The 72,089-nt window shown below is 41.6% G+C and overlaps 3 protein-coding genes across 5 annotated transcripts in view; all 3 read right to left on the bottom strand.

Annotated features, from left to right (window-relative positions):
- The window catches only part of LOC132900026 (progranulin-like), a 10,291-nt gene extending 5,988 nt beyond the window's left edge, over nucleotides 1-4,303 (bottom strand). The window contains exons 1-4 of one of the 2 annotated variants that reach the window (XM_060942062.1): nucleotides 4,166-4,303; nucleotides 3,755-3,904; nucleotides 3,267-3,545; nucleotides 3,049-3,186 (exon numbers count right to left, since the gene is read on the bottom strand). In XM_060942062.1, coding sequence (XP_060798045.1) covers nucleotides 3,049-3,186; nucleotides 3,267-3,545; nucleotides 3,755-3,904 — 567 coding nt within the window. In that variant the 5' untranslated portion in view covers nucleotides 4,166-4,303. Of the gene's footprint in view, nucleotides 1-3,048; nucleotides 3,187-3,266; nucleotides 3,546-3,754; nucleotides 3,905-4,019; nucleotides 4,118-4,165 lie in introns of those variants that run through there. The other variant, XM_060942061.1, reaches the window with a different exon arrangement.
- A 12,154-nt stretch (nucleotides 4,304-16,457) lies between these two features.
- Nucleotides 16,458-17,383, bottom strand: LOC132900025 (C-C motif chemokine 14-like). The gene is made up of 3 exons (XM_060942060.1): nucleotides 17,204-17,383; nucleotides 16,837-16,951; nucleotides 16,458-16,680 (listed from the first exon to the last, which is right to left on the bottom strand). The coding sequence occupies exons 1-3, from the start codon at nucleotides 17,271-17,273 to the stop codon at nucleotides 16,614-16,616; spliced, it is 252 nt and encodes an 83-aa protein (XP_060798043.1). The 5' UTR covers nucleotides 17,274-17,383; the 3' UTR covers nucleotides 16,458-16,613.
- An 8,140-nt stretch (nucleotides 17,384-25,523) lies between these two features.
- On the bottom strand, nucleotides 25,524-54,027 carry LOC132900583 (progranulin-like). 2 transcript variants are annotated; one of them, XM_060942760.1, is made up of 11 exons: nucleotides 53,809-54,026; nucleotides 38,793-38,986; nucleotides 37,831-37,965; nucleotides 37,380-37,670; nucleotides 37,164-37,301; nucleotides 32,479-32,640; nucleotides 32,263-32,400; nucleotides 28,290-28,451; nucleotides 28,074-28,211; nucleotides 25,957-26,184; nucleotides 25,524-25,842 (listed from the first exon to the last, which is right to left on the bottom strand). In XM_060942760.1, exons 3-11 carry the CDS (start codon nucleotides 37,963-37,965, stop codon nucleotides 25,714-25,716), a joined length of 1,521 nt encoding a protein of 506 aa, XP_060798743.1. In that variant the 5' UTR covers nucleotides 38,793-38,986; nucleotides 53,809-54,026; the 3' UTR covers nucleotides 25,524-25,713. The 2 variants fall into 2 exon arrangements, with proteins under 2 accessions (XP_060798743.1, XP_060798744.1); XM_060942761.1 differs by lacking the exon at nucleotides 38,793-38,986 and having other exon boundaries at nucleotides 53,809-54,027.
- Between the last annotated feature and the right edge of the window lie 18,062 nt (nucleotides 54,028-72,089).

The following is a 72,089-nucleotide window of genomic DNA, read 5'->3' as shown; positions in this document are numbered from 1 at the left end:
TGAATAATTATTAACGAACAGAAAAATCCACATCAAACTGATAGGGTGCACCTCAATGATGTGTAAATATGCAATAGTGAATAATCTGAATTGAAAATACATAATTGTCACAGGTGTTTATTCAGCGCATGCTCTGAATGACCAAGACACGGGGTTTCCTCTCCCAAATGCAAGGGCTGGGCAATGTGATTCTCTCTCCAGTTGAAGATCATGTTGTCGTGGCTCAGGTGGATAAGGCGCCATACCATAAATCTGGGGGCCTGGGTTCGATTCTGACCTGAGGTCATTTCCCGATCCCTCCCCGTCTCTCTCTCCTGCTCATTTCCTGTCTCTACACTGTCCTATCCAAAAAAAGACCCCCCAAAAATTGTGAGAACCTCAATTGCCTTTTTGTACTACTGTGAATGCCACTGTTCAGCAAAAAGAGACATTTATGTTGGCAGAATGAGGAATTGAAAATTGACTTAATTAAGAATTCTTAATAAAGATAACAGTGTTATCATAGTTTGGATTATCATGGGCACATCGTTGGCAAAACATAAAATTCTTAATGCAGACTGTTGCCTTGAAATTTCAAGTATTCTCGACTATTCTTTTTTTACAGTGTACTTATCTTATGACAGAAGAATTCACCAATATCATCAGCCAGAGAGCGCATATCATTATAATCAGGAAAACAAAGACTGTCCTTTGGTGAAAGGAGCTTTTTCATCCCTCTGAACAGCTTACCCTGAGTGCAACTATTATTATCAATAAAGTCAGCGTAAAAGGACTTTCGTGCTTTGTTGTTAATAAATGTAACGTAATTTTTCTTTTTCTTAAAGAGCAGAAAATCAGATGTTAGTCTAGACTTCCGCCATGTCTTCTCCGCTTTACGACGATGTCTTTTTGCCTCTGCAATCTCCTCATTGTACCAGGGATCCTGAGGCCTACTCCTTACACTCTTTGTCTTGATAGGTGCGTAGTAGTTGATCAGATCAGACAATGTAGTTTCAGTTTTCAACAAGCTTATCAAGATCTGCCGGGCCACGCCCTTCACTGTAGACTTTGTTGCACAGGTCAGAAGAAGCCAAGCTGTTACGGAAGCGGTCCATGTTGACAGATTTGACCTTCCTGTAGCTAACTTTTTTAACTTTAGCAACAGGTTTCTTGATCTTCAGGTCACAAATAACAGAGGCGAGAAATAATGGCCAATTCTTGGTGAACTTTCAATGATAGCACTTGACTTGCGAGTAATGACTAGGTCCAACATGTGACCATGGATGTGCGTTGGCTTGTTAACGTGTTGTTGGAATCCAAATGAATCAACTAGATCCAAAAGCATCATGGCGTCAGGATCATTGGGTTCATCGACGTGGATATTAAAGTCTCCGAGGACCAACAGGTGTTCTTTTGTAAGAATGACTGACTCCATGTACAGTAAGTAGAGAATTCATTGAAAAACATACTCATGGGTACCCTGTGGTTTTCCGAGTACGGCGGTCGGTAGAGAATAATGAGTCTGAGATAGTTAGCAGTAGATGATGCAACTATCCATTCTGAATACTCAAATGATTCCATCTGACTGCAATTGGCCATAGTCACCCTGAGAGAATCTCTATAAAAAAGAGCAGTACCTCCCCCTCGACAGCTCTCACGAGGTTTATCCAGAAACTTGTAGCCAATAGGGCACAACTGAACTCTAATAGAATCATCGATCGTCTTCAGCCAGGTCTCAGTAACTGCAACTAGATCAAATTTGTTTTCACAGACGTAATCTACGAAGTCCACTGTTTTGTTTCTGATGGATTGAGTGTTCATCAAACATAAGGACATATGATAATTATCTTCTCTAATGCAGGGTTCGCAGCATATATTTACAAGGTTCGCAGGATTGCGTGTTGAAGCTGACACCACCTTTTGTTGTCTGCGCCACGCTGTAACAATGGAACCAATCTCTTTGTTAATAGGCCCAGGATTTAGTTTGAACACCAAATCTCCCTCTAAGAGTGCGTGAAATGTCGCTGTGGAATTCGCATAGTAGGCACACGGACACTTGTAGCGCCTCCGTTTCATACCATGAACAGCTATATTAGGAACTCCATTAGTAACAGTTCTTAAATCTTGTGTCAATAGATGTAGAACAATGGCTTCATCAGGCCCGCGGTAGCGAACTAGCCAAGATTCAAGTGGCCAAAACTTTAAATGTGAAATATCTTGAGTTGCCACAAATTCATAGGTTAAAAAAACAACAAGATTGATGCTTGGAGTTCTTATACAGGCAGTACCAGACTTGAATCGACCAAAATAACATTTTGGAAAGACTAATGAGGCAAAAAGGACAGAGAACAGAAAACCGTGACCGCCACAAATTAGCATACTCACTCACTCTCACTCATTCAACTAAAGTGAAAATGTCCTCGATTATGTCCTCGACTTGCTAGTTTTCCATCAGTGAACCCGAATAAGTGTCCTTCTGAAAAACAGGAGTGTTGTCATTCATGTCTATCACATTGACACGGAGATGTCCTGTGGTCTCTTCCCCACCTCCATCACAAGCCAAGACTGTCAGAGTGTAGCGACGCGTTAACTCGTAATCCAAACGACCCCTCAGTGTCACCCAGCCCGTCTAGACATCTGAATTCCTGTGAATTACTCCGAGTCTCATGCACGCTCGTTAACCTCGACGGAGGTGTGGCAGGACCGTGACACTGATCTGGACATCACATGGAACAGTTCCTACTGCCGGTCTTTTCCATCCTAGGGAGTACATTAGTGTAGATTGTATCTAGGGGGACAGAAATGGACTCCTACTGTACCCCTGTAATGAGTCCTAGGGAGTACATTAGTGTAGATTGTATCTAGGGGGACAGAAATGGACTCCTACTGTACCCCTGTTTCTGACAGTGCAGGCCACAGATTTGATTCATGAGTCATCTTCCCTTCTTTCCATGTCTTTTCAGAACATGTAGTTTGCTACTGGTTGTCAGTTATTATATTATGATATGACATTTTATTTATGTACTACTTTACTGAAGAAAGAGAGAAGGTTATTGTTCTGTCTTGTACCTGATTGGTGTTGATCTGCACAGCAGCGATCTGTGGAGATGCAGGAAGACTCAGGACTCCAATCAAACAGTGGGTGGATGTGCTGTCACAGTGATAACCAAAGGGACAGCAGTGAACGCCATCAAGGCAGCACTGACCCTAAAGAATCACACAAAATGTTAAGACTGTACGCATAAACCTAACACATTCATGATTTGCTAAAAAAAAAAAAAACCAACCAGATTGTATATGCAGCAGAACCACTGCCCAAAAGGAGACCTGCAGCATGTTGTACCATCAGGGCAGACAAAGGTATTGTCACAGTGAAGCACAGAGACAGAAGGATTGTCAGATTTCACCAGAGGAGCAGGAGCACTTTTCTCCTCCTCCTCTGCAGGTATCTGAGGGGAAAGAGGGATTCTATACAACTGAAGCTCCTTTTTCTTACACAGCTGAGTCCCTACATCACACTGGTACCCTGGTGGACAGCAGTGGGCCTTGTCTGGACAGCATACAGCCTTAAAGAATAAAAATAAGGCTTAATTTAGAGGATACCAATGAGGTTTTTATTTAGAATGGACTTCAGATGCAGGCTTAATGCAACATTAATTTATCTTGATTATACAACCAGATTTATTTTTCACCACACTGTTGTAATTAATCCTAATTAATTAATTAATTAATTAATTGAATTCAAACGAAACAATTAGCTCTGGTGTCTGCTTACAGAAGGATATTGGCAGCATGCATATCCTGTCTCAGTTTGGCAGCAGGTATTTTTGTCTTCACATTCTGTCCCGTCTGGACAAACAATTTTGCCAGAAACCAGGCCCACCATCAGCAACATAACACCACAGGCATCTAACACCACAGGCATCTAGATGAGGAGGAGAATACAAAGCTTACTTGTTTACCCATTGTCATAAGCATATACAATAAAGTCATGAAAAAACAGCAGACAAATCTAAATAATGCATAATTTTTGAATTTACCTTCAACAATGAACACATAAAAGACAGCAGAACTTCTGCAACCAAACTACATTCAAAACTAGATTGTTGAGTTAACTAGAGTGTCTAATCATGTCAATGTAAAAGCAATTTATCGATGAAAAAGTATACAAATTTCACTTTCTTGCCTTGTTTGTACAGTGGACTGTTTGTTAACAATATCCGTCCGCACGTTCAGTCCCAGCTTCTCAAAAAGCTGTATTGACCCGCAGGCAGATCAAGCGGATGTGAACCTTCAACATGCAAAACAAAGAGGAACTGACTGTTTCATATCCCTCTTGTCAGTGTTATATAGAGACATGTTTTAATGTAGTGTGGTTATGAAAAAAATGAGAGGAAATGGGTACTGTGTAGGGGCGGCACGGTGGTGTAGTGGTTAGCACTGTTGCCTCACAACAAGAAAGTCCTGGGTTCGAGCCCAGTGGCCGATGAGGGCCTTTCTCTGTGGAGTTTGCATGTTCTGCATGGGTTTCCTCCGGGTGCTCCGGTTTCCCCCACAGTCCAAAGACATGCAGGTTAGGTTAATTGGTGGCTCTAAATTGACCGTAGGTGTGAATGTGAGTGTGAATGGCTGTTTGTCTCTACGTATGTGTCAACCCTGCGATGACCTGGCGACTTGTCCAGGGTGTACCCTGCTTCTCGCCCAGTCAGCTGGGATAGGCTCCAGCTTGCCTGCGACCCTGTACAGGATAAGTGGCTACAGATAATGGATGGCTGGATGGATGGGTACTGTGTAGTCCAAAACAATGTACTTAATTCAACTTATACTAAATTATTTTGAAAGCATTTCTAATGCTTATCAGATGTGGAAAATTCTTAATTGTATTTTGGAGTATTAATACTTTACTTGAGTATTACTGAAACGGAATACTTGTACTCTTACTGAACTACATTAAAAAAAAACATACTTTTTATTTGTTACACTTTTTTAGGCCTTCATAGTTCTCATTACAAATATTGAAGGTCTTTTCTCTCATCTAGTCATTTACTGCATGCTGTATGATCAATCAAATTGGCTCCCACACATCAAGAATTATGCCAGTTTGTAATCTGTGGTCGTCTTCTCATTCTAAACAATGTAGTAGTTAATGTTACAGCTATCCATGTGCATTTAAAGATGAATAAACCACCGCACTGCATTGTTGAACATGAGGATAAGCTAGGGTGACCAGATTTCCCGAGTCTGAAACCGGGACACTTTTGCGCGCGACCATGCTCGTGCACGCACACCTTTTTTTTTTTTACGTAAACGTGACACTCAGAGAGGTGCTCTTATCATTTTGTTGAAGCTCACATTTATCAACATCTCACATGAAATAAAACAAACAGGCATTTTGTTATCTAGTAGCATAGTGGTATACAGATCAGTTAAATTATGGTCAGACAACAGATTTTGTAATGGCTGAGAATAGGCCAGGCTATGTCCATAGGCCAAATTTAAACTGATTTATTTCACCTGTTTGTGAGAACACCAAGAAGAATGCATATGCACATGTAGGCTATATCTCTAAAATTGTATGCACTATAGCATGAACTTAAAAAGTAGATACGTGACCTCAACATAGCCTAGGTCAGAATCAACCTTACTAACCATTCCCCACAACTGAATGAATAAAGCAAGAAGATGTGTACAAAAGTGAACACTTTAATGGAAGGTGCAACAAGCTGTTCAACACAGCAATAATATGGCCAAACTGTCAGAATGGTATGTTAAACAGAATCCTTTTTTTTATTCACGTTGTTATCCCGAGATAACGACATAATTAATTCAGGATCTCGAGAAAACAACACAACTAATTCGAGATCTCGAGTAAACAGCTGAGAAATGGTTCATTCAGGTGCGCCAAGAGACTTGTGATATGCTGACTTTGGGGCTATTGCTCATTCTGTATAGATGCAACTTTGGTCATTAGAATGTCTGGAATAATTGATCACCTAATAAGGCAATATTTTGATCAGGGGTTGACACAGGGAGAGATTGCATCAAGTCTTTTAATAAGGGATAATTTCAAAATTAGTCCGCGGCACCTCCGCAGAAGACTGGCCCGGCTTCGTCTCTACCGACGGAGATACAGTGATCCAGCTGAGATCATGAAATAACGTTTTTGTTTTCTCGAGATCTCGAATTAGTTGTGTTGTTTTCTCGAGATCCTGAATTAATTATGTCGTTATCTCGGGATAACAAGGTGAATAAAAAAAGATTATATGAAGGGCCTCTCTCGGCTTCCGTAAATATACACTCAAACAAAACAGCAGTAAAGGAGGAGAGGGGCGACAGCCCGAGGAAAGCCCCCACAGGAGCGCACAGCATTTGCAACATAGGCTACCCAACTCAGTACAAGAACAAAACACGTACAGTGTGTGCAGTCGGCTTCGTGCGCATTGTTCTGCACCTCTCGGAGGAAGGGGTAGGTGCCCTGTAAATCTTTGGAAAAGGTACATTTTCTTTTTGGCATAATTGCTGCGGCATTACTGCTGCTAGCTGCTAGACAAAGAACATTCGCGCCAGTTAATGTTTATTTTATTGTTGCATGGCAACACGTTCTGTTGTCTGGAATAATGTGGCTAAATAAACACCCATGCCACAGGGCCAGGGGGCAGTAACCAGGAAAGTTTGCGATTCCTGTCCATTCATCAAAATAGTAAATGCAGACATTTATCCGCTAATGATTCCCACGCTGCTCAGTCGCAAACGTCGCGAGTGGTGAAAACCGGGACATATCCGTGTCCCGACAGACTTTTGTCGGGACTCGGGACACACAACCCCAAATCGGGACTGTCCCGGTAAAACCGGGATGTCTGGTCACCCTAGGATAAGCATCTCTGGCCTTGCATTAGTAAAATGTTTCAGTGTACTAGAGTAAGCAAAGATTCATGTGAAATGATATCTTATTTGCCTCCCTAGAATGCCTGAATTCAATCTAATGTTAAAATTGCATGTTGAGGTAAGTTTTATTTTACTGGCAATATTTAAATAAGTTCCAAAGTTAGCCTGTTCTTACTGCTAATGCCAGGTTAGACTAGCATCAATTCCTAAAGTATGGTCTGGCAGCGGGGGCGTGGTCAAGCGTCGGTCTGTGAACGGAGGGCGGAGTCAGGGAAGGTAAGTGGCAGAATCACTGCACCTGATGTGAGTTAACCTGTGTTTGTGTGTCTTCCCCAGTGACCGCGCCCTATGAAAGGAGAGAGCAGAGGAAGGGAGCTCTCTCCCCAACCAGACGACTTGTGTGTGTGCGTGCGTGCGTGTGTGGCTGGGAGAGTGTGAAACGCTGAAAAGCTACAAATAAAAAGAATTTTGGAACTCAGTTCTGGCCTGCCGTACTTCTGTGCTTCACCCACCCACTCTGGTTTCTACATATTTGTATAGTTAGGCAGCAAGTCAAATTCTAGATAATGATAATTATTCTATCCACATTCACTAGATATGAGCAATTGTGTGCTCTGATTGGCTACTCTATTACTAGGATATCAGCTCATATACCGTGAGTAAAGAAAAACAAAATGGCGGAGCATGTTGCTGAACCAACCAAGGACGAAATAAAAACTCTATTCAAAAACAATACAAGCTATGGACCGCAAACGCCTGCAGAGGGTGATGAAGACTGCTGAGAGGATCACCAAAACTCCACTGCTCTCTCTGCAGAGCATCCACCACCGCAGAGTCCACAGGAGAGCTGCCTCCATCCTCAAAGACCCCCACCCACCCCCAGGACGGACTGTTCACACTTCTACCCTCAGGCCAGAGGTACAGAAGTGTGAGATGTAAGACTGTCAGACTAAAGAACTCTTTCTTTCCCACCGCCATCAGACTTCTGAACAGCTGACAGGAGTCTATAACTATGTAAACTGTCCTTGACTGTTTACATTTGGTTACATTCTTTGCACATTGTTTGCACATTACTGACATTTTGCTGCTGTTTCCTTGACTGTTTACATTGTTTGCACATTCACACATTACTGCCCTTCTGCTGCTACGGTACGTCTGATCATTGCCTTATTTTTGTATTACACCACCTATTTGCACTACATTTACCTTTATTTTGTACTATACTGGGTGTTTTTTTGTTGTTGTTGCTTTTGCTTTTCTTTTTGCACTATATTGCCTTTACTTGTATTACTTCTGCCTATTTATTTATTTGTAATTGGCATTCATGATGGATAGCAAACTAAGAATTTAATTGTGCAAGAGGACATGTCCTTACTGTGCATATGACAATAAACACTTTGAACTTGAACTATAGCATTTTTCATAAATTGCTACTGTCATTTCACTGGTTTGTTTACAGTCTAAGCGGAAATGATTTTATCGGATGTTTTGTATAAAGTTTTTATTCATCGAATTTGCAAAAAAAAGTATATATAAATGCTCTGTTTCTCAAAATCCAGTGAATGTGGATAGAATAAAACAGTTATTCCACTCAATCTCGTCATACATGGCTTGTAGCCAACTTGGCGCTCCGCGCCTCATCAGCTATCAGTGCATGTACGACTCGATTTTGTGGAATAACTGTTAAATACAATAGACAACAATTTTGCTTCCCAAAAATTTCAAACTGAACATGAATATAATTCCAGATTGTTTGTATCACATATGAATTTGGAGAAACACAAATTTGACTTTTATTGAATTGAATGTCTTTAATCACTTGATAGTGCTAACACATTGCATTAGTGCCACTAACCTAAAAAATGTTTTCTTGCTGATATTTGCTTGTACTCAGGATCTAATGATTCTCATTAAAGTGTCCAACAATAATCTGTCAACACAGATGGATTCCAGTTGCCCTGGTACCTGTTTTCCCCATCATTGCAATTGGTGAAACCTTTCACAATGTTTGTCACTGACTGCAGTTCCATTTGCACAGAAGAAATTTACAACCCTGATTCCAAAAAAGTTGGGACAAAGTACAAATTGTAAATAAAAATGGAATGCAATGATGTGGAAGTTTCAAAATTCCATATTTTATTCAGAATAGAACATAGATAACATATCAAATGTTTAAACTGAGAAAATGTATCATTTAAAGAGAAAAATTAGGTGATTTTAAATTTCATGACAACAACACATCTCAAAAAAGTTGGGACAAGGCCATGTTTCCCACTGTGAGACATCCCCTTTTCTCTTTACAACAGTCTGTAAACGTCTGGGGACTGAGGAGACAAGTTGCTCAAGTTTAGGGATAGGAATGTTAACCCATTCTTGTCTAATGTAGGATTCTAGTTGCTCAACTGTCTTAGGTCTTTTTTGTCGTATCTTCCATTTTATGATGCGCCAAATGTTTTCTATGGGTGAAAGATCTGGACTGCAGGCTGGCCAGTTCAGTACCCGGACCCTTCTTCTACGCAGCCATGATGCTGTAATTGATGCAGTATGTGGTTTGGCATTGTCATGTTGGAAAATGCAAGGTCTTCCCTGAAAGAGACGTTGTCTGGATGGGAGCATATGTTGCTCTAGAACCTGGATATACCTTTCAGCATTGATGATGTCTTTCCAGATGTGTAAGCTGCCCATGCCACACGCACTAATGCAACCCCATACCATCAGAGATGCAGGCTTCTGAACTGAGCGCTGATAACAACTTGGGTCGTCCTTCTCCTCTTTAGTCCGAATGACACGGCATCCCTGATTTCCATAAAGAACTTCAAATTTTGATTCGTCTGACCATAGAACAGTTTTCCACTTTGCCACAGTCCATTTTAAATGAGCCTTGGCCCAGAGAAGACGTCTGCGCTTCTGGATCGTGTTTAGATACGGCTTCTTCTTTGAAATATAGAGTTTTAGCTGGCAACGGCGGATGGCACGGTGAATTGTATTCACAGATAATGTTCTCTGGAAATATTCTTGAGCCCATTTTGTGATTTCCAATACAGAAGCATGCCTGTATGTGATGCAGTGCCGTCTAAGGGCCCGAAGATCACGGGCACCCGGTATGGTTTTCCGGCCTTGACCCTTACGCACAGAGATTCTTCCAGATTCTCTGAATCTTTTGATGATATTATGCACTGTAGATGATGATATGTTCAAACTCTTTGCAATTTTACACTGTCGAACTCCTTTCTGATATTGCTCCACTATTTGTCGGCGCAGAATTAGGGGGATTGGTGATCCTCTTCCCATCTTTACTTCTGAGAGCCGCTGCCACTCTAAGATGCTCTTTTTATACCCAGTCATGTTAATGACCTATTGCCAATTGACCTAATGAGTTGTAATTTGGTCCTCCAGCTGTTCCTTTTTTGTACCTTTAACTTTTCCAGCCTCTTATTGCCCCTGTCCCAACTTTTTTGAGATATGTTGCTGTCATGAAATTTCAAATGAGCCAATATTTGGCATGAAATTTGAAAATGTCTCACTTTCAACATTTGATATATTGTCTATGTTCTATTGTGAATACAATATCAGTTTTTGAGATTTATAAATTATTGCATTCCATTTTTATTTACAATTTGTACTTTGTCACAACTTTTTTGGAACCGGGGTTGTAAATATCAATGTAGAAAATGAATCTTTGGTGACAGCACCCTATGGTTTTATACGCCTGAAGCATTTTGTCAACCAGCTGGACATACAGTAGTTTGGTGCTCTGTAGTGCCCACCAATATGGATGGATGTGTTACTTGTTCATGTCAGGAGCTTGCATGCACTGAGATATCACATGAAGTGCAACTTCAAATGATGCACCAGCTAACTTGAAGTGGCAAGTACAGCTTTATTAATTATTATGTAAAATGCTAAATTGTGGGCGGCACGGTGGTGTAGTGGTTAGCGCTGTCGCCTCACAGCAAGAAGGTCCGGGTTCGAGCCCCGTGGCCGGCGAGGGCCTTTCTGTGTGGAGTTTGCATGTTCTCCCCTTGTCCGCGTGGGATTCCTCCGGGTGCTCCGGTTTCCCCCACAGTCCAAAGACATGCAGGTTAGGTTAACTGGTGACTCTAAATTGAGCGTAGGTGTGAATGTGAGTGTGAATGGTTGTCTGTGTCTATGTGTCAGCCCTGTGATGACCTGGCGACTTGTCCAGGGTGTACCCCGCCTTTCGCCCGTAGTCAGCTGGGATAGGCTCCAGCTTGCCTGCGACCCTGTAGAAGGATAAAGCGGCTAGAGATGATATGAGATTCTAAATTGTACTCATAACATTTTTGTAAGTATTGATTTGACCTTTGCCAGGAAAAGATTTTAGAGCTTTGAGTCAAGACTGTCTAAGCTACCATTTGCTCACTACTTGACATTGTCCATCATTTTAATCAAATACATGTAGATGTCTCATCTCATCTCATTATCTCTAGCCACTTTATCCTGTTCCACAGGGTCGCAGGCAAGCTGGAGCCTATCCCAGCTGACTACGGGCGAAAGGCGGGGTACACCCTGGACAAGTCGCCAGGTCATCACAGGGCTGACACGTAGACAACCATTCACACTCTCATTCACACCTACAGTCAATTTAGAGTCACCAGTTAACCTAACCTGCATGTCTTTGGACTGTGGGGGAAACCAGAGCACCCGGAGGAAACCCACGCGGACACGGGGAGAACATGCAAACTCAGCACAGAAAGGCCCCCACCAGCAACGGGGCTCGAACCCGGACCTTCTTGCTGTGAGGTGACAGCGCTAACCACTACACCACCGTGCCGCCTTGTTTAGCTTACATAATTATATAAATAAACATCTTAAAGTTGATTAGGGTACAAGTTTTGCATTTTTGTCAAAATTCAAATAAATTGCTGTCAGTAACAGCGTGGAGAGTGCAAGCTCAAAACAGCCTCCAAACATGGACACATCAAACTACACGTCCCACGAATCACAGCGCCCTCTGTCCCCTGTCTTTTAATTATACCTGTCATTTGTTTCCTTGTCAGTCAGCTCAGCTATTCAAACCCCTCACTCACCCTCACTAGACGTGAGGTATCGTTCAGTGTTTTCTCTCCTGTTGTACCGAGCTATTTACTGTCTGCCTGATCTCTCGTATTCTCAATCGTATTCTTACTTTCCCAGACCTCGCCTTGCCTTGCCACTGTCAACCTTTAGAGAAAATCTTAAATTTTGCTTTTATGGATACATTATAGCCATCAATAACTGATATTCATGTGGCTCTTGTTAAAATATATTCTATAGTACAAAATCGCACTATAGTAGTGAACCTCCCAGAATGTGTGCCCCCTACTAAATCTGAACCCATTTCACTATCATCTTTGAAGAAAATCCACCTTAAACTTTGCCCTTATATCTATTAATAAGTAATTTTAAGTTCTTGTCATCTGCAGAGGCTAGGGTCCTAGTCAATGGGGTATTTTACAGAATACAAACTGGAGTTTGTGTTTAAAGTGGCTATTCTTCAAAAGTGTGTCGGGTCACACTCTGGGAGATCCTTTACTATACTCTGGACTATTCAATCTGAAATTATAAGGAATGCATAACCTTGGAGTTCAGTTAATAACTGAATTTATTGGAATGCATGTTCATTCATTCATTCATTCTTGAACGTGCTTATCCATTGTGAATTGCAGGTGACCTGGAGCTAATCCCAGCTGACTTCAGATGTGAGACAGGGTACACCCTGGATAGGTCATCAGCTTATTGCAGGGCTAAAACAGAGGCCAAGTTTACATTAGACCGTATCTGTCTCGTTTTCTTCGCGGATGCACTGTCCGTTTACATTAAAACGCCTGGAAACGCCGGGAAACGGGAATCTGCCAGGGTCCACGTATTCAATCCAGATCGTGTCTGGTCCGGTGCTGTGTAAATATTGAGAATACGCGGATACGCTGTGCTGAGCTCTTGCTGGCGTCGTCATTGGACAACGTCACTGTGACATCCACCTTCCTGATTCGCTGGTGTTGGTCATGTGACGCGACTGCTGAAAAATGGCGCGGACTTCCGCCTTGTATCACCTTTCATTAAAGAGTATAAAAGTATGAAAATACTGCAAATACTGATGCAAATACTGCCCATTGTGTAGTTATGATTGTCTTTAGGCTTGCCATCCTTCCACTTGCAAGTGGTAAGTGACGCGCATGCCCGATATGCACTGGGATCACACACACAGCGGCTCAGTCCCGAATCACTGCTCGTGCACTTCACTCGCGCGCTCTGTGAGCTGCGCAGGGCCGGAGTGCGCACCCTCCAGAGGGCACTCGCTGTTCAGGGCGGAGTGATTTGGAGCGCAGGATGCCTGCGGAGCCGAGCGTATCCGTGTATTGGCGTTGCTGTGTGCACGCTAATCGTTTTAAAAACGTTAATCTGATGATCCGCTGATACGGTCTAATGTAAACCCCACCAGAGACAGGCAGTCATTCACACTCACATTCACATCTATGGGTAATTTAGTGTAGTCACTTGACCTAATCTGCATATCTTTGGACTGTTGGAGGAAACCAGAGCACCCAGAGGAAACTCATGAGAAGAACATGCAAACTCCACACAGAAAGGCCCCAGTCAGCTAGCATGTTCGAACCTAGAACCTTCTTGCTGTAAGGCAACAGTTCTAATTACTGCACCTATAGAATAAACATATTTCTTAATTTCATTTTAATTAATAAATAAATAAATAAAACTGAATATGATACCTTTGGCTTTCCGTAGTTACAGTGAGATGGCGCTATTGAAACGTCAACAGCTTAAGTAGTGTTCTTATATTCATCCCTTATATGATAAATGTTATACTTCTAACCATTTCATGGAAATTTACAATAGTGTGCAATTTTTTACAGTGGCCTTGCGAAAGTACTGAACCGCCTGAAAAGTCATGAGATTTGTCTAGAATACAAATGACACTTCAGCATGTTGTTCCTGTCAGGATGTGAAAAATGTAGCTTGCACAAGTTTTCAATCCCTTCAGACTTCTTAAACAACATTCCTGCAAGAACATGTTTTAAAGGGGAACTGAAGTCATTTTTAAACTTGCTTTATTTCTTAATTAATGTGTTCAATTACGTTTTCGGTTTTAGTAACCTTATATCGTGACTCGTATTGGCAACTAATTTCAATTAAATATTATACTTATCGGCCTATTCGGTTTTTAGCCGTGTTGAATTTAGTTTGTTTGGCCCACAGCAGGCGTCGCTTATCCGCGCGATCTTCACGAGACTTGTGCGAGAGTTCGAAATGTGAAGTGTCAGCCAGGTGTCAGTGCCGCCATTTTGAAAACTGTTTTCCAAACTAAATATTGCACAAAAATGAGTTTAAATGATGATTACTGCCTACTTTTTTCAAATGTTCCTGCTTGCTATCAAAACAAACAAAACTTCCAGCTTGATTACATCAGCATTCGAAAGAGGGTGCGTGCGTCTTTTGACAACGTTGGCAGATGTTGGTCACTTTGATTTCCGCTGTACGTTTTACTTCCGTCCTACGATGTCTCGCACAGGGCTCAATGAATCTCGTTTATGGCCATTGCTTTGACATATGGACTGATATATTACATACCATATTTCAAACACTCATAACCTGGTATAGCAGTAACAAAATAGCTATAAAAAATGCATTCCTATATTTAATAAAATGAGATAAATAGAATTTTGATCATAAAAAATATGTCTTCCGTTTTCCTTTAAGCCTATTGGTGTACTGTAAGTTACTATCAGCTTGGCACACTGTTTTGCCCATTCTTCCTGGAAGATTTGCTCCAGACCCTTCAGGTTGGCTGGTTGTTGACTGTAATTTGTTAAACACTGCCACAGATTCTCAATTATATTCAGATCTGGACTTTGACTTTTTGACTTTTAATGTTTTTAACCATGTCTCCATTGCATTGTCCTGCTGAAAGGCAGTGTTAATTGTGTGTGGCCATTTTAAGTATTTATTGACATGCTTTTATTCCATGACTAAATTGTAATGACAAATAAAAAACATTTGACAGTGAAAATTATGACAAGATCTCTGTTCATTATGCCCTGACATCCGGCAACACACCTTCTGTAATAGCCCTGTAGCAGGATGTAGCAGGTGTACCTGGCGCATGATGCAACCACCACCATATTTCATTGTAGAGATGGTGTTAATTACGGTATGACCTGTTAGGTTTGCAACACACATAGCACTTTGAAACTTGCCCAGATACAGTATCTTGATCTTGGTCTCATCTCACCAAAAGCACACCTTCACTGGATCACTTGTGCTTTCATATGTATCTTCTTGAACAGTGGTTTCTGTCTAGCCATCCTCCCATAGAATACAGGTCAAATGGTCCAATGACCATTTTGTTTCAATGCCTTTTTGTCCAGTAGTTAAGACATTTCGTCCAATAGTTGACATTTTGTCCAAAGCCTTTTTCATACGTACTATTAATTATTTTATATTTATAAAATATTTATAAATTTATTCTCCCGTATAGATTCCCTGGTTTTCCGATCCTGTTTCCTGTTCTTAGTTTCTGTTTTTTTCTCGATCTTGTCACACATATTGTCACTACATGTAAAATAATTGACAGTGCGTATAACAAAGGCTTTGGACGAAATTGTCATGCTCCACCCCGGATATCCACTCTGGAGATTATGGATCTCTCACGCCAGTGCCGATCTAGATCCATGACAGGAATTCCTTCTCCCCTGAACTCACTTCCTGGTTTCACTGCTGCTTATTTAAAGGCCAGTCTCAGACTCTGTTTTTGCCAGAACATTTCGTTTGCCACTCTAGCTGTTTCTGTGCCGCTCTTGCGGCTCATGGTTTTTCTCTCTAGTAACTTTTCTTGTTCGTGGTTTTTGCACTAAGGTTTTTTTCTTGTTCATGGTTTTTCACACGAGCATTTTTGTCTTTGCCTGTCAAACCTAAATAATCTCATCTCATCATCTCTAGCCACTTTATCCTGTTCTACAGGGTCGCAGGCAAGCTGGAGCCTATCCCAGCTGACTACGGGCGAAAGGCGGGGTACACCCTGGACAAGTCGCCAGGTCATCACAGGGCTGACACACAGACACAGACAACCATTCACACTCACATTCACACCTACGGTCAATTTAGAGTCACCAGTTAACCTAACCTGCATGTCTTTGGACTGTGGGGGAAACCGGAGCACCCGGAGGAAACCCACGTGGACACGGGGAGAACATGCAAACTCCACACAGAAAGGCCCTCGCCGGCCCCGGGGCTCGAACCCAGGACCTTCTTGCTGTGAGGCGACAGCGCTAACCACTACACCACCGTGCCGCCCGCGCCCCCAACTTTTATCTTTTATTTCCTTTGAATGCTCCTTTGCCTATGTAACGACAAATTGACATGTTATTCTTAAATTGTAAACTCTGTAAATTCTGTGATATGAAATACATAAAGGTCATGATGTGCTGTTCGAGGAAAACAAACTTCTCTGGGGGTAAAAGTAACTCCACTTCATCACATATCCCCATTGTTGATTATTTTCTAATAACAATATGAAATGGAGTGTTTTATTCATAACTCAGTCCACTTTAATATGAAATAATCCAATGTAGTCAGTGTGCATTTTATGTATTTTTTTATTCAAAATATTAAATAACATTGAATTGAAACTTCACAGTGAGAAAATAAAATAAGGTGAATTACATAAATATCTTGCATGAATGGTTACATAAAGCTTATTAGATTTGCATTTCTTTCCCATCAAAGCTGTAGAATTACAGCCGATGATTTTTTCTGGGGTCTTCACGAACACACAGACTGTGGAACCTAGTCGTCGTAACACTGAAACACACAGATTAAGACACACCGCACACACACATTAACAGTGGCTTATAACAGATCATTCAGAAGTGAAGTGGATTTATTATAATTTATAAAATCTTTATCATATAATAAAACAATAATACATGTGTTTAATGTCTAACGGCAGATACTCACATGAAGCCGCTCATTGTACAGGGTGAGTCTGTCTTTTTCACCTTCACAATGTTTTGAGGAGGAATTTTTCCACGGAAGAATTTGAAACAGCACGAGACAGAATGGTGTTCAGGGACTGAGCGAGACAGAAGAGCTTGTTTAGGTTACACTGTAATTACTGCATCCATGTCAATGACCACTACAGCTTTATAAAAATAGATACTATCAGAATCAATGACTTAACATCTATAAACATCAGATATTTTAGAATTTTATATAATTTTCTTGAAGTGATTTCTCTAACTTGAATTCCTTAACTTTGGAGATAAATGTTAGAATTAGTTCCATAATAATAATAATAATAATAATAATAATAATAACAACTCACGGTTAGCATCTGAGCAGAGTGCCATGATCAGGATCAAGCCCAGGAGCAGAAACACGCAACTTCTCTTCATGTTCTCAGCAGGTATGTGTGTGTGAGTGAAGATCTGATCTCTTCTCTCTTTAATATCCAATCTGCTTGAGCTGGGTTTCCCCTGGCTATTCCATAGACGCTTCAACTGAACTTATTTTCAACTCCTCACTTCCTCCAGTCAGGATATTGTGCAGTCTTACTATGACGCAGTCACACCCTTCCAGGGGGGTCAGGGGGCATAACCTCACCCCCTCCTGCCCCCTGGGGAATTTCTGAGGTAACAAACCTGGTGTAAAATGATGCATTCTTGTGGATTCTGAATGCCATAATTGAAGAAAACTGATCAGGAAATCTGTCTTACATGCCTCACAAAATGCATGCTTTATATTTAGATTGGGCCCAAATTAATATTCAACATCCTTATCAAACCATTCCATTAACTCTCGGTTTCACTTATGACTGTCTGATGCTGTGTGCTTGTGTCCCCTGTGCTGTAAACTGCTGAAGCGAGGTCAGAATAGCAAATCCACAATGATCACTGATGATTTAGTAATGCAGCAGTTTACAGGAATAAAGTGGTCTGTGATTTTTCCCTGTCAAACCGGTACAATGAATCAGTACAGCTGGCATGGAATCAGTGCCTTTAAGAGAACAGGCTTGTTGCTGATAACACTTTTAGTAACAAAAGTTAGTTTTCACACCAAAACAATTAGTTTAAAACGTCTACTTTTTACTGCTGAATACTTGAGTACATTAAGAGGAGCTTCTTTTCCTTTAAGAAGGTCGAGCTGGAGTTTTATTTGCGGTTTCTCGTGGGAAACTTTGGTGCTTTGCTAAGTTTAAGTGCTGATGTGTTACTTGTTGCTAATTGAATGACTGTCCATTATTTGGACACTGCGCCCCTCAGCAGCCACATCACATGTCGTGAACCCTGGAAGGGCCAATGACTCAAAGGTGATGGAACATTACAAGGGTGAAAAAGTGATGCCAAAATGTTTCTGACACACTCTAGTGGCTAGCTGCAGTCCAATTTTTGTAAGTGAGACAAAATTATATCACCACTACATCATTTGTCTGCCAAAGGCTCTAATATGAAAGAGTCTTCTTCTTCCTGCTCCAGTTAGGGGATTTTTTTTTTTTTTTTTGCGTATAGGTTTTACAGTGGGGGTGATGTAGTGGTCAGCACTGTCACCTCATAAGAAGAAGGTTCTAGGTTCGAGCCGAGTGGCCAACATGGGCCTTTCTGTGTGTTTTTGCATGTTCTCCCTGTGTCGGTCTGGGTTTCCTCTGGGTGCTCCGGTTTTCTCCCAAAAATCGGTCCCAGTCCAAAGACACGCAGTTAGGCTAATTGGCTACTCTAAATTGCCCAGAGGTGTGTGTGTGTGTGAGAGAGAGAGAGAGAGAGAGAGAGAGAGAGAGAAAATGGTCATTTCCCAGTCCCAGAAATGGGAGGCTTGTGACAGGAAGGGCATCTGGCATAAAACTGTGCTCCAATTAACAAAACATAAATAATGTGTGTGTGTTTATTTATGTTTTAATAATTGGAGCATAGTTTTATGCCAGATGTCCTTCCTGTCACAAGCCTCCCATTTCTGGGACTGGGAAATGACCATTCTCTCTCTCAGCAACACTGTGCTGCTGCTGCAAACACACACACATACATACAGTGCTGAGCGTAAATGAGTACACCCCCTTTGAAAAGTAACATTTTAAACAATATCTCAATGAACACAAACAATTTCCAAAATGTTGACAAGACAAAGTTTAATATAACATCTGTTTAACTTAGAACGTGAAAGTAAGGTTAATAATATAACTTAGATTACACATTTTTCAGTTTTACTCAAATTAGGGTGGTGCAAAAATGAGTACACCCCACAACAAAAACTACTACAGCTAGTACTTTGTATGGCCTCCATGATTTTTAATGACAGCACCAAGTCTTCGAGGCATGGAATGAACAAGTTGGCGACATTTTGCAACATCAATCTTTTTCCATTCTTCAACAATGATCTCTTTTAGTGACTGGATGCCGGATGGAGAGTGATGCTCAACTTGTCTCTTCAGAATTCCCCATAGGTGTTCGATTGGGTTCAGATCAGGAGACATACTTGGCCACTGAATCACTTTCACCCTGTTCTTCTTCAGAAATCCAACAGTGGCCTTAGATGTGTGTTTAGTCATGTTGGAAAAGTGCACAAAGACCAAGGGCACGCAGTGATGGTAGCATCTTCTCTTTCAGTATAGAGCAATACATCTGTGAATTCATGATGCCATCAATGAAATGATGACACCAGCAGCACTCATGCAGCCCCACATAAGGACACTGCCACCACCATGTTTCACTGTAGGCACCATGCATTTTTCTTTGTATTTCTTACCTTTGTGACACCATACAGTTTTGAAGCCATCAGTCCCAAAAACATTTATCTTGGTCTCATCACTCTAGAGCAGGGCTTTTCAAAGTGTGGGGCGCACCTCCCCTAGGGGGCGCCAGAGTTCTTCGGGGGGGCACAACGTCTCATCTCATCATCTCGAGACGCTTTATCCTGTTCTCCAGGGTCGCAGGCAAGCTGGAGCCTATCCCAGCTGACTACAGGCGAAACGCGGGGTACACCCTGGACAAGTCACCAGGTCATCACAGGGCTGACACATAGACACAGACAACCATTCACACTCATACCTACGGTCAATTTAGAGTCACCAGTTAACCTAACCTGCATGTCTTTGGACTGTGGGGGAAACCGGAGTACCCGGAGGAAACCCACGCAGACACGGGGAGAACATGCAAACTCCGCACAGAAAGGCCCTCGCCGGCCATGGGGCTCAAACCCGGACCTTCTTGCTGTGAGGCGACAGCGCTAACCACTACACCACTGTGCGGGGCGCAATGTGAGGAAAAATAAACCAGAAAAAGTTACTATTGCAGACATTTAGCGAACTTCAGCTAGCCTTTGCCAGAGACAAAATGGATCGATTTTTAGTACCTAAAGCTACAGTGAGTGAGGAGACAGAGTCTGGGCCAAGCAAAAAAAGAAGGAAGTATGACCACGATTATTTAAAGTTTGGATTTTCATGGACAGGATCGGAAGATGCTCCACTGCCACAGTGTGTTATCTGCCAAGAGGTGCTAGCTAACGATGCTATGAGATGTTTAAAATGTGTAAAACGATGTTTTTTTTAAAAAAGCACAGATGTTTAAAATGTGTAAAAAAAGTTTAAAAAAAGCACAAAATGTTTAAAATGTGTAAAAAAGATGTTTAAAAAAGAACAGATGTTTAAAATGTGTAAAAGGAAAAAAATGTGTACAACAAAATTTTTTTTAAATACGAATGGAACATTAAGTATAGCAACAACAAAAATTGTAAGGGGGTGAGGGCACTGTTGTTTATTTGCTCTCGGGGGGGGGGGGCTGACTCTTCCACACTTTGAAAACCCCTGCTCTAGAGTATAGAGTCCCAGTAGTCTTCATCTTTGTCAGCATGGGCCCTGGCAAACTCTAGGCGGGCTTTTTTGTGCCTGGGCTTTAGGAGAGGCTTCTTTCGTGGACGGCATCCATGCATGCCATTCCTCTGCAGTGTACGCCGTATTGTGTCACGGGAAATAGTCACCCCAGTTTGGCTTTCTACTTCTTTAGATAACTGCAGTGAACTTGCATGCCAATTTTTCTTCAACCCTTCTCATCAGAAGACGCTCCTGTCGAGGTGTTAACTTCCGTGGATGACCTGGACGTCTCTGTGAGATGGTTGCAGTTCCATCTTTCTTAAATTTTTGTACCACTTTTGCTACAGTATTCTGACTGATAAGTAAAGCTTTGCTGATCTTCTTGTAGCCTTCACCTTTGTGGTGTAAAGAAATTATTTTCTTTGGGGAATTCTGAAGAGACAAGTTGAGCATCACTCTCCATCCAGCATCCAGTCACTAAAAGAGGTCGTTGTTGAAGAATGGAAAAAGATTGATGTTGCAAAATGTCGCCAACTTGTTCATTCCATGCCTAGAAGACTTGGTGCTGTCATTAAAAATCATGGAGGCCATACAAAGTACTAGATGAAGTAGTTTTTGTTGTGAGGTGTACTCATTTTTGCACCAACCTAATTTGAGTAAAACTGAAAAAAATGTGTAATCTAAGTTATATTATTAACCTTACTTTCACACAAGTTAAACAGATGTTATATTAAACTTTGTCTTGTCAACATTTTGGAAATTGTGTTCATGAGGTACTCATTTACGCTGAGCACTTGTGTACACACACACACACACACATATATATATATATATATATATATATATATATATACACATACACACACACACACTAATATATATATATATATATATATATATATACACACACACACTAATATATATTATATATATATACACACACACACACACAATATATATATATATATATATATATATATATATATATACAACCCCGATTCCAAAAAAGTTGGGACAAAGTACAAATTGTAAATAAAAACAGAATGCAATGATGTGGAAGTTTCAAAATTCCATATTTTATTCAGAATAGAACATAGATGACATATCAAATGTTTAAACTGAGAAAATGTATCATTTAAAGAGAAAAATTAGGTGATTTTAAATTTCATGACAACAACACATCTCAAAAAAGTTGAGACAAGGCCATGTTTACCACTGTGAGACATCCCCTTTTCTCTTTAGAACAGTCTGTAAACGTCTGGGGACTGAGGAGACAAGTTGCTCAAGTTTAGGGATAGGAATGTTAACCCATTCTTGTCTAATGTAGGATTCTAGTTGCTCAACTGTCTTAGGTCGTTTTTGTCGTATCTTCCCTTAGATGATCCGCCAAACGTTTTCTATGGGTGAAAGATCTGGACTGCAGGCTGGCCAGTTCAGTACCCGGACCCTTCTTCTACGCAGCCATGATGCTGTAATTGATGCAGTATGTGGTTTGGCATTGTCATGTTGGAAAATGCAAGGTCTTCCCTGAAAGAGACGTCATCTGGATGGGAGCATATGTTGCTCTAGAACCTGGATATACCTTTCAGCACTGATTGTGTCTTTCCAGATGTGTAAGCTGCCCATGCCACATGCACTAATGCAACCCCATACCATCAGAAATGCAGGCTTCTGAACTGAGCGCTGATAACAACTTGGGTCGTCCTTCTCCTCTTTAGTCCGAATGACACGGCGTCCCTGATTTCCATAAAGAACTTCAACTTTTGATTCGTCTGACCACAGAACAGTTTTCCACTTTGCCACAGTCCATTTTAAATGAGCCTTGGCCCAGAGAAGACGTCTGCGCTTCTGGATCATGTTTAGATACGGCTTCTTCTTTGAACTATAGAGTTTTAGCTGGCAACGGCGGATGGCACGGTGAATTGTGTTCACAGATAATGTTCTCTGGAAATATTCCTGAGCCCATTTTGTGATTTCCAATACAGAAGCATGCCTGTATGTGATGCAGTGCCGTTTAAGGGCCCGAAGATCACGGGCACCCAGTATGGTTTTCCGGCCTTGACCCTTACGCACAGAGATTCTTCCAGATTCTCTGAATCTTTTGATGATATTATGCACTGTAGATGATGATATGTTCAAACTCTTTGCAATTTTACACTGTTGAACTCCTTTCTGATATTGCTCCACTATTTGTCGGTGCAGAATTAGGGGGATTGGTGATCCTCTTCCCATCATTACTTCTGAGAGCCGCTGCCACTCCAAGATGCTTTTTTTATACCCAGTCATGTTAATGACCTATTGCCAATTGACCTAATGAGTTGCAATTTGGTCCTCCAGCTGTTCCTTTTTTGTACCTTTAACTTTTCCAGCCTCTTATTGCCCCTGTCCCAACTTTTTTGAGATGTGTTGCTGTCATGAAATTTCAAATGAGCCAATATTTGGCATGAAATTTCAAAATGTCTCACTTTCGACATTTGATATGTTGTCTATGTTCTATTGTGAATACAATATCAGTTTTTGAGATTTTTAAATTATTGAATTGCGTTTTTATTTACAATTTGTACTTTGTCCCAACTTTTTTGGAATCGGGGTTGTATATATACACACACAATATATATATATATATATATATATATATATATATATATATATATATATATATATACACACAATATTAATGTTGTATGTTAGTTTATGGCAGTCAGAATCTTTCTTTAGTCCAATTCCTATAGAACAGGGAGGAAGTTCAGCCATTTCTAGATGTCTAAGAACAAACTCATTTATACTGATCTCAAATTGAAAGCAACTACAATTAAATTCCCTAGTCAACTATTCAAAATATCCAATCCTTGCAAAGAAACACATTCAGTTAATAACATTGGTAAATTTTCTCAGTGCTCTGTATTACAATGTATTTAATATAATCCAAGCAATATAATGTTATCTGAACAAGTATGCAGTTTACAGACTCTGAAACTATAAGATACTATGAGCCACCTGTTCTGGTATCAAAGGTCACCTATTGTGCTGTGTTGATATTGATAAGGCTGGCTGTTGACTGGTACACAATAGCTGGTCATTGATTTCTAATGTTACACAGTCTTAGATTAAAATCAATTTACAAATAATTAATACTGAGCATTAATTGAAATTTTATTTAAAATTGAGGAAGAAACATGTCTCCTAACCTACTTGAGCCTTATTGAAGCATTTATTAACCTAATTTATTATATGAAAAAAATATATAAAAAATTCGAATTTGGTGAAAATGGATTTTTTAAACCCCTGTAGTTTAAAAATACTTGAGAGACACAGAACAAAAATTTGGAAATATAAAATATGGGTCTTGGGGATTACTGAAAAAAATTTACAAGTTCCTAACTGCTATCCCACATTGGATTTCTTGCTACTGAAAATGGCATGTTTTAGAAATCGGCGAATTTCAAAACCCTATTACAGACAAACTAGGAATAGTGGAGACTTGGTAAAACTGAAATTGGTAGATATTTCTGTGTAGATTTGAATAACATTCTTAGTTTAAGCATTACTGCCACAGGCAAGCTTCCAGAATGAGTTAAAAATGCAAAAAATGCAAATTTGTCTTTTTAATTTCCTTGTTAAAATCACCATCTAACATACAATAACCATTGAAATTCTAAGTTGAAGCTTGTAGTACAAGACATTGAGTCTCTCTGTGCAAAATTTTAGGTTTCTATCTTGCATAATAAAGATTATATTACACTTTGAAATATGTATGTTTTGAGCAAAATGCAAAAAAATCGAAAAATTCAAATGCCTGTATCTCTGAAACCGTTGGAGATAGGAAGCTCAAATTTTGGGGATTAACTTCTTTTAATAGTATCTCTGAGCCCTCCAAATTTCATTGAAATCTGAGATGGTCGAGCATAAATTTGTCAGATATTTGTTGATTTGGCATGGAATGACCCAAAGGCCTTCTTATCTTATCTCAATAGGGTCCACATGGATCCTGACCTGGCAATAATGTTGGACAAGGAAGAAGAAGATAGGTTTTACACTGGATGCAGTCCCCAATCTATCCAGGCTTGGCACAAAGTATGCACTGGCTTGTGCAACCCCAGTGGCTGGATGTCTTTGAACTGTGAGTGAAATCGGGGCACCCGGATGGAACCCACACAGACACAGAGATATTATGCAAACTCCACACAGAAAGGCCCTTGTCAGCCATGAGATTCAAACCCGGAACCTTCTTGCTGTGATGCGACAGTGCTAACTCCAGTGCCTGCTCTATATGGGTGTGAACTTTTGGCCATATTGCGTTGCTCGATATCTGAAACTCTTGGCTGAATATGTTAGTTTAGATTATTTACTCAGTCTAGATGAAAGAATAAATAATCTAAACTAGCATATTCAACCAAGGGTCTCAGATATCTAGCCACACAACATGGCCAAAAGTTCACACCCATATACAGACCATCTCCAAACTTTTGCCACAAATTTAGAAGTGCAGAATTGTATAGGATGTATTTATATGCCAGCATTACAATTTCATCTTCACTAGAAATAAGAGGGATGGCATGGTGGATGCCCACATACATCTGGCTTACATATGGCTATATACTGTATGTGTCAGCTGTACAACTAATATAAATGTGAATCCTGAGACATTGTGACATGTCTAAGAAATACAGAAAAAAAATTGAATTTAAAGAAAAATTTGTTTTAAAAATATTAAACACAGGAAATAATAAATGAATAAAAAATATCAGCAATAAAATAAAACTAAATAAAATCAGAAATGATTAAATATTTTATAAATACAACATATAATAAAGAATCAGATTAGAAATAATGAACATCATACAAATTTGTGATTAAAATACATTTTTATTTATTTGCATATGCAAAAAGAAAGAATGTAAGTGGTCCTGCTTATTGTAGCATAACAAAATTCAAATCATAAAGTTTAAAAAAGTAAGACATTTGTTGATCAAATAACATGCTTTTAATTATGATGGCTTTTTATGGACTTAGCCTTTGGATCAAGGAAGAAGGATTCAGATGATCAGTGCTTCTTTTGTGGGAAGAGCAGGAACGCTTGAGGAGCCTCTTCTGCACTTAGTAAATGTACAATTACAGTCATAGCCATATTCACAGCAGTGTTTTCCATCCTTACAGCAGTGACCCTTTCAAAGACAATGCAATAAAAGAGAGGAGAATTAGAATTATTATTTAGATAGAGTGATGGATGGATGGATGGATGGATGGATGGAAGGATGGATGGATGGATAGATAGATACCAGAATATATGGACAGCATGCCCACTGGCCGGTTAGTGTCTTGCAGCAGCTGTTTCCAGCTGGGCAATAGAATCGGTCACTGCAGTGTATAATCCCAGCCTGATTCTGGAGATTTCTTGTGGACTTCAGAAGAGACAAGTGGTCGAAGTCTCTCACACAGGCTTTGCTCTCCTCATTACAGTGAAACCCAATGGGACAGCAGCCTGTCTTGCTCTGACAGCACTGATCCTGCAGAGATTACCCATGTTTAGTCATTCAAGGCTCTGCATGGATATGAATTCAGCACTGACCATAAATAACCATATTGGATGGACTTATAAACCTGCTACATTCATGATTTGTTGTAAGTTAAATAACGCAATACATTTTTAACATTTATTTTTTAAACTCCCAGGATGTTTTGGTTGGCTATGAGCTAATATGTGTTTCCTCCTTCGTAGACAAAGATGAGCATGACTTCATAGAGCATGGAGGTGAATGAAATCATGAATTGCACAGTGAGGTGTCATTATAATGAGGGAAAGTTGCACATTTCGTCAGCCTCACTTTCTCATCTTGAATCATCTTAACCACAAGACATAGTTGAGATGGGTGGAGATAAAACAGGATGCAGTGGATGACCACAAAATTGAGTCTGTCCAACATTGCCCTAAGCACTCCACTGTGCCTGTTGCATGTTGGCCGTTGGCTCATGAGGAGCTCATCTGCCCTTTGACAGGTCTTGTTTTTCATCCTGCAGGGTGACATGCCACCCTCCTCACCAGCATAGAGCTGGTGGGGGAGCCGGCTTAGACGCCAACCACTCGTCAATGCGGCAGGTAGTACTGGGCTACAATGTTACCAGTACCAGTCAGGCAGGGTCAAGACCCTGGCCTGACTCACATGAGCTAAAATCCATATAGTTATGGATTTTATACTTCACAATAACTAATTGAATAATAAGCTGAGACTTTGAAGGATTAACTTAGAAGGTCTATGTACTAAGCAATAGGGATTATGACTATTCTTTTAAGTTCGTTTCTTAAGACACGTATTTTTAAAAAATACGTGTCTTAAGAAACGAACTTAAAAGAATAGTTATAATTACAGACATAATGAATTTTCACTACATAATAGGGATTATGGTATGTACATACACAGATAAAAGCACTATTTGAGGAAGATGGCTTTAAAATGAAGAAGTAGTAGTCTAGGAAACTATGGATAACTATGAATAGTTATCCAAATTAACGAGTTTTATCTAGTCAATATCTATCGCTTGTCAATAACATACTCAATATCTATCTAGATATGGTCAATACATAATAGTTTTATCTAGTCAATGTAATTTAAATCTGACTAGTTTTATCACCGATTGTGAAAACCACTGGAATATAGCAGGGTGCAAAGTCTTGCCAACATCAACATTGCTTATTGTCACTAGTAGTAGCATTGTGGGATGTTCTATTTATTAAATAAAGCTGTAAAACAGTTATCATTTTATTAGTATCACAGGTCCAATATTTCAACTCCAAAGTTAAAACAGTTTGTATTAGAACAAGTACTAGAAATTGGAGAACACTAAAGTATTAAATGTGTCATAAGACTGGATTTCACAAGACGAGGCAATCATCTCAAACTGTCGCTTGGGATTTACTGGAGTTGATGCAATGACCGCTAACTGACAAACAGCTAGTATGGCTGAGGATTTTTAATGTTAAATACAGCTGAGCAAATAAAGTTGGCAACCTTTGGTGCCTGGGTAAGGAAAGAGAAATATATTCATATCTTACAATTTATCTGGAAAAAAAGTATATAATTTCAAGATAATGAACATGAAACGTTAGGGTAGCCTGCAAAAAGAAAACATACAAAATATGTAAATAATACATTTTGAGCTGGTAATGGACAGAAATGAATCATCACTCTCATTGTTGATTACTTGCCTATAATAGCATGTCATGTAGGTTTTTTTTTTTTAAAACGCCTTACATGAATGAAACGAGATCACAGATTTTATTTCTCTCCCCTTCCTTAAACATACACTCTTTTTATAACTTGCCCTTTGCTAATGATTAACATTAATTACGTAATAAAGTCATATGAGAAAGGCAGAAGGTTATTGTTCTGTCTTGTACCTGAATGGTGTTGATCTGCACGGCAGCGATCTGTGGAGACGCAGGAAGACTCAGTGTTCCCCTAAGACAGTGGGTGGATGTGCTGTCACAGTAAAAACCAAAGGGACAGCAGTGAAAGCCATCACGGCAGCACTGACCCTAAAGGATCACACAAAATGACTTAACATACATACTCACAAACCTTCCACATTCATGATTTGCTGAAAAACTACCAACCAGACTGTATATGCAGCAGAACCACTGCCCAGAAGGAGACCTGCAGCACGTTGTACCATCAGGGCAGACATAGGTATTGTCACAGTGAACCACAGAGACAGAAGGATCGTCAGATTTCACCAGAGGAGCAAGAGCGCTCTTCTCCTCCTCCTCTGCAGGTAACTGAGGGGAAAGAGACTGACATTTACCACGAGTTACTATAAAGAGATATGATTGTTTTGTTTTAAACTTCCATATTCATTGGCTGGTTCAGACTCACATTCCTCACTCTTGTAGCTTTGAAGGCGTATGCATTAAGCAACTGTAAAAATCATACATGAGCATCCATCTTGAAACACAATTTGCTGAAACGTCGACTGTTTTATAATAATAATAATAATAACCAGAGTGTCAGCAACGCAGTAGCTCACACAGCCGTACCATGAGAAACCAGACTCGTTTATAATTAGCTAAGTTGCTCTTTGTGATAAAAGTTAGAACAATTTAATCTTCCGAACAAAACAATCAGAATTAAAATCCATTGAAAACTCAGTGAGGAACAGCAATTTTCCTGAAAGTTTGTTGATTGGCCTAACTGGTAACTTTTTAATGAGAACTCACAAAACCAGGGAATAACTTTTTGCAGACTGATTAGATCTTCCAAACAAAACAATCAGAATCAAAATCCATTGAAAACTCAGTGAGGAGCAGCAATTTTTGTGAACTGTGGATGGGCGGACGATGCGTCATGTTAATAGTTCATCACCCTATGGCCAGTGAGCTAATAATAAGATTTAGGAAATATGGGTAACTGAAACTATCTTGTAATCTGAGTATCACTTTTTTTTTTAAATCAATGTTGTGAAAATCATTGGGAAATAGTAGAGAACCAAATCTTGCCAACAGAAACATTACTTAAGATGCAATTACAGTTGAATTTCAGTTCACCTGTCATTCCTACATCAAGCTTTGGATAAGTTCTCATATTATTCACTTTACAAATCCACTATTTGAGCTAAAACATAAAAGCTAAAACAGTTTGTATTAGAATGAATAGTAGAAATTGCAAAACACTACATGTTTTTTTAGCTCAAGGACACAACCACGGCAGCTTGGTGGTGCAAGGATCTTAACTCTTGACCTTCAGCTCAAAGCCTTAACGACAGCACAACCACCGCCCTGCACTCGTTTACACTGATTTAACAAGCGCGACATCAAATTAACTCACACTATGCAAGAAATTCCAGTGCTTTAGTAAGCTGAGGTTATTAGCATACAAGCTTACACCAAAGAGGGTTTGTGTTCACCTAAAATTGTTCTTAAAATATTGGGCACAAAACAACGCACTAATTTGTAAACGTCAACATAAAGAGAATATTTATCATTCTCACTCCCACCTAAAACATAAAATATCCCACTCTACACAGTCCTTTCTGTTATTTTACTGTAAAGCACTGCACTGCTCTCATTACCCAATCATCCTGCAGAATAATAAAACACTATTTTGCTGTAAAGAAGGTTCTGTAAATCTCAACATGGTGCTAGTTTTAGTCAATGCATCCGTGCTGTTTTAGTCATGCACTGCAAACTTTCTACTTTCACTTGAGTACATTTCCGAGTGGATACTTCCACTTTTCAGTGAATAAGATTTTGAGCAGTTATTTGTGCTTTCGCTGAAGTATAATTTCTCAATACTTTTTCCATCCCTCAGTAACGGCTAAGTCACATGGACAACGTATGGAAGCTTTTTGAAAGGAAACGTTTAAGAGTTTTGGAAGGAGTCTCCAGTGTCAGTGCTTTGTAGCAATCAGAGGTGAAATTGGAACTTTTAGTGTTCCACCAGTGGAAAGTCTTCAGGACTTCAGGAGAGATTTGCTTTGCCCAGCTGCAATTTTTGTCTTATTAACTTCAAGAGTAACTATAGGATATGCAATTATAGGATACTAATAAAATTTGGAGTGGCAACAGCCAGACACATACAGTGCTGAGCGTAAATGAGTACACCCCCTTTGAAAAGTAACATTTTAAACAATATCTCAATGAACACAAACAATTTCCAAAATGTTGACAAGACAAAGCTTAATATAACATCTGTTTAACTTAGAATGTGAAAGTAAGGTTAATAATATAACTTAGATTACACATTTTTCAGTTTTACTCAAATTAGGGTGGTGCAAAAATGAGTACACCCCACAACAAAAACTACTACATCTAGTCCTTTGTATGGCCTCCATGATTTTTAATGGCAGCACCAAGTCTTCTAGGCATGGAATGAACAAGTTGGTGACATTTTGCAACATCAATCTTTTTCCATTCTTCAACAATGACCTCTTTTAGTGACTGGATGCTGGACAGAGAGTGATGCTCAACTTGTCTCTTCAGAGTTCCCCAAAGAAAATTTCTTTACACCACAAAGGTGAAGGCTACAAGAAGATCAGCAAAGCTTTACTTATCAGTCAGAATACTGTAGCAAAAGTGGTACAAAAATGTAAGAAAGATGGAACTGCAGCCATCTCACAGAGACGTCCAGGTCGTCCACGGAAGTTAACACCTCAACAGGAGCGTCATCTGATGAGAAGGGTTGAAGAAAATCGGCATGCAAGTTCACTGCAGTTATCTAAAGAAGTAGAAAGCCAAACTGGGGTGACTATTTCCCGTGACACAATACGGCATACACTGCAGAGGAATGACATGCATGGATGCCGTCCACGAAAGAACCCTCTCCCAAAACCCAGGCACAAAAAAGCCCGCCTAGAGTTTGCCAGGGCCCATGCTGACAAAGATGAAGACTACTGGGACTCTATACTCTGGAGTAATGAGACCAAGATAAATGTTTTTGGAACTGATGGCTTCAAAACTGTATGGCGTCGCAAAGGTGAGGAATACAAAGAAAAATGCATGGCGCCTACAGTGAAACATGGTGGTGGCAGTGTCCTTATGTGGGGCTGCATGAGTGCTGCTGGTGTCGGGGAGCTGCATTTCATTGATGGCATCATGAATTCACAGATGTATTGCTCTATACTGAAAGAGAAGATGCTACCATCACTCCACGCCCTTGGTCACTGTGCACTTTTCCAACATGACTAAACACACATCTAAGGCCACTGTTGGATTTCTGAAGAAGAACAGGGTGAAAGTGATTCGGTGGCCAAGTATGTCTCCTGATCTGAACCCAATCGAACACCTATGGGGAATTCTGAAGAGACAAGTTGAGCATCACTCTCCATCCAGCATCCAGTCACTAAAAGAGGTCATTGTTGAAGAATGGAAAAAGATTGATGTTGCAAAATGTTGCCAACTTGTTCATTCCATGCCTAGAAGACTTGGTGCTGTCATTAAAAATCATGGAGGCCATACAAAGTACTAGATGTAGTAGTTTTTGTTGTGGGGTGTACTCATTTTTGCACCACCCTAATTCGAGTAAAACTGAAAAAATGTGTAATCTAAGTTATATTATTAACCTTACTTTCCCGTTATAAGTTAAACAGATGTTATATTAAACTTTGTCTTGTCAACATTTTGGAAATTGTTTGTGTTCATTGAGATATTGTTTAAAATGTTACTTTTCAAAGGGGGTGCACTCATTTACGCTCAGCACTGTCTCTATGAATCTGTTTTAAGGGTTTCTTGCAAAAAAAAAAGCTCAAAAATTTTCTTTAAAACAGAAAATTATCTTGTGTTCACTATTTACTCTCACACTAAGAAAATAAGTCTTGTGAAAACAACAAATTTCTGAACGCACACAAAATAGTTTTTCAATTTTCACAAGATTGGTTTAGTATGCATGTTTCTTTTCCGCCACAAATGGCCCTTCAGGATTTCTGCATGAATCACACCACCTCGTTGTTTATTATTTTCCTATAACAGTATGTTCCTTTACGTTTTATTGCTTACAGAAAAAACACCAAGCTTCATAGAGTTAACAGTCATATGACATTGTATTTATGTACTACTTTATTGAAGAAAGGCAGAAGGTTATTGTTCTGTCTTGTACCTGAATGGTGTTGATCTGCACGGCAGCGATCTGTGGAGACGCAGGAAGACTCAGTGTTCCCCTAAGACAGTGGGTGGATGTGCTGTCACAGTAAAAACCAAAGGGACAGCAGTGAACGCCATCACGGCAGCACTGACCCTAAAGGATCACACAAAATGACTTAACATACATACTCACAAACCTTCCACATTCATGATTTGCTGAAAAACTACCAACCAGATTGTATATGCAGCAGAACCACTGCCCAGAAGGAGACCTGCAGCACGTTGTACCATCAGGGCAGACATAGGTATTGTCACAGTGAACGACAGAGACAGAAGGATCGTCAGATTTCACCAGAGGAGCAGGAGCGCTCTTCTCCTCTTCCTCTGCAGGTATCTGAGGGGAAAGAGACTGACATTTACCATGAGTTACTATAAAGAGATATGATTTTTTATTTTGTTTTAAACCTCCATATTCATTGGCTGGTTCAGACTCACATTCCTCACTCTTGTAGCTTTGAAGGTGTATGCATTAAGCCAGGGGTTCTCAACCTTTTCTGCTTTGAGACCCACCTATTCATACTTGTAATGAGTCAGGGCCCATTAAAAAAGATCCCCAAGTATTTTGGCTCATCTATTCTATTGGAATCTAATTATCTATTGACAATGTGTATTACTGGGATGCAACATCACTCCCTGTTACAGATGGGAGCCCAGGAACTAAAGAAGTGCAATAAAAACAAACTGTTTTTAATTGTAGGAATTGTATTTAAAACTGTATGGATGTACCAGAAGCCAATATAAAACCATGCATACAGGTCATTCTCAGTCAAAAGGGATTAATGATCCGAAAGTGGAGTCTGGTCCATTAACACAAGAACTTATTGCCATGTTTGTGTACAGAAAACAAGCAAGTTATCAAAACCAAGAAGTACACTCAAAAGAAGTGGACATAGAAACCACTCAATGGGATTCAATCCTTACACACTAACAAAGGATTTTTCCTATGAGTTGGAAAATTATCCATCCGTTGAGTTCCCCCACATCTCAAACTACCTGGTGCTGCAGACGTCATTCTACACAGACAAACAGATGAAAACCTGTAAGAGCATGGAGGCGTACAACTTTTTATATGTAGCTGGGTTAAAGATCTGGGGGTCAGGTAGGGTGACCACCTGTCCCGCATAGCGCGTGCGCGTACAGCATTTGAAGCCGAATTTATGCGTCCCGCAAATTCAGAACGTGTCCCGCATAATCGATGCTTGCTGAGGGGGATGTCGCTCTCCCCGGGCCACCCAGGCAGCCAAACGAATATTACTTGACATTTCAGCACACCGCCATCGCCACTATAGACTGTAGAACAAAACCACACACACACACACCCCTCACAACTGACTGGTTGTTGTCAACTTTTTGTTGTTGCCATGACATCGCACTCACGTGCACAGACAGTGATGAGGGACGCAGGTGCAACACATGCATTGCTTTCATATTAAAAAATGGAGAAAGGTACCGGGGAGATGGCAGGTGAGGCACCGCCACCTCCAGTTAAAAAGAGAAGGTGTATGTACAGGAAAGAGTGGGGAAATGAATTTGTGGCTGAAAGGGGTTGAGGGGGATACCGAGAGGGCTTTTTGTGACCTTTGCAAAACATCTTTCTCAATCGGACATGCATGCATGGATCTTAGTTCCATGGCGGGGAATACGATGTGAAACGACACAGGCTCGCGGAGACTCACAAGAAACGTGTGCAACAGAAAGAAACGTCTAAATCTATGGATGCTTTCCTCCGACCTAAAAACGACTCTCTAGCTGACAAAGTGACTGCGGCAGAGGTGACGAGTGTGTATCACACTGTCCAACACGCAACATCATATCAGGCAGGAGATTGTGGCACAAAGCTGTGGTTGTGAGTTAAGAGAATTTTTTTTCTACTGTTTCTGTTGTGCTGAGCCACTACAATTCCTGTTAATCCACTGAAAACTAAATGGAGACTTGTCACTATTCCTGCTGTACTGATGCACTGCAAAGCCTCAGACTCAATATTATATTATGATTGATTTAAAGTGAATAAATTGTAATGGAAAATAAATAAAATTGAGTAAATCATAAGTGGAAGTGTGTCTGTCAAGTCATTGAATGGTCAAAATATTATGAATGTTTATTTAAAAAAAAAAAAAAAAAAAAAAAACACATTTGGTGGCCTGTTCATGACCATACGGTACATCACCAATAATAGCAGAATAGGGTATTATTGATATACCATGTAAGGTAGTATGAGCTAGAAATGGGTAAACCACTATCTGTGAGTCTTCCAGCGGCTGGCGCGGCGCAGTGGGGGCGGCGTCCCACATTGTCCCTCAAAAACATACCCCTTGTCCCCCCTTGGGCTTATGAGCAGGTGGTCACCCTAGGGTCAGGACACTACAAGATAGACGGCGGTAGACGGTCTAAGTGCAAGAAGAGTGTTTATTAGCAGGTGTGATATTTAAGTCAAGTTTATTTTTATAGCGCTTTTAACAATAGACATTGTCGCAAAGCAGCTTTACAGAGAATTAAAGACTTTAAACATGAACTAATTTTATCCCTAATTTATCCCCAATGAGCAAGCCTGTGGCGACGGTAGCAAAGAAAAACTCCCTCAGACGACATGAGGAAGAAACCTTGAGAGGAACCAGACTCAAAAGGGAACCCATCCTCATCTGGGTGACAATAGATAGGATGATTATAAATGACTTGCTTCTATAACTGTGTCCTATAGAGTCACAAAATATAACTGTGCAACCAGGAAAATCATTATAGTTTTAACATCAAGTCTGTTTTTTTGAAGTTACAAACTGTTCATTGATGCAAACTTGAGTGCAAAATTGTTCATGACAACGGCAGTCCTAAAGTTAGTAAGTTAACTGAAGTCCTCAGACATAACTGTATTACTGTAAGTGTCCAGAGCATCTTCCAAGTGTTTTTTTTAAAGAAAAGCAAAACCCAAAGCAGAGTGTTTAAACAGGATTATAAACATTACTAGAAACAAATGTGACTGTGATAATGCTGATACTTCGCAAAGCCTCTGTGAAAACAGCTTCCGTGCTGATTTGTGCTCAAATCAGTGTCAGGCATTTCCCATAACGACTGGGTCCCAAGCGCGCGCACAACGCAGTCTGTGAGCGCACGTGGCCGCTTGAGCTGCGTCAGACTCAGGTGTGCAAAGGCGTGACAGTCAAGTGTTCACCTGCTGTGTGACCACAACTTTTATCTCATGTGTATATTGCCATCAAAATGCCTCATTTTCATTGACAACCCATCCCAAAGCATCGTGAGCTGTAACATGACCATAGCTTAATGTGACGTTGGATGCAACCCAGCAACTGTACCCTATTACAAGTAAAAATTAGCTTCCACTTGAAGAAAAATTCACGGCCCATTAGATGGCACTTCACCCAGTGGTTGAGAAACACTGCATTAAGCAACTGTAAAAATCATACATGAGCATCCATCTTGAAACACAATTTGCTGAAATGTAGACTGTTTTACGATAATAATAATAATAACCAGAGCATCAGCAACGCAGTAGCTCACACAGCCGTACCATGAGAAACCAGACTCGTTTATAATTAGCCAAGTTGCTCTTCATGAGAAAAGTTAGAACAATTTGATCGTCCAAGCAAAACAATCAGAATCAAAATACATTGAAAACTCAGTGAGGAGCAGCAATTTTCCTGAAAGTTTGTTGATCGGCCTAACTGGTAACTTTTTAATGAGAAATCACAAAACCAGGGAGTAACTTTTGTGCAGACTGATTAGATCTTCCAAACAAAACAATCAGAATCAAAATCCATTGAAAACTCAGTGAGGAGCAGCAATTTTTGTGAACTGTGGACGGACGACGCGTGATGATAATAGTTCATCACCCTATGGCCGGTGAGCTAATAATAAGATTTAGCAAATATGGGTAACTGAAAATATCTTGTAGTCTGAGTGTCACTATTTTTTTTAATCGATGTTGTGAAAATCATTGGGAAATAGTAGAGAACCAAATCTTGCCAGCAGAAACATTACTTAAGATGCAATTACAGTTGCATTTCGGTTCATAATCTAACAGACTAATAATTGTGCTGTTTAAGAAAGTACATTTGTATAATCGTTGATATGTTGAAGCTTTTTGAAAGGAAATGTTTAACAGTTTTGGAAGGAGTCTCCAGTGTCAGGAGCAATCAGAGGTGAAATTGTAACTTTTAGTGTTCCACCAGTGAAAAGTCTTCAGAATGGAGGGAAGGATTTGCTTTGTCCAGCTGCAATTTTTGTCTTATTAATAAAACAAAAGGAACAAAACTAACTAACTAACTAACTAACTAACTAACTAACTAACTAACTAACTAACTAACTAACTAACTAACAAAAAACATGCATATCAAAATAATCTTGTGAAAATAGAAAACTTGTGTGCATACAGAAATTTTTGCTTAAAGAAAATGATAAAGTGGTGCACATATGAAAATTACCCCCAAATATTCCACCATATCCTTTTCTTTCAGAGAAAATCATCAATCTTGTGAAAACAACAATTTTCTGCATACATGCAAGATTGTTTTCTGTTTTCATGAGACTTTTTCAGTATTTCTTTTTTCTGCAAATGTTCCTTCAGGGTCTCTACATGAATCACAGCACCTCGTTGTTTATTATTTTCTTATAACAGTATGTCCTTTTACGTTATATTCCTTACAGGAAACACAAAGCTTAGTCTATCCTAGGTCAGAGATTTGATTCATGAGCTATTTCACTTCCCTTATAGCCTACACTCACTTGTTTCAAAGTTTGCTTTTTGCTGATCATTAACATTTATTCCATTACAGAGTCATATGACATTGTATTTATGTACTACTTTATTGAAGAAAGGCAGAAGGTTATTGTTCTGTCTTGTACCTGAATGGTGTTGATCTGCACGGCAGCGATCTGTGGAGACGCAGGAAGACTCAGTGTTCCCCTAAGACAGTGGGTGGATGTGCTGTCACAGTAAAAACCAAAGGGACAGAAGTGTACGCCATCAAGGCAGCACTGACCCTAAAGGATCACACAAAATGACTTAACATACATACTCACAAACCTTCCACATTCATGATTTGCTCAAAAACTACCAACCAGACTGTATATGCAGCAGAACCACTGCCCAAAAGGAGACCTGCAGCACGTTGTACCATCAGGGCAGACATAGGTATTGTCACAGTGAACCACAGAGACAGAAGGATTGTCAGATTTCACCAGAGGAGCAGGAACGCTCTTCTCCTCCTTCTCTTCCTCCTTCTCTGCAGGTATCTGAGGGGAAAGAGGGATTCTATACCATGGAAGCTCCTTTTTCTTACACAGCCGAGTCTCTACGTCACACTGATACCCTTGTGGACAGCAGTGGACCTTGTCTGGACAGCATACAGCCTTAAAGAAAACCCAAAGTTTAGTTTAGAGGATCCTTACACTATATCACAGCAAATATTAATACAAGATGTACTTTAGTTCAATGCAACATTAAATTAACTTTGTACTTATTCATTTACCACAAAAGTAAAAGAAATTAATAGCTATGATTTCTACTTACAGATGGATATTGGCAGCATGCATATCCTGTCTGAGTTTGGCAGCAGGTATTTTTGTCTTGACATTTTTTCCCATTTGGACAGACAGTACTGCCAGAAACCAGGCCCACCATGAGCAACACTAACACAGCAATCATCTAGACAAGCAGGAGAAAGCAACGCATATAGTACATTTTATGTAGCTTGTAGTAATGTCCCAAAAGAACCAGCAGTCAAACCTAAATAATCTCATCTCATCATCTCTAGCCACTTTATCCTGTTCTACAGGGTCGCAGGCAAGCTGGAGCCTATCCCAGCTGACTACGGGCGAAAGGCGGGGTACACCCTGGACAAGTCGCCAGGTCATCACAGGGCTGACACACAGACACAGACAGACAACCATTCACACTCACATTCACACCTACGGTCAATTTAGTGTCACTAGTTAACCTAACCTGCATGTCTTTGGACTGTGGGGGAAACCGGAGCACCCGGAGGAAACCCACGCGGACACGGGGAGAACATGCAAACTCCACACAGAAAGGCCCTCATCGGCCACGGGGCTCAAACCCGGACCTTCTTGCTGTGAGGCGACAGTGCTAACAACTACACCACCGTGCCACCCCAAACCTAAATAATGCATAATTCAATTCAATTTTATTTGTATAGCATTTTTAATAATGGACATTGTCACAAGGCAGCTTTACAGAAATATATAAATTCTGGATATAAATGTAACATATATGAATTTATAAATTTTTCCCCTCATGAGCAAGCCAGGAGCAACAGTGGCAAGGAAAAATTCCCTGAGATGGCATGAGGAAGAAACCTCAAGAGATCCCATCTTCATCTAGGTGATGCATAACAATTTTTAAATTACCATCAAGACATAGAACTCATCAGAGAGTAGAGTTATTTACCATTATACACTTCAACATCAAGGAAATTTTTGATAAAGTATAAAAAATTAAATTTCTACACTTGCCTTGCTTGTACAGTAGACTCTTTGTTAGTGATTTCTGTCTCCGTTTCAGTCCCAGATTCTCAAATGAATGCATCAACCCACAATCACTCTCATCAAGCAGATGTGCATCAGCCACATGCAGAAAAGAGGAACTGGCTCTTTCATATATCCTCCTTAATCAGCATTATATAAAGGCATGTTTTATTGTAGTGCAGCTAGGAAAGAAAAAGCACAGATCAGTACATCTCATTCAACTTACACTAACTGATTTCAACTCTGACAATATTTATATATGGAAATTTGAATAATTGAGTAATTTTGTTGAGAGGATCTTGAATAATTGTACTTAATTATATACCTAAGCATTATTTTTTTGGTATTTATACTTTCCTTGAAGGTTATTGAAACTGAATACATGTACTTCACAAGAAAAAAAATCCCAAAACATTAGTTACACTACAGGATGGCATGGTGGTGTAGTGGTTAGCACAGTCGCCTCACAGCAAGAAGGTCCTGGGTTCGAGCCCAGTGGCCGACAAGGGCCTTTCTGTGTGGAGTTTGCATGTTCTCCCTGTGTCTGTGTGGGTTTGCTCCGGTTTCCCCCACAGTCCAAAGACATGCAGGTTAGGCTAATTGATGGCTCTAAATTGACCGTGAGTGTGAATGGTTGTCTATGGTGGGGTTTACATTAGACCGTATCAGCGGATCATCAGATTAACGTTTTTAAAACTAATAGTACGTATGAAAAAGGCTTTGGACAAAATGTCAACTACTGGACGAAATGTCTTAACTACTGGACAAAAAGGCATTGAAACAAAACGGTCATTGGACCATTTGACCTGTATTCTATGGGAGGATGGCTAGACAGAAACCACTGTTCAAGAAGATACATATGAAAGCACAAGTGATCCAGTGAAGGTGTGCTTTTGGTGAGATGAGACCAAGATCAAGATACTGTATCTGGGCAAGTTTCAAAGTGCTATGTGTGTTGCAAACCTAACAGGTCATACCGTAATTAACACCATCTCTACAATGAAATATGGTGGTGGTTGCATCATGCGCCAGGTACACCTGCTACATCCTGCTACAGGGCTATTACAGAAGGTGTGTTGCCGGATGTCAGGGCATAATGAACAGAGATCTTGTCATAATTTTCATTGTCAAATGTTTTGTATTTGTCATTACAATTTAGTCATGGAATAAAAGCATGTCAATAAATACTTAAAATGGCCACACACAATTAACACTGCCTTTCAGCAGGACAATGCAATGGAGACATGGTTAAAAACATCAAAAGTCAAAAAGTCAAAGTCCAGATCTGAATATAATTGAGAATCTGTGGCAGTGTTTAACAAATTACAGTCAACAACCAGCCAACCTGAAGGGTCTGGAGCAAATCTTCCAGGAAGAATGGGCAAAACAGTGTGCCAAGCTGATAGTAACTTACACCAATGGGCTTAAAGGAAAACGGAAGACATATTTTTTATGATCAAAATTCTATTTATCTCATTTTATTAAATATAGGAATGCATTTTTTATAGCTATTTTGTTACTGCTATACCAGGTTATGAGTGTTTGAAATATGGTATGTAATATATCAGTCCATATGTCAAAGCAATGGCCATAAACGAGATTCATTGAGCCCTGTGCGAGACATCGTAGGACGGAAGTAAAATGTACAGCAGAAATCAAAGTGACCAACATCTGCCAACGTTGTCAAAAGACGCACGCACCCTCTTTCGAATGCTGATGTAATCAAGCTGGAAGTTTTGTTTGTTTTGATAGTAATCTGGAAAATTTGAAAAAAGTAGGCAGTAATCATCATTTAAACTCATTTTTGTGCAATATTTAGTTTGGAAAACAGTTTTCAAAATGGCGGCACTGACACCTGGCTGACACTTCACGTTTCGAACTCTCGCACAAGTCTCGGGAAGATCGCACGGATAAGCGACGCCTGCTGTGGGCCAAACAAACTAAATTCAACATGGCTAAAAACCGAATAGGCCGATAAGTATAATATTTAATTGAAATTAGTTGCCAATACGAGTCACGATATAAGGTTACTAAAACCGAAAACGTAATTCGTCTCGTCTCGTCTTCTTCCGCTTTATCCGGGACCGGGTCGCGGAGGCAGCAGTCTAAGCAGGGAAGCCCAAACTTCCCTTTACCCAGACACCTCGGCCAGCTCCTCGGGAAGAACACCGAGGCGTTCCCAGGCCAGCCGAGAGACATAGTCCCTCCAGCGTGTCCTGGGTCTTCCCCGGGGCCTCCTCCCGGGGGGACATGCCTGGAACACCTCCCCAGGGAGGCGTCCAGGAGGCATCCGAAAAAGATGCCCGAGCCACCTCAGCTGATTCCTCTCGATGTGGAGCAGCAGCGGCTCTACTCCGAGCTCCTCCCGAGTGACTGTGCTTCTCACCCTATCTCTAAGGGAGCGCCCAGCCACCCTGCGAAGGAAACTCATTTCGGCCGCTTGTATCCGCGATCTTGTCCTTTCGGTCATTACCCAAAGCTCATGACCATAGGTGAGAGTCGGAACGTAGATCGACCGGTAAATTGAGAGCTTCGCCTTTTGGCTCAGCTCCTTCTTCACCACAACGGACCGGTAAAGCGACCGCATCACTGCGGAGGCTGCACCGATCCGCCTGTCGATCTCACGCTCCATCCTTCCCTCACTCGTGAACAAGATCCCGAGATACTTAAACTCCTCCACTTGAGGCAGAACTTCTCCACCAACCTGGAGAGGGCAAGCCACCCTTTTCCGGTCGAGAACCATGGCCTCGGACTTGGAGGTGCTGATTCTCATCCCAGCCGCTTCACACTCGACTGCAAACCGCCCCAGTGCATGCTGAAGGTCCTGGTTTGAAGAAGCCAACAGGACAACATCATCCGCAAAAAGCAGAGATGAAATCCTGTGGTTCCCAAACAGGATTCCTTCTGGCCCCTGGCTGCGCCTAGAAATTCTGTCCATAAAAATTATGAACAGAACCGGTGACAAAGGGCAGCCCTGCCGGAGTCCAACATGCACTGGGAACAGGTCTGACTTACTGCCGGCAATGCGAACCAGACTCCTGCTCCGTTCGTACAGGGACCGGACAGCCCTTAGCAAAGAGCCCCGAACCCCATACTCCCGAAGCACCCCCCACAGAATACTACGGGGGACACGGTCGAATGCCTTCTCCAGATCCACAAAGCACATGTGGACTGGTTGGGCAAACTCCCATGAACCCTCGAGCACCCTATGAAGGGTATAGAGCTGGTCCAGTGTTCCGCGACCAGGACGAAAACCGCATTGTTCCTCCTGGATCCAAGGTTCGACTATTGGTCGAATTCTCCTCTCCAGTACCCTGGAGTAAACCTTCCCTGGGAGGCTGAGAAGTGTGATTCCCCTATAATTGGGGCACACTCTCCGGTCCCCTTTCTTAAAAAGAGGGACCACCACCCCAGTCTGCCACTCCAGAGGCACTGTCCCTGACCGCCACGCGATGTTGCAGAGGCGTGTCAACCAAGACAGCCCCACAACATCCAGAGACTTGAGATACTCAGGGCGGATCTCATCCACCCCCGGTGCCTTGCCACCGAGGAGCTTGCAAACCACCTCAGTGACTTCGGCTTGGGTAATGGACGAGTCCACCTCTGAGTCATCAGCCTCAGTCTCCTCAGTGGAAGACATGACGGTGGGATTGAGGAGATCCTCAAAGTATTCCTTCCACCGCCCGACAATGTCCCCAGTCGAGGTCAACAGCTCCCCACCCGCACTGTAAACAGTGTTGGCAGAGTACTGCTTCCCCCTCCTGAGGCGCCGGACGGTTTGCCAGAATTTCTTCGAGGCCGACCGATAGTCCTTCTCCATGGCCTCCCCGAACTCCTCCCAGTTCCGAGTTTTTGCCTCCGCAACTGCCCGAGCTGCAGCACGCCTGGCCTGCTGATACCCGTCAGCTGCCTCGGGAGTCCTGGAGGTTAACATGGCCCGATAGGACTCCTTCTTCAGCTTGACGGCATCCCTTACTTCCGGTGTCCACCACCGGGTTCGGGGATTGCCGCCACGACAGGCACCGGAGACCTTGCGGCCACAGCTCTGAACAGCTGCGTCCACAATGGAGGTAGAGAACATGGTCCACTCAGACTCAATGTCCCCCGCCTCCCTCGGAAGCTGGGAAAAGCTCTCCCGGAGGTGGGAGTTAAAGACCTCCCCGACAGAGTGCTCGGCCAGACGTTCCCAGCAGACCCTCACCATACGTTTGGGCCTGCCAGGTCTGTCCAGCTTCCTCCTCCGCCAGCGGATCCAACTCACCACCAGGTGGTGATCAGTTGACAGCTCAGCCCCTCTCTTCACCCGAGTGTCCAAGACATAGGGCCGGAGATCAGATGAAACGACTACAAAGTCTATCATTGACCTCCGACCTAAGGTGTCCTGGTGCCACGTGCACTTATGGACACCCCTATGCTCGAACATGGTGTTCGTTATGGACAAACCGTGACTAGCACAGAAGTCCAATAACAAAACACCACTCGGGTTCAGATCGGGGAGGCCGTTCCTCCCAACCACGCCCCTCCAGGTGTCACTGTCATCTCCCACGTGAGCATTGAAGTCCCCCAGTAACACAATGGAGTCCCCAGTCTGAGCACTCCTCAGTACCTCTCCCAGGGACTCCAAGAAGGCCGGATACTCTATACTGCTATTTGGGCCATAGGCACAAACAACAGCAAGAGCCCTCTCCCCAATCCGAAGGCGCAGCGAGGCGACCCTCTCGTTCACTGGGGTAAACTCCAACACATGGCGGCTGAGCTGGGGAGCTATAAGCAAGCCCACACCAGCCCGCCGCCGCTCACCACGGGCGACTCCAGAGAAGTGGAGAGTCCAGCCCCTCTCGAGGAGCTGGGTTCCAGAGCCCAAGCTGTGCGTGGAGGTGAGCCCGACTATCTCTAGCCGGTACCTCTCAACCTCCCGCACAAGCTCAGGCTCTTTCCCCCCCAGCGAAGTGACATTCCATGTCCCAACAGCCAGCCGCTGTGTCCGGGGATCAGGTCGTTGAGGCCCCTGCCTTCGACTGCCACCCAATCCACATTGCACCAGTCCCCTACTGCTACCTCTGTGGGTGGTGAACCCACAGGAGGTCGGGCCCACGTCAGCTCTTCGGGCTGAGCCCGGCCGGGCCCCATGGGCAAAGGCCCGGCCACCAAGCGCTCGCATACGAGCCCCAACCCCGGGCCTGGCTCCAGGGTGGGGCCCCGGCTGCGTCATCCCGGGCGACGTCACGGTCCTCGGATTTTTCTCCATAGGGGTTTTGGTGAACTGCTCTTAGTCTGGCCTGTCACCTAGGACCTGTCTGCCTTGGGAAACCCTGACAGGGGCATAATGCCCCCGACAACATAGCTCCTAGGATCATTCAAGCACACAAACCCCTCCACCACAATAAGGTGGCAGTTCAAGGAGGGGCGAAAACGTAATTGAACACGTTAATTAAGAAATAAAGCAAGTTTAAAAATGACTTCAGTTCCCCTTTAAAACATGTTCTTGCAGGAATGTTGTTTAAGAAGTCTGAAGGGATTGAAAACTTGTGCAAGCTACATTTTTCACATCCTGACAGGAACAACATGCTGAAGTGTCATTTGTATTCCAGACAAATCTCATGACTTTTCAGGCGGTTCAGTACTTTCGCAAGGCCACTGTAAAAAATTGCACACTATTGTAAATTTCCATGAAATGGTTAGAAGTATAACATTTATCATATAAGGGATGAATATAAGAACACTACTTAAGCTGTTGACGTTTCAATAGCGCCATCTCACTGTAACTACGGAAAGCCAAAGGTATCATATTCAGTTTTATTTATTTATTTATTTATTTATTAAAATGAAATTAAGAAATATGTTTATTATATAGGTGCAGTAATTAGAACTGTTGCCTTACAGCAAGAAGGTTCTAGGTTCGAACATGCTAGCTGACTGGGGCCTTTCTGTGTGGAGTTTGCATGTTCTTCTCATGAGTTTCCTCTGGTTTCCTCCAACAGTCCAAAGATATGCAGATTAGGTCAAGTGACTACACTAAATTACCCATAGATGTGAATGAGAGTGTGAATGACTGCCTGTCTCTGGTGGGGTTTACATTAGACCGTATCAGCGGATCATCAGATTAACGTTTTTAAAACGATTAGCATGCACACAGCAACGCCAATACACGATTCGCATGCACACAGCAACGCCAATACACGGATACGCTCGGCTCCGCAGGCATCCTGCGCTCCAAATCACTCCGCCCTGAACAGCGAGTGCCCTCTGGAGGGTGCGCACTCCGGCCCTGCGCAGCTCACAGAGCGCGCGAGTGAAGCGCACGAGCAGTGATTCGGGACTGAGCCGCTGTGTGTGTGATCCCAGTGCATATCGGGCATGCGCGTCACTTACCACTTGCAAGTGGAAGGATGGCAAGCCTAAAGACAATCATAACTACACAATGGGCAGTATTTGCATCAGTATTTGCAGTATTTTCATACTTTTATACTCTTTAATGAAAGGTGATACAAGGCGGAAGTCCGCGCCGTTTTTCAGCAGTCGCGTCACATGACCAACGCCAGCGAATCAGGAAGGTGGATGTCATAGTGACGTTGTCCAATGACGACGCCAGCTAGAGCTCAGCACAGTGTATCCGTGTATTCTCAATGTTTACACAGCACCGGACCAGACACGATCTGGATTGAATACGTGGACCCTGGCGGATTCCCGTTTCCCGGCGTTTTAATGTAAACGGACAGTGCATCCGCGAAGAAAACGAGACAGATACGGTCTAATGTAAACTTGGCCTATGTGTCAGCCCTGCGATAACCTGGCGACTTGTCCAGGGTGTAGTCAGCTGGGATAGGCTCCAGCTTGCCTGCGACCCTGTAGGACAGGATAAGCAGTTACAGATAATGAATAGATGGATAGTTATTGTGCTTGCTCAAGCACACTATTGTCCTTCTTAAGTTTACTTATTCTGCCTTATTCCGACACGTTTTTTGGATCCACTACTCCTCCTAGGGCGTTCGAGATAGAGACACTGTTCCAACTCTGAGACGTCTGCCCCGAAGTGGTGTAGTGTGCTTGTACACAGCTTTTGGATCAACGTGCCCGTTCTCTTGTTCTTGTCATTTTTCTTTTGTTTTTTTCCCATAGAGAAGGAATATCTTGAAGTATCACATGAGGTTTGGTGCATCTGCAATGGAGCGTGTCTGAGTAGGACGATTCGATTCATGAGCCCTATAGGGCTCATGAATCGAATCGTCCTACTCAGACACGCTCCATTGCAGATGCACCAAACCTCATGTGATACTTCAGGCCAACTCCCCCGACACATACATGCAATCGGTTCTGACCCGCACTCGTATTTTTCCTTTCTTTTTGCTCATCCCTTTTTCCTCCATAGGCTTGCATTGATTTTTGGCCCCATTGAAAATGAATGGTGTTTCAGGAGAAAAACTTTCACTCTCCATCAATTTTTTTAACCAAGTGACCAAACTTCAAGAAACTTCACTTGATGCCTCAGGCCAAGTCCCTGCACAGATCCATCCCCTCATCTGAGACCTGCACTCATCTTTTCCTTGGTTTTCACGCATCTCTTTTTACCTCCATAGGCTCCCATTGATTTTTGGCCCCATTCAAATGAATGGAGTTTTGCTCAGTAACACTTCGCCACACATCCACCAAACTTCATATGGCACCTCAGGCCAAAATCACCCATCACACACATGATATCGGTTCTGACCCGCACTCGTCTTTGTCTTGCCTTTCATCCGTCCATTTTTTTCTCCATTTTGCTGCTAATCAGTGGAAGCTTGACTGAGTCATTTCTCCCTTCCCCCATAGGTGATGATGCATTTGGCAAGGATCTGATCATTTCAGACTTTGCAAGCAAATCAACTTCAACTCAATGGCCACTTTATTAGGAATACTTACACGCACACACGATAGCAATTAGCATATAAATGTTCACGTGTTACCATGCTAGCTGTTAGCATGTTACCCATTACGATATCATGCCTGCTGTTAGCTCGCGAGTTGTTAGCATGTTCACCATTAGCATGTTATCATGAGAGCTGTTAACATGTTAGGATTAGCATGGCAGCATGCAGAGTTCCCATGTTTGCTGTTAGCGAGTTCGCCTGAGCATGTTAGCATGCTAACTGTTAGCATATTAGCTGTTAGCATGTCGCCCTCCGTGTGTTAGCATGCTAAAAGTTAACATAGTAGCCATTAGCATGCTAGCCTGTTAGCTGTTAGCATGATAACTGTCAGCATATTAGCCTTAAAGTGTTAGAATTTTAACAAATAGCATGTTAATCATTAGCATGTTATAATGCTAGCTGTTAGTATGTTATCTATTAGCATGTTATCTATTAGCCTGTTAGCATTAACATGTTAACATGGTAGCTTTTAGCATGTTAGCATGCTGTTAGCATGTTAGTATGTTAACTGTTAGCATGCTAGTTGTTAGCATGTTGGCATTAGCATGTTGGCATGCTAGCTTTTAGCATGCTAGCATGATAGCTGTTCTGCTACAGCTCAGCAAGCACACAGCATTTTCTCTGCGGAAATGCAGTCTAGTTACACTACAGCTATTCATGTGTGTCTGAGTGACGGGGATAAATCTACAGTGGTGCACTTGAGGATGAACCCCTGGCACTACCTCAGTAAAATGTTTCATTATGCTGAAGTAAACAAAGGAGTAAATTTGAAGATCAAATTTGTTCTTATTTGCAAGAATTTGTTTTGTTGTTTTCAAGTTCAAAACAATTACCTTTTCCTTCATTTGCTAATTTTTTTTCCTGTTGTCTTTGGTAATGCCATGTTAGTCGAGCATCAAATCCAGGGACTAATGTAACTAGCTAGTAATTAGGTTTTCAGGCAAATGCATGGATTAAAGCAAAAAAAAATCATCTGACTGAAAAAAGAAGCTCCATGTCGTTGGCCCCTACCACATCAGCAATGCGTCAAATTTTAAATGCCGTGTTGTCCATTATCCCCTAGGCCCCTACTTATAGTACATTTACATAATTTTTTTTTTTTTTAAAGATATTTTTTTGGGCTTTTTGCACCTTTATTGGATAGGACAGCGCAGAGACAGGAAACGAGCGGGAGAGAGAGACGGGAAGGGATCGGGAAATGACCTCGGGCCGGAATCGAACCCGGGTCGCCCACACTCATGGCATGGCGCCCTAACCACCTGAGCCACGACGCCCCCACATTTACATAATTTTAACAATGACTAAAGCTAAGGCAAGACTTGACCATTGTCATTACTGGCTATAAATGATGAAACATCAAGTTTTCAGCGCAAAGTGCAAATTTATTTCAACAATTTCAAAAAGTGCAAGTGCAGTTGAACTTGAACCATGCTTTCAAAAGAGTGGAACAGAAAGAACTTGCAAGAAAAGTAAAGTGAAAGTTCACTTTTTCTGCTTCTTCGCAGTGAAGCCAAAGGCATCTAGTTTTTTGCCATTGCTTCCTTAGACTTTTTTTATGGCAAACTACACAAAAGCACACACCTGCCATTTCATCTTTTTGCACCATGAACTAAATGGCTTGCCATTATGGCCCATTTCATTTCGCCAAGCCCATCTCCACTTATTCTTTACCGTTTTGTGGATGTCTGACACATCTGTGCCTTCATTTAAAAGAAGCGCGTCCGCAAAACCGAAAGTAATTTGACGCGCTCTAGTGATGGAAATCGAAGGGCCTATGTCCGGTGAAATATGGCCTTATACACAGTACTCGAGTTGAGGGGGGATGTGGGGGGAGGCATCCCCCTTCTGAAATAAAAATCTCAAATCATTCCCTTTATAAAATGGCCATCCCCCCATCACATCCCTTGTGCCATTTTACCAATTATTGTGGAAATTAGCCTACTATTATTTTAACAAATATTACTACCATTTCAGCATAAGAGGCTTTGCGCAGTGATAGCCTACATGTAGCCGGATAAAAAAGACGCATAGCAGAGTGGAGATTTCTGAAAACTCCATCTTCAGACACTCGTGTAAATCGGGAAACCGAAGCAACAGTGGGCGAGAGGGCGCGCGTGAATATAATGAGTCATAGGTGTGAATCTTTCACCGAATGCCAACTGTCCCGGTTCTTCATGAAATCGCACGCGCAAATTCATCAGGTTAACTTTCAAATAACTGTTCTTGTGCACTTGCGACACTGGAGCCACTTTCCTGAATTTTGAGCTTCGGAGTATTCGCTTCTTTATCTATTTAATCAATGAATTTGTCACATACATTAAATTACTAATGTAAACCATTAGTAGCCTATTTAAGCAATCGCTGTTTTCTCCACTGTTTTCCGGCCTTTTGTGCTTAGTGAATGAGACACTTCATTACACTCCACTGACCGACTTCCAATTCCGGACTTTTTTGAAAATGTAAAATATAGGCCTGCGAGATGTTTTTTTGGGACTTAATTCGCGTTGGTCCTTCACTATTAATTTTTGAGACTGACGAGGCAGTAAATACTGTGGAATTATTTTCTCCTTACTATGAAGTTTGGCATCTTAAACAAGTGTCGGGAAATCTTGCAGCCCGACTCTACAGCCTCCAATATTTAAGCGAACTGCTGAAGCCATAATGTTTAAAGATTAAATCGTAGGCTAATCAAACCAAAGAAAAACACAGCCTTTCCAGAACATTGTCTGCCGAAGCCTGTTTAACCTAAAACGCTTAATAGCATAGATCTTGCTGTGGCTTCAACTTTTTCACCTGATCACCTTTCAGTAGGCAAATATCATTATTACTACTACAAAAGGCCTAGTATTAGTAGTAGACAAGTAACCTAGTTGCCTAGTAGTAGGACAGCCAAATAGTTTCATCAGTGGCCTACGCCGAGCCTCCCTGGGACTAGACAGTAGCGGAGGCTGTATTTATTTATTTAGGCCTATCAAGCGCAACAACTTATTCCTTTACATATACTCAAACATAGCACAAGAAAGGGTTCAACAACAGGCAATCACAGCAGCTTGGTGAAGTTCTAAATCACATCGGTGTCAGACCTATGGGCCTACCCCCCCTTTTTTTCCCCTCGGATCTGCATCACTCTCATTACTGACCTTTAGCGCTCCCAGTTGACGGAAATCAGTCGTAGCGACGGAAAACTTTAATCCATGCAAATGCTGTCACTGCAGGTTTTTCAAGTTCACATTAAAACATGGCATCAGTCCAAAACATTTCCTTTTTAATACTGAAGTACAGGGGTGCTTGAAAGTTTGTGAACGCTTTAGAATTTTCTATATTTCTGCATCAATCTGACCTAAAACATCATCAGATTTTCACACAAGTCCTAAAAGTAGATAAAGAGAACCCAGGTAAACAAATGAGACAAAAATATTATACTTGGTAATTTATTTATTGAGGAAAATGATCCAATATTACATATCTGTGAGTGGCAACAGTATGTGAACCTTTGCTTTCAGTATCTGGTGTGACCCCCTTGTGCAGCAAGAACTGCAACTAAATGTTTCCGGTAACTGTTGATCAGTCCTGCACACCGGCTTGGAGGAATTTTAGCCCATTCCTCCGTACAGAACAGCTTCAACTCTGGGATGTTGGTGGGTTTCCTCACATGAACTGCTCGCTTCAGGTCCTTCCACAACATTTCGATTGGATTAAGGTCAGGACTTTGACTTGGCCATTCCAAAACATTAACTTTATTCTTCTTTAACCATTCTTTGGTAGAATGACTTGTGTGCTTAGGGTCGTTGTCTAGCTGCATGACCCACCTTCTCTTGAGATTCAGCTCATGGACAGATGTCCTGACATTTTCCTTTAGAATTCGCTGGTATAATTCAGAATCCATTGTTCCATCAATGATGGCAAGCCGTCCTGGCCCAGATGCAGCAAAACAGGCCCAAACCATGATACTACCACCACCATGTTTCACAGATGGGATAAGGTTCTTATGCTGGAATGCAGTGTTTTCCATTCTCCAAACATAACACTTCTCATTTAAACCAAAAAGTTCTATTTTGTTCTCATCTGGCCACAAAACATTTTTCCAATAGCCTTTTGGCTTGTCCACGTGAGCTTTAGCAAACTGCAGACGAGCAGCAATGTTCTTTTTGGAGAGCAGTGGCTTTCTCCTTGCAACCCTGCCATGCACACCATTGTTGTTCAGTGTTCTCCTGATGGTGGACTCATGAACATTAGCCAATGTGAGAGAGGCCTTCAGTTGCTTAGAAGTTACCCTAGGGTCTTTTGTGACCTCGTCGACTATTACACGCCTTGCTCTTGGAGTGATCTTTGTTGGTCGACCACTCCTGGGGAGGGTTACAATGGTCTTGAATTTCCTCCATTTTTACACAGTCTGTCTGACTGTGAATTGGTGGAGTCCAAACTCTTTAGAGATGGTTTTGTAACCTTTTCCAACCTGATGAACATCAACAACGCTTTTTCTGAGGTTCTCCGAAATCTCCTTTGTTTGTGCCATGATACACTTCCACAAACGTGTTGTGAAGATCAGACTTTGATAGATCCCTGTTCTTTAAATAAAACAGGGTGCCCACTCACACCTGTTTGTCATCCCATTGATTGAAAACACCTGACTCTAATTTCACCTTCAAATTAACTGCTAATCCTAGAGGTTCACATACTTTTGCCACTCAAATATAATATTTTTTGTCTCATTTGTTTAACTGGGTTCTCTTTATTTACTTTTAGGACTTGTGTGAGAATCTGATGATGTTTTAGGTCATATTTATGCAGAAATATAGAAAGTTCTAAAGGGTTCACAAACTTTCAAGCACCACTGTACATTTAGAAGTAGCAAGCATTTTACTTTCACTTGATTGCATTTGTGGCTGGATACTTCCATTTTTAATCAAGTAAGATTTTGACATACGTATTATCTATACTTTCACTTGTCATTCATTTTTCATACCCCAATGATAACGTGGCCAGACGTCCCGGTTTGACCGGGACAGTCCTGATTTTGAGTTACGTGTCCCCAGTCCTGACAAAGGTCCGTCGGGATGCTGAAATGTCCCGGTTTACACCAAACACTAGCAAACTGTCCCGGTTACAGCGATCAAACACTAACAAACTGTCCCGGTTACAGCGATCATATATAGCCAACGAGATGTCAATAAAGCTTCTAGCAATTCAGCATCAATGTGCGCGTGTGCGCGCAGTCAACCTTACAATGTATCTATTTGTACAATGTTGCAATAGCGGCCGCGTTATAATGCTTTTTTTTCGCTAGCGGCTGTCAACTACTGCGCGATAATGCCGAACTGATGAGCGCTGGGCGGAGATGTTCGCGCACTTCAAGAGTAGGGAGATTCCTTACAGCAATGTCAGCCAGCTTTGCCAGTTTGCCATGTGCCTACCTGGCACCAACGCTCCAGTTGAGCGAATATTTTCACTCATGAGTAACACCTGACTGATGAGAGGAATCGCATGACCTTGCCTACTCTCAAAGCCTTGCTCATTACCCGGGCCAATTTCAACGATACTTGTTCGCAGTTTTACAGCAGGCTCTCAGGCTAATAAAGCACAACTGGAGCAAATTCACTCATCATGTAAATATATGCAATAAAATGGCATCTTCTTTAGGGTGGGTGGCTGTGTTTCTGAAACATTTTTTGTTGTCTTTCATCTGTTTCATGTGTCTTTAATCTGTATCACAGATTGTCTTGACTTGTTTGATGCTGTTGTCAACTCAGGGTTCACATTTTCAAAATAGTTAACAGCCGACACTGGTTAAGATTAAACAGAGGCATTTTGGGTAAAGGTTCGGAGGTGACAACGATTAGGCGACAACGATTAGGCTCATGCGCTCGTTCCTGTTACAATGCATAGCTTATTGTTTAAAAAAAAAAAAAGTTCATCGCATAAAATGTTGATGTTCATCTCATCTCATTATCTCTAGCCGCTTTATCCTGTCCTACAGGGTCGCAGGCAAGCTGGAGCCTATCCCAGCTATGGGCGAAAGGCAGGGTACACCCTGGACAAGTCGCCAGGTCATCACAGGGCTGACACATAGACACCCATTCACACCTACGGTCAATTTAGAGTCACCAGTTAACCTAACCGGCATGTCTTTGGACTGTGGGAGAAACTGGAGCACCCGGAGGAAACCCACGCGGACACGGGGAGAACATGCAAACTCCACACAGAAAGGCCCTCGCCGGCCACGGGGCTCGAACCCGGACCTTCTTGCTGTGAGGCGACAGCGCTAACCACTACACCACCGTGCCACCCATGTTGATGTTCATATGCAAGCAATGCATTTTCTTGGCGTTTTCACAAAGGTGAAATAAATCAGTTGAAATTTAGGCTATTGGCCTATTCCCTATCATCACATCTGTTGTCTGATTTTCTTACTTTAACTGAGTTGTGATAGAAGTACATGTAGATAACAAGAAAATACTTGATTATTCTCTGAAATGTTGATAAAAGTGAGCTTCTACAAAATGATAAAAGCACCTGTCTGAGCCATGGTTTGAGCCGACACATGTTTACATCAAAACGCGTGTGTGTGCACGAGTATCACGGTCACGCGCAAAGTGTCCCGGTTTTAGGCTTGGGAAATCTGGTCACCCTACCCAATGATGATAATGTTAGAAACATCAGAAAACAATCACTCAGTTTTAAGGTGATTAAACACAGTACCTATTCTAACATGGTGCCAGTTTTACTGTCCCTGTGATTTACAGACTCCCCATAACCACATAGCTTTTTGTCTCATTTCCTTTTTTTTTTTTTTTTTATTCTGGTCAAGCAAATCAATTTCCCCTAGAGATTGTTTAATGTATACTTAACACTGTGAAACAAATGAGAAGGAATTTAAAAAAATGAAATAATAAAAAAGGGCAAGTGTCCATGCTTTTAAAGTAAGTGCATTAGAGAGGGATTGAGGAAGTTGAAAGGAAACCCCACCCCACCCCACTAAATAAATAAATGTTTGCTAATCATGGTAAGTGCCCTGATGTTCCCTCCGCAAGTTTCAAGTAAAAATAAAGCTTTATAACAAATTTTAAAAGTTATAATATTGCTAAAAACAGGCTTACCCGGACGCAATCATTTGCACTGAACCCAGATATTCGCCTGTGACGTAAACGGCGCACGAGAACGTCGTTTAATTTCGTTAAAAAGAGCAATCAAATAAAGGCTTTTAATTTTAGAAGTCTCTCTGTGTGCGTGTGTGTGTCTAAGAGTGTGCGCATGCGCGTGCAATGATTCAAGCGGGTTGAACACAACCAAAGTGCTGTTCCTGCATGGACGCCACTAGGATTGAGGCCGGTTGGCAGCCACTTTCCACGACTTCCCTTTCCGGCGGCCATTCGTTGCCATGGCAGCAGTTAGAGCATGCGTTCTTTGTATGTCATAATTTCGACTTTTTTCTCGAAAATTTCGACTTTTTTTCTCGAAGATTTCGACTTTTAATCTCGAAAAATTCGACTTTTTTCTCGAAAATTCCGATTTTTAATCTCGGAATTTCGAGTTTTTTCTTGAAATTTCCGACTTTTAATCTCGGAATTTAGAAAAAATATTTTCTCCAAGTGGCCCTAATACGCTTCCGTACACCAGCGCTGCTCGAGGCCGTTTTAATCTGTCTCTGGGTATCATTGTCCAATCAGGGTGGTCTTGCTTCTAGAGTACCGCCCCTTTTGGGGCGATTTCAGTCACGCTGAAAATCACACAAGAGTTCACTGATAGAGTCCCATGTTAATATATATATATATATATATATATATATATATATATATATATATTTTCCTCCTGACTGACACTTCAATGCAATCTCTATGGGTTCCGGGGGGGGCTTGCACTAACGTGCTACGTCACTGCGCAGCGCGGCAAAGTTGCGTTCGATCCATAGACGCCGCCTTCTGCGTAGAATCATACGTCATCCTCGCCGCCATATTGGATGTGGCAAAGTGGAGATTCTGCGTATTTTGTTTGGTTATCCTCATAATTGGTTTACGGGAAGATTTTTGTTTGGTTATCCTCGTAATTGGTTTACGGGAAGATTTTGTTTGGTTATCCTCGTAATTGGTTTACGGAAAGATTTTTGTTTGGTTATCCTCGTAATTGGTTTACGGGAAGATTTTGTTTGGTTATCCTCGTAATTGGTTTACGGGAAGATTTTGTTTGGTTATCCTCGTAATTGGTTTACGGGAAGACTTTGTTTGGTTATCCTCGTAATTGGTTTACGGGAAGATTTTGTTTGGTTATCCTCGTAATTGGTTTACGGGAAGATTTTGTTTGGTTATCCTCGTAATTGGTTTACGGGAAGATTTTTGTTTGGTTATCCTCGTAATTGGTTTACGGGAAGATTTTGTTTGGTTATCCTCGTAATTGGTTTACGGGAAGATTTTGTTTGGTTATCCTCGTAATTGGTTTACGGGAAGATTTTGTTTGGTTATCCTCGTAATTGGTTTACGGGAAGACTTTGTTTGGTTATCCTCGTAATTGGTTTACGGGAAGACTTTGTTTGGTTATCCTCGTAATTGGTTTACGGGAAGATTTTGTTTGGTTATCCTCGTAATTGGTTTACGGGAAGATTTTGTTTGGTTATCCTCGTAATTGGTTTACGGGAAGATTTTTGTTTGGTTATGTGGTTTAGCATTCTACACAAATTCTAGACAATTTGGCCAGAGTTTCTCTAAGCTCCGGTGAGGTGGGACGAGGGCTGATAGGGCATGCCCGCCCTCTGAGCACCAATACACGTCAAGAAGAGCACGGATTAACTCAAGCATACATCTCTTAATATTGTTAAAGAAGGCTAGAATTCTTCTGTGACCTTGTGTCTCACTGTGTATTGTACTGTTATGATAACACATTGCTCGAGACATAATACTGATATCTTTTTGAACATTCTATCAGGACATGACCTGCTCAAGGTCTGACTACAGGCTCAGTTTTGAGTTATTCTCATGCAGGCATTTGCAACGATTAATATCCCTTGAGATCACACCTCAGCCCGATAGATGGTGGTAATACACATCGATTGTTAACCGCCAATAAATCGACAGAAGAAGAAGAAGAGATTCTGCGTCTAGACAGTAGCCGAGAATAAAGATGCCTCATTCATGTGCTGCGTTTAACTGTACCAACAGGTTTACCGTCCAAACAAGATCACATGGGATTACCTTTCACAGGTGAGACTGGAAAAATACTTTTCAATACTGTTCCTTCAGTCTTCAGTTTCCCAGCTCATCTCCACCGGGTAGGTGTATAGTTATAAGCAGTGAGAATTAGAGAATACAGTGCCACACTATGATGGACGTTTTTAACCTTTCTGAATGTGAAGGAATCAGTGATGTATTTTGTTTTGGTATGACGTTAGAACCTGGCTGAACTCAGTTTGGCGGTCATTCAGCTCACTTTATTCAACGAGAGGTGGTCTGTGTGGTGACTCAATAAATAAAACAGTACATTTTTATTTTCATTCACTATTTCCAGTTTTTCCACTATTTATCATATTCAGTCTTGTAGGTTGGTTATTGTGGCCTCAGGTTTTGGTAGCTTGCTACGGCATGCTGACTGATTAGCTTACCTGAGCTATCTATCGTGTAGTTTGCAGTGTACAGGGTATTTCGCACACTATTTACAGTGGTGCTTGAAAGTTTGTGAACCCTTTAGAATTTTCTATATTTCTGCATAAATAAGACCTAAACCAACATCAGATTTTCACACAAGTCCTAAAAGTAGATAAAGAGAACCCAGTTAAACAAATGAGACAAAAATATTATACTTGGTCATTTATTTATTGAGGAAAATGATCCAATATTACATATCTGTGAGTGGCAAAAGTATGTGAACCTTTGCTTTCAGTATCTGGTGTGACCCCCTTGTGCAGCAATAACTGCAACTAAACGTTTGCGGTAATTGTTGATCAGTCCTGCACACCGGCTTGGAGGAATTTTAGCCCATTCCTCCGTACAGAACAGCTTCAACTCTGGGATGTTGGTGGGTTTCCTCACATGAACTGCTCGCTTCAGGTCCTTCCACAACATTTCGATTGGATTAAGGTCAGGACTTTGACTTGGCCATTCCAAAACATTAATTTTATTCTTCTTTAACCATTCTTTGGTAGAACGACTTGTGTGCTTAGGGTCGTTGTCTTGTTGCATGACCCACCTTCTCTTGAGATTCAGTTCATGGGCAGATGTCCTGACATTTTCCTTTAGAATTCGCTGGTATAATTCAGAATTCATTGTTCCATCAATGATGGCAAGCCGTCCTGGCCCAGATGCAGCAAAACAGGCCCAAACCATGATACTACCACCACCATGTTTCACAGATGGGATAAGGTTCTTATGCTGGAATGCAGTGTTTTCCTTTCTCCAAACATAACACTTCTCATTTAAACCAAAAAGTTCTATTTTGGTCTCATCCGTCCACAAAACATTTTTCCAATAGCCTTCTGGCTTGTCCACGTGATCTTTAGCAAACTGCAGATGAGCAGCAATGTTCTTTTTGGAGAGCAGTGGCTTTCTCCTTGCAACCCTGCCATGCACACCATTGTTGTTCAGTGTTCTCCTGATGGTGGACTCATGAACATTAACATTAGCCAATGTGAGAGAGGCCTTCAGTTGCTTAGAAGTTACCTTGGGGTCTTTTGTGACCTCGTCGCTATTACACGCCTTGCTCTTGGAGTGATCTTTGTTGGTCGACCACTCCTGGGGAGGGTAACAATGGTCTTGAATTTCCTCCATTTTTACACAGTCTGTCTGACTAACTGGTGGAGTCCAAACTCTTTAGAGATGGTTTTGTAACCTTTTCCAACCTGATGAGCATCAACAACGCTTTTTCTGAGGTCCTCAGAAATCTCCTTTGTTTGTGCCATGATACACTTCCACAAACATGTGTTGTGAAGATCAGACTTTGATAGATCCCTGTTCTTTAAATAAAACAGGGTGCCCACTCACACCTGATTGTCATCCCATTGATTGAAAACACCTGACTCTAATTTCACCTTCAAATTAACTGCTAATCCTAGAGGTTCACATACTTTTGCCACTCAAATATAATATTTTTTGTCTCATTTGTTTAACTGGGTTCTATTTATTTACTTTTAGGACTTGTGTGAGAATCTGATGATGTTTTAGGTCATATTTATGCAGAAATATAGAAAGTTCTAAAGGGTTCACAAACTTTCAAGCACCACTGTACATTTAGAAGTAGCAAGCGTTTTACTTTCACTTGATTGCATTTGTGGCTGGATACTTCCATTTTTAATCAAGTAAGATTTTGACATATTATCTATACTTTCACTTGTCATTCATTTTTCATACCCCAATGATAACGTGGCCAGACGTCCCGGTTTGACCGGGACAGTCCTGATTTTGAGTTACGTGTCCCCAGTCCTGACAAAGGTCCGTCGGGATGCTGAAATGTCCCGGTTTACACCAAACACTAGCAAACTGTCCCGGTTACAGCGATCAAACACTAACAAACTGTCCCGGTTACAGCGATCATATATAGCCAACGAGATGTCAATAAAGCTTCTAGCAATTCAGCATCAATGTGCGCGTGTGCGCGCAGTCAACCTTACAATGTATCTATTTGTACAATGTTGCAATAGCGGCCGCGTTATAATGCTTTTTTTTCGCTAGCGGCTGTCAACTACTGCGCGATAATGCCGAACTGATGAGCGCTGGGCGGAGATGTTCGCGCACTTCAAGAGTAGGGAGATTCCTTACAGCAATGTCAGCCAGCTTTGCCAGTTTGCCATGTGCCTACCTGGCACCAACGCTCCAGTTGAGCGAATATTTTCACTCATGAGTAACACCTGACTGATGAGAGGAATCGCATGACCTTGCCTACTCTCAAAGCCTTGCTCATTACCCGGGCCAATTTCAACGATACTTGTTCGCAGTTTTACAGCAGGCTCTCAGGCTAATAAAGCACAACTGGAGCAAATTCACTCATCATGTAAATATATGCAATAAAATGGCATCTTCTTTAGGGTGGGTGGCTGTGTTTCTGAAACATTTTTTGTTGTCTTTCATCTGTTTCATGTGTCTTTAATCTGTATCACAGATTGTCTTGACTTGTTTGATGCTGTTGTCAACTCAGGGTTCACGTTTTCAAAATAGTTAACAGCCGACACTGGTTAAGATTAAACAGAGGCATTTTGGGTAAAGGTTCGGAGGTGACAACGATTAGGCTCATGTGCTCGTTCCTGTTACAATGCATAGCTTATTGTTTAAACAAAAAAAGTATACCACATAACCACATAGCTTTTTGTCTCATTTCTCATTTCCTTTTTTTTTTTTATTCTGGTCAAGCAAATCAACTTCCCCTAGAGATTGTTTAATGTATACTTAACACTGTGAAACAAATGAGAAGGAATTTAAAAAAATGAAATAATAAAAAAGGGCAAGTGTCCATGCTTTTAAAGTAAGTGCATTAGAGAGGCATTGAGGATTGAGGAAGTTGAAAGGAAACCCCACCCCACCCCACTAAATAAATAAGTGTTTGCTAATCATGGTAAGTGCCCTGATGTTCCCTCCACAAGTTTCAATTAAAAATAAAGCTTTATAACAAATTTTAAAAGTTATAATATTGCTAAAAACAGGCTTACCCGGACGCAATAATTTGCACTGAACCCAGATATTCGCCTGTGACGTAAACGGCGCACGAGAACGTCGTTTAATTTCGTTAAAAAGAGCAATCAAATAAAGGCTTTTAATTTTAGAAGTCTCTCTCTGTGTGTGTGCATGCGCGTGCACTGATTCAAGTGGATTGAACACAACCAAAGTGTCACTGTGCTGTAAAGTGCTGCACGGTTATAAAGAGGCACTATACCCTTCCTGCATGGACGCCACTAGGATTGAGGCTGGTTGGCAGCCACTTTCCACGACTTCCCTTTCCGGTGGCCATTCGTTGCCATGGCAGCAGTTAGAGCATGCGTTCTTTGTATGTCATAATTTCGACTTTTTTCTCGAAAATTTCGACTTTTAATCTCGAAAATTTCGACTTTTTTTCTCGAAGATTTCGACTTTTAATCTCGAAAATTTCGACTTTTTTTTCCTCGAAAATTCCGACTTTTAATTTCGGAATTTCGAGTTTTTTCTTGAAATTTCCGACTTTTAATCTCGGAATTTAGAAAAAAATATTTTCTCCAGGGCGGCACGGTGGTGTAGTGGTTAGCGCTGTCGCCTCACAGCAAGAAGGTCCTGGGTTCGAGCCCCGGGGCCGGCGAGGGCCTTTCTGTGTGGAGTTTGCATGTTCTCCCCGTGTCTGCGTGGGTTTCCTCCGGGTGCTCCGGTTTCCCCCACAGTCCAAAGACATGCAGGTTAGGTTAACTGGTGGGTCTAAATTGACCGTAGGTGTGAATGTGAGTGTGAATGGTTGTCTGTGTCTATGTGTCAGCCCTGTGATGACCTGGCGACTTGTCCAGGGTGTACCCTGCCTTTCGCCCGTAGTCAGCTGGGATAGGCTCCAGCTTGCCTGCGACCCTGTAGAAGGATAAAGCGGCTAGAGATAATGAGATGAGATATTTTCTCCAAGTGGCCCTAATACGCTTCCGTACACCAGCGCTGCTCGAGGCCGTTTTAATCTGTCTCTGGGTATCATTGTCCAATCAGGGTGGTCTTGCTTCTAGAGTACCGTCCCTTTTCGGGCGATTTCAGTCACGCTGAAAATCACACAAGAGTTCACTGATAGAGTCCCATGTTAATATATATATATATATATATATATATATATATATATATATATATATATATATATATATATATATTTTTTTTTTCCTCCTGACTGACACTTCAATGCAATCTCTATGGGTTCTGGGGGGCTTGCACTAACGTGCTTACGTCACTGCGCAGCGCGGCAAAGTTGCGTTCGATCCATAGACGCCGCCTTCTGCGTAGAATCATACGTCATCCTCGCCGCCATATTGGATGTGGCAAAGTGGAGATTCTGCGTATTTTGTTTGGTTATCCTCGTAATTGGTTTATGGGAAGATTTTTGTTTGGTTATCCTCGTAATTGGTTTACGGGAAGATTTTTGTTTGGTTATCCTCGTAATTGGTTTACGGGAAGATTTTTGTTTGGTTATCCTCGTAATTGGTTTACGGGAAGATTTTGTTTGGTTATCCTCGTAATTGGTTTACGGGAAGATTTTGTTTGGTTATCCTCGTAATTGGTTTACGGGAAGATTTTGTTTGGTTATCCTCGTAATTGGTTTACGGGAAGATTTTGTTTGGTTATCCTCGTAATTGGTTTACGGGAAGATTTTTGTTTGGTTATGTGGTTTAGCATTCTACACAAATTCTAGACAATTTGGCCGGAGTTTCTCTAAGCTCCAGTGAGGTGGGACGAGGGCTGATAGGGCATGCCCGCCCTCTGAGCACCAATACACGTCAAGAAGAGCACGGATTAACTCAAGCATACATCTCTTAATATTGTTAAAGAAGGCTAGAATTCTTCTGTGACCTTGTGTCTCACTGTGTATTGTACTTTTATGATAACACATTGCTCGAGACATAATACTGATATCTTTTTGAACATTCTATCAGGACATGACCTGCTCAAGGTCTGACTACAGGCTCAGTTTTGAGTTATTCTCATGCAGGCATTTGCAACGATTAATATCCCTTGAGATCACACCTCAGCCCGATAGATGGTGGTAATACACATCGATTGTTAACTGCCAATAAATCGACAGAAGAAGAAGAAGAGATTCTGCGTCTAGACAGTAGCCGAGAATAAAGATGCCTCATTCATGTGCTGCGTTTAACTGTACCAACAGGTTTACCGTCCAAACAAGATCACATGGGATTACCTTTCACAGGTGAGACTGGAAAAATACTTTTCAATACAATTGAGGAAAATGATCCAATATTACATATCTGTGAGTGGCAAAAGTATGTGAACCTTTGCTTTCGGTATCTGGTGTGACCCCCTTGTGCAGCAATAACTGCAACTAAACGTTTGCAGTAATTGTTGATCAGTCCTGCACACCGGCTTGGAGGAATTTTAGCCCATTCCTCTGTACAGAACAGCTTCAACTCTGGGATGTTGGTGGGTTTCCTCACATGAACTGCTCGCTTCAGGTCCTTCCACAACATTTCGATTGGATTAAGGTCAGGACTTTGACTTGGCCATTCCAAAACATTAATTTTATTCTTCTTTAACCATTCTTTGGTAGAACGACTTGTGTGCTTAGGGTCGTTGTCTTGTTGCATGACCCACCTTCTCTTGAGATTTAGTTCATGGGCAGATGTCCTGACATTTTCCTTTAGAATTTGCTGGTATAATTCAGAATTCATTGTTCCATCAATGATGGCAAGCCGTCCTGGCCCAGATGCAGCAAAACAGGCCCAAACCATGATACTACCACCACCATGTTTCACAGATGGGATAAGGTTCTTATGCTGGAATGCAGTGTTTTCCTTTCTCCAAACATAACACTTCTCATTTAAACCAAAAAGTTCTATTTTGGTCTCATCCGTCCACAAAACATTTTTCCAATAGCCTTCTGGCTTGTCCACGTGATCTTTAGCAAACTGCAGATGAGCAGCAATGTTCTTTTTGGAGAGCAGTGGCTTTCTCCTTGCAACCCTGCCATGCACACCATTGTTGTTCAGTGTTCTCCTGATGGTGGACTCATGAACATTAACATTAGCCAATGTGAGAGAGGCCTTCAGTTGCTTAGAAGTTACCCTGGGGTCTTTTGTGACCTCGTCGACTATTACATGCCTTGCTCTTGGAGTGATCTTTGTTGGTCGACCACTCCTGGGGAGGGTAACAATGGTCTTGAATTTCCTCCATTTTTACACAGTCTGTCTGACTGTGAATTGGTGGAGTCCAAACTCTTTAGAGATGGTTTTGTAACCTTTTCCAACCTGATGAGCATCAACAACGCTTTTTCTGAGGTCCTCAGAAATCTCCTTTGTTCGTGCCATGATACACTTCCACAAACATGTGTTGTGAAGATCAGACTTTGATAGATCCCTGTTCTTTAAATCAAACAGGGTGCCCACTCACACCTGATTGTCATCCCATTGATTGAAAACACCTGACTCTAATTTCACCTTCAAATTAACTGCTAATCCTAGAGGTTCACATACTTTTGCCACTCACAGATATGTAATATTGGATCATTTTCCTCAATAAATAAATGACCAAGTATAATATTTTTGTCTCATTTGTTTAACTGGGTTCTCTTTATCTACTTTTAGGACTTGTGTGAAAATCTGATGATGTTTTAGGTCATATTTATGCAGAAATATAGAAAGTTCTAAAGCGTTCACAAACTTTCAAGCACCACTGTATAACCATCACATTAAAAGTTATATGTGTTGTTCTGATGTCTGTTTGTTTCCCAAATATATACGTGTGTGTCTTAATGGGTGAATAAAAGGCATAGAGTTAAATATTATTGTAGAAAGGGGCTTTATGAAGTTCAGTCCATTTACTTGCATTGGTTTACGGGGAAGATTTGCCACATCCAATATGGTGGACACTCTGACGTATCCCAACAACGGGGCCACCAGCTCAATGCGGCGTCTATGTTTATATGTCTATGATTAAACCGGCTCACCCAATGCATGAAATGTTGTGGAGTTTTTGAGTTAGCTCTACGAGGCAAAGACGAAACTGAGGGCTCCAGTCACCGTGGTGTTTTTCTGGGTTTGGTTGACTACTGACTTGCTACCTAGGTCAATTTACTTCAGTCCTGTGGACATTTATGGTCCGTGTAGACATAACAGGGGAAAATTGCCCCCCCCTGAAAAAAAATTCAGGAGCTGCCACTGATTGAGAGATGGGGGGGCTTAGCCCCAGGAGTGTGTTCAGTAATGCGCGCATGCCGAAATTTTTTTTATTGCTCCTACATAGGCTTCATCACACTGGGGAACACAATTTTTGTTGAGTTAGGTCTGACAGCTGTTTTGAACTAATTTTTGGGTGCGGAATCCAAAACTGATCTCAGTTTTTCTCTATCACGTCAAGTCTTTGAACTATAGGATCCCCGTTTTCTTAAATATGAAAAATACTGTACTTAACAGATATGTGCTTGTTTTATAAAAATTTACAAATATTGACATACAGTGCAATATGAAAGAAACAGGCATGACTGCAATGTTTATTTAACACTATGTTTTTACAAAGGATATGGCTACTGTAATTATAATTGTGTGCAAGAAGAAGAAGAAACCTTTATTCATCACATGCACACTTCAAGCACAGTGAAATTCATCCTCTGCATATAACCCATCTGAAGCAGTGAACACACGTGCACACACAGAGCAGCGGGCAGCCATACTACAGCGCCCAGGGAGCAGTCAGGGGTCAGGTACCTTGCTCAAGCACACCTCAGCCCAAGACTGCCCCATGTTAACCTAACTGCATGTCTTTGGATTGTGGGGGAAACCGGAGCATCCGGAGGAAACCCACGCAGACATGGGGAGAACATGCAAACTCCACATAGAAAGGCCCTCACCGGCTGCTGGGTTCGAACCCCGAACCTTCTTGCTGTGAAGCGACCGTGCTAACCACTACACCACCATGCCGTCCATGCAAGTAGTTAAGGTAAAAATTTACATTTATAGCTCTTTCTGGAGTGTTCAACTTGAGGACTATCGCGTTTGATGCTCCAACAATAGTCAGCCATCATATGTACATCCCATCTACCCTGATAACGTTCTTCCATAACCTTCAAATAGTCTTACTACAGCTAATCGGTGGAATTTTGCTTATCTGGAGGGTAAGCTGTGGAGAAAAAACTTGACGTGCTAAAAAAAACTGACTGCAATTTTGGAATCAGCATGCCAATTTTAGTTTTAATCAGCATAAAAATCTAACTCAACAGAATTTTTTTCAAATTGTTCCCCAGTGTTATTCATTATTTGAAGAACATTTATCAGAATCTGTTATCTGGATCACTTTCTTTTTCTACCCTGCTATTTCTCTCCTAAGTCTTCAGGATATCTTCTTTATATTAACAAAATAAGTCTAAATCAGTTCATTAGAGGGCAGCACGGTGGTGTAGTGGTCGCCTCACAGCAAGAAGGTCCTGGGTTCGAGCCCCGTGGCCGGCGAGGGCCTTTCTGTGTGGAGTTTGCATGTTCTCCCCGTGTCCGCGTGGGTTTCCTCCGGGTGCTCCGGTTTCCCCCACAGTCCAAAGACATGCAGGTTAGGTTAACTGGTGACTCTAAATTGAGCGTAGGTGTGAATGTGAGTGTGAATGGTTGTCTGTGTCTATGTGTCAGCCCTGTGATGACCTGGCGACTTGTCCAGGGTGTACCCCGCCTTTCGCCCGTAGTCAGCTGGGACAGGCTCCAGCTTGCCTGCAACCCTGTAGAAGGATAAAGCGGCTAGAGATAATGAGATGAGATGAGTTCATTAGAGGCTGGGGCTATGTTTATGAAGAAAGATGTTTGCAAATATCTCCATCAATGCATTTGGTAAAAATTAATTAGGTTATATTCCAAATAAAGCTATTTATTTCAGTCTGATGCACTGAACAGGAGACAACATAATGGTGTGGTGCTTTATTTAATTAGTTTAGTTACAACTAGCTTAGTTCAAAATCCTAGTGAAATCTGACAATACAGACAAATATGAATGTTTCTCAAACGTTTATTCTGCCAAATGAGAATACAGTATACCTTAACCCTTTGGGGGACACTTAGTTTTCAGAGCAGATATCAAACAAATAAGCTTAAACTGATAGAGAAGTTTAGAAAGAAAATTTGCTCACCATTTCTGTCCTATCTCAAAAACAGCTTTCATTATTTAAGTGCTAGCTAGAGCTACTTTACGAGATGGGCTAAAACACAAAGAAAAAAACTAAGGTCTTACTTGGTCTTACTTAGTTTAGCCCAAAATATAAGTTGTCATAAGTTGTCAAGTTGTACAACATCACAGGAAAGATGAACATCCTTGAGACTATTTCACAGTATGCAGCTACATTCTTATAAACTCAATGTCTAGTAGATCAAACCGTAGCTAAACCGTCTCAAAATGGTACATTGGTTGAACTCGGCCCTGTTTTCTCTGTTGACATTTACTGACCTTGATCACGCAGACCTCTTCAGCATCAGCTCCCTTGTCACTCTCCTGTTCCTCACTCACTCTCTCTTAAAAAATCGTCGTATATCCATCTAGCCAAATGAATTGAAAGGACACATTAAATCTTCTCTCGCCATAACTATTGCTACTAATGGCATTTAGTTTTCACTCACAATAGTTGAAGAACATACCAATACACAGATGGGACAGGGTATAGAAAGCTGTCAAGTTTAACTGTTCACGCTAATATTGGCTAACATTTTCCATAAAGTTCAATTTAGCTGCCATAATGTTAAAAGGGGGGGGGGGCGGCACGGTGGTGTAGTGGTTAGCGCTGTCGCCTCACAGCAAGAAGGTCCTGGGTTCGAGCCCCGGGGCCGGCGAGGGCCTTCCTGTGCGGAGTTTGCATGTTCTCCCCGTGTCCGCGTGGGTTTCCTCCGGGTGCTCCGGTTTCCCCCACAGTCCAAAGACATGCAGGTTAGGTTAACTGGTGACTCTAAATTGACCGTAGGTGTGAATGTGAGTGTGAATGGTTGTCTGTGTCTATGTGTCAGCCCTGTGATGACCTGGCGACTTGTCCAGGGTGTACCCCGCCTTTCGCCCGTAGTCAGCTGGGATAGGCTCCAGCTTGCCTGCGACCCTGTAGAAGGATAAAGCGGCTAGAGATAATGAGATGAGATGAGATGTTAAAAGGGACAAGTAGCCTACAACATCACATTTTCTTCCCCTTAGATTCAAGATTTTATTTGTCATATACACAATAACAGACACAGCAGTTTATTATTGGGTAATGAAATTCTTATTTTGCAACTGCCCGACCAAACTACGCTTACCAAAATAAAAAAAAAAAAAAATATATATATATATATATATATATATATATATATATATATATATATATATATATATATGAAATATAAAGTGCATATGAAATGCAAAATATAAAGGTAGAGTGAAAAATGAAGATAACATTTAAAAAAAAGGCAAACAATGTGCAAACATAGAGGTAGATATACTGTGCAATGTCTTGTGCAAAATTGCTAATATAATCCGTGGCTCAAAGCCTGATGGAAATATAGAGGTAGATGGTGATTATAATCCTTGGTTCAAAAGCCTGATGGCCTGGGGGTAAAAACTGTTTGTCAGGGTGTATTCAGACCAGGATAGTTCGATAGTTCACTTGCTTTGGTCTGAACCAAATGTTTTTTTTTATTTTTTCATTTTGGTGCGGTTCGCTTTCACACTGTACATTTTAGTAAGCGGACCAAAATCTGTCAACAAAGCCACGCGCCCTGAGGTCGTTCAGCTATTGGTCAGAGACGACACGCGCACAAAGCGTTAAGTTCAAAAGTAGTCATGGAGGCTTTCCGTGCTGTTATTCTTTTTAATGTCATCAAAGCGCTATGTTTTTTCCAGTTTTTACTGTTTTCACAATTGTGCGATTACTATGCTGTTGTACAAGTAATTTATCAACGACGACGACAAAGGGCAAGGCGGCTACGGAGGATAGCGCTGATGAGCGCACATCATGTTGTGACAGTTCTGGCTCTTCATGCAATAGATGAATTTCTTTTTTGCGTCGCTAGTACTGCCACTTTTTGAAAGAATGTCCCTGATTTTAATGTAGGTCTGACGGAGTTTCTTCACTTTTAGCCGACATTGTTCTGGGGAGCGCGTGAACCCCTTCTCCTTCATTTTCTCACTGAATACAGCAAACACGTCGGCATTTTTGTGTGTTCTCTCCAAAAGCTCAGATATGTGGACATCTGCCCATATATCCACAAGGGTGCGCGTTTCTTCCTCGGCCCACGTTTGCCCCCTACTCATTTTTTGTACTCTGTAGTCTAGCCTACCACTGGTCTGAATGACTGAACGACTGTTGTAAGGTTCCCTTGACAACCGAAACAGTGTTTGCACTTTGCGGTGGAGTGTCAAGACTCTGTTTCCCATAATGCTCGACAAACGACAGAAGCTCCCGAGGTACAAAAAAGCAAAACTGTCGGATTAGGTCCGGTCTGCTTTCACACCTCCAAAAGATCCGCACCAGGGTTCCTTTGGTCCGGACCGAGTCCGACCTTGCAGCTCGGTCTCGGTCCGCTTGTTTGGTCCGGACCAGAGTTCAGTGGTTTGTATTCAGACCAACCCAAAAGGTCCGGACCAAGGGAAATTTGGTTCGTTTGGTCCAGACCAAACAACGTAGGTGTGAATACGCCATCAGTCTAGTAGTCCTTGCTTTCACACTCCTGTAGCGTCTGCCAGATGGTAGGAGTGTGAATAGTCTGTGTTGTGGGTGTGTTTGGTCCCTGATGATGCTCTGTGCCCTTTTTGTGACCCGGGTGTTGTAAATGTCCTGTAGTGGGGGGAGGACAGCTCCACAGATGAACTGTGCCATTTTAATGACACGCTGGAGAGCCTTTCTGTCCTGAGTTGTGCAGTTCCCGTACCACACAGTGATGGAATTTGTCAGGACGCTCTCCACTGTGCACCTGTAGAAGTTGCTGAGGAGTTTGGTGGACAGTCCAAATTTCCTCAGCTTCCTCAGGAAGAAGAGTCTCTGTTGAGCCTTCTTGATGGTCTGCTGTGTGTTGTGTGTCCAGGTGAGATCCTCACTGATGTGAGTTCCGAGGAATTTAAATCTTTTCACCCTCTCCACCTGTGTCCCTTTGATGTGCAGCGAGGCGTGCTGGTCTCTCCTCCTCTTCCTCGGGTCAATAATGATCTCCTTGGTCTTCTCAGCATTCAAGGAGAGGTTATTTTCCTGGCACCAGGCGACCAGCTGAGCCACCTCCTCCCTGTAGGCGCTCTCATCTCCGCCAGTGATCAGCCCAATGACAGTGGTGTCGTCAGCGAACTTGATGATGGAAGTGTTGCTTATTAAGTGTTACATTAAGCAATTAACAATGACTGACATCAACTTACAATCTCTTGTTTACTGTATCATTCACTGCGAATTAAGTCCTCTTCTTCTCTTAACAACTCTGCCGGCCTCAGGAACGTAACGTTACAGCAAGTAGGCCTAATAACATACACCTCCCACCTGAACCGCGCATGCCCGCCTACCTGGCTATGCTGGGAAACATAACGATAATTTTATTCGTGTCGTAGCTAGAACTTGGAGACATATTATTGTTTGACTCATTTTCTTGCTGGTTTGTGTTATGTGCAAGTCTGCACTATTTATATATATATATATATATATATATATATATATATATATATATACACTGAAAATTATAAGGGGGCTTGGGAACATTTTAGGGGGGCTTAAGCCCCCCTAAAATGGACCTAATGACGTCCATGCCTTCCTGGCAGCTCAAACCAATCTGGCCATTTCCCTCTTACCTCTCTTATCAACAAGGCATTTCCATCCACAAAACTGTCAATCACTCAGTGTATTTTATTTTATTTTTGCACCATTCTGTGTAACCTTTAAAGACTGTTGTGTGTGAAACCCCCAGGAGATCAGCAGTTCCTGAAATACTCAAACCAGTCTGTGTGGTACCAACACCCACGCCTCAGGGAAAGCAACACTTTGAGCTCACAATTTTTCCCATTTTGGTGTTTAAAGAAGTTTAACTGAAGCTTTTGATTTGTATCTGCATGATTTTATGCATTGTGCTGCTCTCAAGGGATTGGCTGATTAGAGAACTGCATAAAACAGCAGGTGTAGGGGTGTTCGTAATAAAGTGGCCAGTGAGTGTATATGTGCCAAATAAAAGCTTCTAAGTCTAAGAATCTCATCTCATCTCATTATCTCTAGCTGCTTTATCCTGTTCTACAGGGTCGCAGGCAAGCTGGAGCCTATCCCAGCTGACTACGGGCGAGAGGCGGGGTACACCCTGGACAAATCGCCAGGTCATCACAGGGCTGACACATAGACAACCATTCACACTCACATTCACACCTACGCTCAATTTAGAGTCACCATTTAACCTAACCTGCATGTCTTTGGACTGTGGGGGAAACCGGAGCACCCGGAGGAAACCCATGCGGACATGGGGAGAACATGCAAACTCCGCACAGAAAGGCCCTTACCGGCCACGGGGCTCGAACCCGGACCTTCTTGCTGTGAGGCGACAGCGCTAAACCACTACACCACCGTGCCGCCCCACACACATATCTGTAACTACAAATGTTCTGTACTACTCTAAAGTTTGCCTTGTGTTAAAAGGTGAAGATATCAGTCCTGCGATGACCTGGCGACTTGTCCAGGATGTACCCCGCCTCTCGCCCATAGTCAGCTGGAATAGGCTCCAGCTTGCCTGCGACCCTGTAGTACAGGATAAGCGGCTACAGATAATGGATGGATGGATAAAAGGTAAAGATCTATCAGTTCTCAGTAACCTCCTTGTCTGATGTTGATACACATGGCGATACAATATGAATTATTTAAAAATAATGCTCAACTAAAGCATGTATGTACATTGAAATGATCATATTTTTCTTCTTGCAAGTTGAGCAGTTTAACCCAACAGATTGTAGTTAAATATACTTAATAATGAACAGATCAAGTTACATGTTACATTTAGCAAAATATATGAAAATATATGAGAAAATATAAAGCAAGTAGAAGTGTGTAGAACATACATGAATGAGCAATTTGTTGCACTGGACATAAACAGTTTCATTTTTCACCAGAATGAAACTGAGACTATTAAAAAATCAGTTCCTCAAATATTACGTTGGAAATCTTTGTAAACTCTGCATGAGTGGTGCCTAAAATTAGCTGTTGTTAAAGTCATAGCTGCTGAGTTGACATGGTGGTTATTGTTTAAATAGGGTGTGGCCACAAATTAATACTGGAAGGCGATGAGATTGGTAACTATTTAGAGCCACAAACTAAGGGTAACTTTGCCACAATTTAAATTTGAATTATTAAAGATTAGGCAAAATTTGTCAAGATTAGGTCTTTAATGGTTAAATAGATGGATTTAACATTAAATTCATTTCTAACTCTTAGAAACCACTGCCCTGTTCTGGCCCATGTTTGCAATGGTCATACTCCAGGATATAAGGTGGCCCAAAGAATAGACCTTGACTACGTCCATCCATTATCCATAACTGCTTATCTTGTGCAGGGTCATGAGTAAGCTGGGGCCTATCCCAGCTGACTGTGGGCGAAAGGCAGGGTACACCCTGGACAAGTTGCCAAATCATCGCAGGGCTGACACATAGACACAAACAACCATTCACACCTATGGTCAATTTAGAGCCACCAATTAACCTAACCTACATGTATTTGGACTGTGGCGGAAACCAGAGAGCATGCAAACTCCACACAGAAAGGCCCCCTTCGGCCACTGGGCTCAAACCCAGAACCTTTTTGCTGTGACGCAACAGTGCTAACCACTACACCACCATACCTTGACTATAGTTAGCATTAAATACGGATACGTATTAGCAAGGCTTAGCATTAGCGCGCCATCCGTTTCAACAGATGAGCTAGGCTGTTAATTTATTTTTAAATATTTTCAAATATTTAAAAATATTTTAGGCATAGCCTTACTTTGAGAAAATATACTTCAGAAATAGATAAAAACCTGTCTAGAATTATGTTTGAATGTTCCTTGATAGGAAACCCTAATTAAAAAAGCCAGACCATGTGTCAGAATTATTATTATTGTTTTTTTTCCTGAAATAACAGTTGACATCTTTGGTCTTTTTTCATAGCTAAAACAACAATTTCACAGTTCTTAACAACACTGAATAGTAAGAATGTATGCTATATACAAGATGGCGGTTATTTGGCTTGCAGAAACCTAGCTGTTAGTTTCGCATCCCTACTCAGCAGGCACTGGGACAGAAAATGGGGGAAATGCATGTTTCACAAGGTCTGTGTACTTTTGCATTCATTCTGACAGGCCGCTTCCTGTGTGTCTTTTTAGTTTCAGCTTGCTATTTGATTTAATGGACTCTACAACTAGTATTGGAGAAGTCTCTGTTAACTTCCCAGCCTCTCAAGTTGGCTCCCAGCATGGCCTGCTGCCATCTAATGGTGAGACAGATAGTGGAGAGAGGTTTACTTAAGTGTAGTTTTTAATGAATGTATTTTGCTATTGTGTGTGTGTGTGTGTGTGTGTGTGTGTATTAGGGTGGTCCTTATTTTGTGATATACTTAATTATACACTCTCACCCCATCAATATGTTCCAATAAATTAAATAAAATTTTGTGTAAAATTTTAAGGCAATAGGATGGCACGGTGGTGTAGTGGTTAGCACTGTCGCCTCACAGCAAGAAAGTCCTGGGTTCAAGCCCAGCGGCCGGTGAGGGCTTTTCTGTGTGGAGTTTGCATGCTGTCTGCGTGGGTTTCCTCCGGGTG

Source organism: Neoarius graeffei, chromosome 16, assembly GCF_027579695.1.
Source record: "Neoarius graeffei isolate fNeoGra1 chromosome 16, fNeoGra1.pri, whole genome shotgun sequence".
NCBI classification, from domain to species: domain Eukaryota; kingdom Metazoa; phylum Chordata; class Actinopteri; order Siluriformes; family Ariidae; genus Neoarius; species Neoarius graeffei.
The sequence above is the reverse complement of the archived record's forward strand: the minus strand, read 5'-3'. Positions and strand labels throughout refer to the sequence as shown.

Excerpts from the sequence above, each read along its gene's own strand:
- LOC132900025 (XM_060942060.1), bottom strand. The coding sequence starts at position 17,273 with ATGAAGAGAAGTTGCGTGTTTCTGCTCCTGGGCTTGATCCTGATCATG. Across the intron at positions 16,952-17,203 it reads ACTCTGCTCAGATGCTAACC|TCCCTGAACACCATTCTGTC; the intron begins GTGAGTTGTTAT and ends TGTCTCGCTCAG. Across the intron at positions 16,681-16,836 it reads TGTACAATGAGCGGCTTCAT|TGTTACGACGACTAGGTTCC; the intron begins GTGAGTATCTGC and ends TGTGTGTTTCAG.
- LOC132900583 (XM_060942761.1), bottom strand. The coding sequence starts at position 37,965 with ATGATTGCTGTGTTAGTGTTGCTCATGGTGGGCCTGGTTTCTGGCAGT. Across the intron at positions 28,212-28,289 it reads TCTGCTGCATATACAGTCTG|GGTCAGTGCTGCCGTGATGG; the intron begins GTTGGTAGTTTT and ends GTGATCCTTTAG. Across the intron at positions 25,843-25,956 it reads CATGCTGTCCATATATTCTG|GGTCACTGCTGTAAGGATGG; the intron begins GTATCTATCTAT and ends TGTCTTTGAAAG.